The following is a 72,089-nucleotide window of genomic DNA, read 5'->3' as shown; positions in this document are numbered from 1 at the left end:
TATTCTAAAAGAACGCTTGCAAATGGGATAATAGCAAATCCAATGTCTACAAAGAAAAAATAAACGATCGTTTAGTGAATGAAAGGAGAGTATAAGCAATCGCTTAAGAAATGTACATGTGATCGTTTACTTACAAAACGATCGTGTAATATTAACTTAACGATCATTTAATTAATAGAAGCGATCGTTTAGTTAATAGAAGCGATCGTTTAGAAAATACGAGTGATCGTTTACATATAAAATGAAATTTGGGAAGAGTACTTATGTCTCCATGTACCCATGTGTTTTCTTCAAGCTGTCTGAAAAAGTCTTTCTTTTTGGTTGTAGAGACTACTTTCTTTTCTTCATGGGTTGTTTTTTTTTATCTTTTCCATTGTAAGTATTCCTTCCATAATTTTGGATCCACTTGCCACATCGGATTATATCTATCTACTTTTCTGATTTCCACATCTGGGACAGGTATTGTAAATTCTGATATGATCTTAGTAGATGTTGTGGGTGGATTACCTTGTTCATCTTCATCTTGCACCTTTTTATTTTCTATTTTACTTAGGCATAGTTACTGGTTCTTTTTCAACCAAAGTAACTGCTTAATCATTTTTTTGAATCTCAACTTTTTTTTTGTTGTTTCCTGCAATGTAATCGTATTAAACAAGTAACAAACTATTAATTCAAACGACTACAAATTTGTTGTGTATACATACCAGTTGAGATTCTTCATTTACAATTTGTACAGTTTGATCCAATGGAGCCAATTCACAAAGTGCAAGAGGTTGGCTCACAAGTGGAAGGGTAGTAATCATTTGTGGCAGGTTTGTTTCTTTCTGAATTTTAGGAGTTAGATTATCCGATATATCTCTTATAGTCATTAGCAAGTCTGCATCCTGCCGTCTATGCTTATATCACTACCACATTCCTGTTGATGTTCCCTAAACAAAATGAGAAAAAAAATGAGAATAAGAAAAAAAATACAATTGTTAGGTATCTATAAACTAGTAAACAATGAATGAAATGTTAACATTTGGGTTTCCTCTTGATGTTCAGTATGTTGTTGTTCAGTATGTTGTTCTTGAACAACATACTCATTGTCATTCTAATGAGTAATCATTCCCTTGATTTTCAGCTTGATTCTAATTAACAAATAAAAACGAACATAAAATTAAAAAAATAATGTATTGTTAAACGATCGTGTATATAAAAGTAAACGATCGCGTAACTTTGATAAATAATCGTCTATCGAAGTTAAACGATCGTGTAACTAATGTATTATGAAAAAACTTTTACCTGGACCAATCTCTCGAGCATCTGCTTCATTTCATACAACTCCAATTACTGCTTTGTGATTGTGTCATCCATCCTACAGACTATAGAAGTCAGTGTGGATAAATCCTTACGAACTTCTTTTATTTCCTTCTTCAGTTTCTTGTAGGATTTTGAATGACTTTGTTCTTCTTTGTCATTAGACTTCTTTGATCTGTAATGTTTCTTCTTGGTGATTGGATGCATTTCAGATTGGTCAGCCACTGTTTGACTTTGTTCTCTTTGGGGTGACAGTTGTGAAGATGAGTCTGATTGCTCCAATGATTTGTTGTTCATTGCTCCAATGGATTCATCGTCCTCCATTTGCATGTTATCATCCCCTCGAATTCGACTCTCCATGAAAGCCTTCTCTTGGGTTGACATCTTCAGTTTAGATTGAACAACAGTCTGCAATGTAATTTTATTAAACGATCGTGTAATTGTATTAAACGATCGCTGACAAGTTTTACTTACATTTTTGTTGTCGAATATGTTCTTCTGCAGCATTTTGTAAGATGGAGCTTGCGTACAATTCCATCTCAATATCCTAGGGATTAATCTCTTACTGTTTCTTGTGGCCAGATGCTCATTTGCAGTTGAGAGTACTTCATAAGCCCACTCCTACAACATTTAAACAAATATGTTAAACTTTGATGTTCAATTGGCATTTACTTAAAGTGTATGAACAAATAAAAATCACCTGAAAAGCAAGCACGTAGCCTTTGATGTTGTAGTATGACACTGCTTTGGAACTTGTTCTCTTCTTTAGCTCGTATGCTTCTTTTTTTTCCTTGGAGACTTGTCTTTAAACTGTTGAGCAGACGAGTGTAGAAGAAAGTTGACCAATCGACGCTTTTAAATGCTTCTTCATCATTAACTCTTCCCAAAATATCCATGTCAAACAGTGTTTTCTTATCCTTCCCGACCATCACAGTTTCTATAAAGACAGCCAAGGCGACTTTCACAGCATCGTCATCATTTGTAAACTCAAAATTCTTGAAAATTTTCTCAATTTCCAAGCATGTTATTAGTTTCTTATTTTCTGATCCGAATAGAAGACTTTGTAGGCGCTTGCTATCGCAATCTTTCTCCAATGGATTGTTTGTTGGCCACAATCCAGTTATGATGTTGAATACCTTTTGGGTAAAACGGACGTTCTTCCCCAAAACTGAGAAACAGATTTCATCTGCGTTACCGTCTTCAGGTATCTGCCTCAACAAGAAATGATGGATCAACTGGCCGTTGAAGACAATGTTCACATTCAGCAATGGACCAAAAATTGTTTTGTCGAACATTTGCAGTTGTTCCTTGGTCAGTTTATCCTTAATAAGACTGCCGATCTTGTGCACTTGGCATGACACAGTGGCAGGGAAATACTTGTCGCTAGGTACAGCCATCCTGAAAATATAGTTAATCGGAAAGTAATAAATTTAACAATCTGGAGAACTATATTGAAGACAGAACTCGAATCTGAAACCCTAAACGCTTCACAATAATAATTTAAGAACACAATGATAGTTTTTTAAGACAGAAGTCGAAACGTTTGAAATATAAAAAAAGGAAAAGTGTAACGTTATAGTAGGAAAAGTTCGGGAAAATACCTTTTGACGTTGACAAAAAATATGAATTGAGACAAAAATGGTCTGAGAGAACAATGGACTGAGAGAAAACGAAGGTGAGTAATCAGTACGGTTGTGTATTGCGAAGTGACGAAAAACGAACGAAAAAGGCGGAACGTATATATCGGTTGTTTTTACCAAAGGGGCAATATTGTAAATTCGCGTACTTTTTTTAAATGCTGAATCGCGGTTGTAAACAATTCGCGGGTGTGTTTCGTTGTTTTAAAAGATCGTTTAAAACTAAAACGATCGTTTAATTTTTTATAATCGATCGTTCAGTTAATTTCAAACGATCGATTGGTTGTTTTAAACGATCGTTTAGTTTTGTTTGACCGATCGTTTAGTTTTGTTTGACCGATCGTTTAGTTTTGTTTAACTGATCGTTTAGTTGTTTTCAAACGATCGTTTGGTTGTTTTTACACGATGTTTTGGTTGTTTTTAATCGATCGTTTACTTTTGTTCAACCGATCGTTTAGTTGTTATCAAACGGTCGTTTACTTTAGTTTTGTTTAACCGATCGTTTAGTTGTTTTCAAACGATCGTTTGGTTGTTTTTAACCGATGGTTTAGTTATTTTTAAACGATCATTTAGATATTTTTAAACGAACGTTTGGTTATTTTTAAACGATCCTAAAACCAGTTTCTTGTGTTCCTAAATGAATAAGCCAATTGTTATTTTCGTCTTCTTCATCCATCTGGAAGCACAGAAAGTAAGAATGTTGGGACACATCATTAAGAAAACACATCATTAACAAACACTCATTAATTAGTGTAATAATTAGTACATTGATAGAGAAATTTCTAATCTTGTATGCTCGACTTGTCAGTATATGAAATTGGATTGGTACACGTTAATCTGTTGTGACCTATTTGTTTACACCGACCACACTTATGCAATTTCAGAGCTTTACCAACACTTGGAATCCTCTTTTTCTTCGGTCGACCAACTCTTTTGACTACTTTCGGAGGTAAAACAGTCATATGTACGTAGTCTTCGCTTGTCTTCTAATCTGACTGATTCCCAACTGGGTAGACGGCCTCCGCATATGCAGCCAATAAACATTCATTAGTGTAATAATTAGCACATAAACTATAAACATTTATATTACGATCCCGTGCTGCAGCAATAGCATGTGAGCATGGTAGTTGCTCAGCTTGAAACTCCTTGCAAGTGCATTCTTTAGTCTGAAGATTTACGACCTCCTCCTTATCTAAATCTTTGACATGAAATTGGTAACAGTCAATTGGGTTGACCTTCATTGTCAAAGCTCCTTCTTATTTCTTTTGAATAACTAACTCTACCCATTTGGTCAATGTAGACGTCACTTTAATGCCTTCTTCTCAACGCTCCCAAAACCAACGTTGTAGCAAAGCTCGAACATTTTCAAGGAATGAAGCAATAGGCAAATCTCTAGGTTCTTTCAGTATAGAATTCATGGACTCTGCTATATTTGTTGTCATCATGTTATATCGTCTTCCTGGGCAGTGAACACGAGACCACCGTGTTATTCCAACATCATTTAAATATTTCCTTGAATCATTAGGAAATGCAAAAAGATGTCTCAACGCTTCTACAAACGTTGATTCACGATATGTTCTCGATGCATTATTAAACAAAGTAGCAACCGTGTCATTCTTATATTTATCATGCAAATTTTGACTCAAATGTTGGACACTATCAACTGACCGCCTAAGCAAACGGCCACTATCTAAGCAGAGTCCATCTAAGCAAACGGCCACTATCAACTGACCCCGATATTTGTTCTTAAGAAAAGTTCCATCCATGACTATGACCGGTCTAATGCAATTTAAGAATCCTCTAACACATGGACCAACAACCATAAAAAGATATTTAAATAAACGATCATCTTCGAGTTCCATGTGAAATATTGTACCTGGATTTGTAAATTTGAGTGCTTCACCATATCTACGCAAAAGATTATATGACTCTTCAGGAGACCCTCGCACTCGTTCATATGCATTTTCTCTGGCACGTCATGCTTTCTCATAACTCATATTTATGCCATAGTCTTACCTCATGTCTTCTATGATATCACGTGGTTTGTATATGTGATCGACTCCCTTAAATTTGGACTTTATTAATTCTCCAACAACCCAAGATTTTGCTTGCCTATGGTCACGATTCAAAAACTCAAGAGAACATGAATGAACTTTCACATACTTTTTGATCTTGAATATATTTGAATCCTTCAGTCTAACTGCTCGCAATCTCCAACCACACTTGTTGTCGATGCATCTAACGAAAAGAACCTCTTTTGTAGACTTTTTTACTACAAACTGAAAAAAATTTTCATTGCCAACACACTTAATCTCATTGACAAATCTCTCTTGCAAAAAAAGATTTGTCCTACATCCAACTCTTCACTTGTAGAGCTTTCTTCGGACCAGCCACTTCCTTTTGTCTTCAACTTCCGACTAGAGGAGTTATAGTCAACTTTACATTTTCCTTTGCAATCTTTTGTAGGAGCATCTCTTTGTTCTGGGATGTCAAACAATTCATTGTACATCTCAACTGACTCCCATGTAAAAGTATCATCTTTTGAATGATATGACTCATATGATTCCCATATAGCCGAATTGGTCCCTATCATGTTATCACACAAGCCAACCTGAACTTCACCAATATCAACTTCATTCTCATCTAATGTATCCATTCCAATTGGAGGATGAGGGTTTAAATTTTGAACTTGGTTGCTCCCAGATACTGAATTGTAATCTTTGTTTAACACTTTCATGCTTCGGTTGCTTGTAGGCTCAAATGATAGGTATAGGGGGGCCTCCAATGGATTTTCACTAAGAATATATAAAACTTCAAAACACGGTCATTGCTTAACTCAAATGGAGGAGCTTCCTTTTCCCCTTTTATCTCATATATACATCTTATCTTTATGTCAAACTTTGTAGGGTCAACTTCTGCAAGGTCATATAATTCATACTGTAAATCTTTGTGCGTTATTTCTTTACTGACAACAATGTCTTTTAACACTCCTTCATATTTTATTCGTCCCTCATCCCATGCACCACCGTGACGCACTAAAATCCGAACATGTGTCATCCTTAAACTACCTTAAATAGTTTTGTATCTTCAAAAATTGATTTGAACTTAAGAACCTACAAGATGCGTGCAAAATGTAAAGAAATAACAAAAATAACTGCAAGATGTGTGCGAGCCTAAGAGGGTTACTAAACATGAAAGAATAGCTCTAAATGGATTAGGAGGTGTACCAATTTGATTTTCAAATAAATAGTGAAAGTTTGGAACGTGCGAGATATGTGCGAGATACGTGCGAGATACGTGCGAGATAAAGCATGAGGGCCTAAGAGAGTTACTAAACATGCAAAAAATAACTCTAAATGGATTAAGAGATGTACCAAGTTGATTTTGAAATAAATAGTGAAAGCTTGGAACGTGCGAGATACGTGCGAGATGTGTACGAGATGTGTGCGAGATACGTGCGAGATAAAGCATGAGGGCCTAAGAGAGTTACTAAACATACAAAGAATAGCTCTAAATGGATTAGGAGGTGTACCAAGTTGATTTTGAAATACATAGTGAAAGTATGGAACGTGCAAGATACGTGCGAGATGTGTGCGAGATACGTGCGAGATAAAAAAAAAATACGTGCGAGATAAAAAAAACCTTCATTCCTTCTATTCTTATTGCTTACTCCTCCTCTATTTGATCTAACTACATCCTCATCATCTAGTTCAATTCATTTTTTACTACCCATTGAACTTTCTAAGAACCTAAAACCAAACTTTGACTAAACTAATTTACGGCAAATAAGTCCAATTCCAAAAACCAGACAATTACGGATGAAAATAGCACCAAATACCCCAATCAAACATTTACTTACAGCAGATAAATTGAAAATCGGTTAGACATGAAACTCACCCAAATAAGAGAAAACGCTCGAAGTTGATTGAATGGTTCGAAGAGGAGCGACGAAATGCACTGGACAACGACCGACGAAGGGCAAGCGATGATGGACGGAGTAGGTTCAGGTGTTCTACGCGAAAGAAAAGAGAAGGGAAAGGGAACTATACGTGAAAGAGAAGGAATCGATCGTGGAGAGAAGGGAAAGCAAACGTGGAAGAGGGAAAGGAAAAGAAGGGCATTTTTGTCCATTCACACCCAAATTGTCCTAAAAGTCTTTATTTTGAAAACTTGTCCCAAAATCATTTAAACCTCTTTTTCTAACCCATTTTTGGCAATTTCCCATAATACACTTATGGGCCGGTCATTTGATAATTCAACTAACTTCATCAATCTTATGGGTTTTATTTCAAACTTTGATTCTAGGACAGTTCAATAAATGATGAACATTCCATGCAATTGGAACAACTCACTGCCGTTTTCCTTTATTGGCTTGGATGGGTTGGGAGGAAGATCTAATAATTTTCCAAAGTCTAATTATCAATTCTCTAATTTTGGCTTCAAATCACTCGAAACTTTGATAACAGTACATCACAGTACCGAAGGTTTTAGCCCTGAAGGTGTTTTAGTAATTTTCAGTGTTAAACTAAAAACCAAAAAACAAAACTAAAGAATTTTGTAGCCTCGGTTCATTCGGCTGGTTGGCATTTTAGCGATTCCGTCTGGGCCTTTGTTCGAATCTTGTAATTCGTATGGGGTACGAGGTTTTGTTGAACAAAATAAAATAAAAAATAAAAAAAGCAAAGCAAAATAAATACACACAAACCACCACAACAAAGTCCTATTACAATGTTTGATGTACTACCAACCAACATTTCATCAAAATAATAATAATAATAATAACTATTATTATAATCATAAGAAATAAAATACTAACAAACTACAGAAATTGAGACCATCCTTGAGGCTCAGTCTAAATAGCAATATGCATTCATAATAACTTATGATGTCCATTGAATTGCTTTGGCAGTGTCAAAGTACGTTGCACTTAGTACAACATGGCTTACTTCAGTTCTGTTTCCGAGGAAAAATAAGTGTACAAAATTTAAAAAGCAACAGGCAAATACTAGTTAGCATCAAAGTAAGACGATTCTGGTTGAGTCTAATTTCACAAACTGGCACTAGTAAATTCCAATCATCGCTTTCCAACAGTCATAAAGCTGGATACTTGGATCAACTGCAATGTCAATGATTCATGGACATAATGAGGTTCCACACTACAACTTGATAATTATAACCTTATGATTTTGAGTTTTCGAGTTTGGTTATCTCACGTTGTAATATTCCGCAGTAATTGAGGGAGTTGATCATAAATTAAGATATTTCACTGAAAGCACCTGATTGAGGTCTTATCCGGAAAACCGAATGGCTGTCCCAAGCCAGTCATCTGGAATCTTGCCTCGAATTTCCCCGTTTAGAGCTCTCAAGGAGTGGACAGTGGCTGCCTGCAGCAAGCAGCACATAATACTAAATAACATTGGATGGAATTTGTCCAATGACAAAACACAAAAGATCTACCTTTACAATGTAGACTTCAATGCCAAGCTTTGCAATCATTGCTGCTTCTGATATCTTAGTCACCATTCCCCCAGTTGTATCATGGGCGGCTACACTTATCTCAACTGGCAATCACAAATAAAAATAGAAAATAACTGTCATCTATTTCCACTTCCAAATGTTATTTCTTCTGGTTAAACTGAACTAGCTCATTGATGCCAATTATAGAAACTTCTTGTAAAGAACATTAGGAATTGATTCTTTTTTTTAACAACATAAGAAATTTTTCATAGAAAAAATGAAAATAGTAATGCTCAATGAGATACAAGTTGATAAAGGAGAAAAATACATGAGAAGAATGCCTTGAAGAAACAAACTATACTGTTAGACCTCCAATAATATTTCATTACAGAAGGAAAAATAAAAAGAAGTTACATGTGTGAAGTTACACGTGTGTGTGGGTTATATTGTAATAAATTGTATATGTTAGTTGTTAAAGTCTGTTAGTACAGGAGGTCGGTGGGGATCTGTATAAATAGGAAGCTGTTAGGCAGGAAAAGGTAGTTATGTTTTGGAAAGGATTTTAGTTGGCTTGTTACTTCTTGAGAGAGAGAAGAACAAGAGTGTCCTAGCCATTGATAGATCCCAAACTTGCTCTTACATAGGACAATATAAGAGCACCAACGACACTGCAAAGTAGCCAAGAGAGACTAGAACTTCAAAAACTATCTGAGACTTCGGCAAAGGCTCAAAACTTCGTGAGACAAAAAAGATACTCAAACTGAAATGACTTTCCACAAAGGGTAAAACATGCAACACAAAGGTTTTAGAGCTTTGACCGTGAATGAAGCTTGAAATTGAACCCAAAACAATCCCACTTGCTTGGTGTTCTATCAAAAAGTAAAAACACCTCTAGAAATAAAGCCATCAAAACAGAAACTTCTAAGCAGATCAAATCGGTGAGTAAGATTAGAGATGCCCAAAAGGCGGGGCAGGGACAGAGAAAGCTTCCCAACAATAAATAGAAGTAGAGTTTCTATTTATAGTACTTGTACCCCAATGTAACAATGTAAATTTCTCATATGTTTGGGTTACATCAATTTGGAATTGGAGTCGTCCGAAGTAAAACTTGCGTGGTTACAAAATAGGAAAGAACTTTTTTAAAAGGAAACAAAAGTTTTTCATTGAAGAAATGATAAGAGACCAATGCCAAATAATACATTAACTTTCAAGAGATAAGAGAAATTGAGAAAAACTAAGACAAAACGACTGAGATACAATGAAAAGAAAACACCAAAAACAAAACATTTAAAACCTAACAAACCTGCGCCACAAAAGAAACTGAAAGCCATAGAGAGGGAAAGAAAACTGTAGGCTGAAAGAAACAAGGAAAGAGAGCGCAAATGGAGGGGAGAGAGGAGACTTACAGAAACCCAAAGCCATAGAACACATAAACTTCAAAACCAAAGCCGACTGAAGACCATCAAGCAGTTAAAGTCCTAGACCAAACCACCTAGCTAGACTTTAACTGAAGGAGAACCAGATGGAATTAATTTCATCTACAAACCATATTTTTCTATTGAAGCAGAGAATCTGTTCAACATTTTCACCATTCTGGAAGAACGCATCAAAATCATGTGCAAAGTAGACCCGTGAATTCTTCTTAACAAAATCTACTTGTGCCTAAGAGTCCATGATATCCTCATTACTTAAACTAACTGCTGAATCTCCATAAAATTGTAAATAGAAAGATATTTTTTTGTTTCTGGAGGGCAATATTATTACTATAAGTAGAAAACCTACCTCTCGTTATTGTTGGTTGGTGGAAGAAATCTAGTTACATGATGAGTAGAGAAAATAAAATGCAGTAGCTAAGAGTAGAGCTAAAGCAAAATTTCAAGCCTCAAACAACAGAATTAACGAAAACATATAGGTTTAAAGGATACTTGGAAAGTGAAGGTTCTCTCAAAAGACACTTCCATGTACTGATATTCATAGCTCATGATCCAACTTTACATGCTGGCTCCCAAAGGAGCTATTTTAGTGCTTCTAATCTTGCTCGTTTGTAATGTTTAATGTGCTTAAATGTTATATTTGTAGGATCTCGAGCAATTAATGCACTCAAGAGTCTTATGGCCCGAGCATTCGGGCTTCGAGGGATGAGAAAAGGACAAAAATGCCGAAGGCACAACATTGAGAAGCAGCACAACACCATGCCATGTGCACCACTATCCACATAAGGCATCAGGCAACAGCGTTAAACACCATAGAATTCCAATGCGCATGCCTGTGGGTCAGTGTCACAGAGCTGCAGCAACTTAGACATAGCAATAGCATCATCATATTGTCCGATTTTCTATATATATTCTTCTTCTTATTTTAGGGTTTTTCAAGCTAGGAACCACGGAGGAAATGAAAAGAACCTCTTTTCTTCTTCTTCTTCTTTTATCTTCTATCTTGTAGTCTTTTTAATCTATAATTGTTCATTTTTGGGTTGTAATATAAATTCGATGTTACCCAACCTCATCTTGCATGCCAGCGAGGTTAGTTTTCTAGTTTTAGGAGTAGGAAATCCAATGTACATTTGTGAGGAGTGAACATCAATCATTAATACATCGTGATTTCTTGCATATTTGAGCTTGTGGTTTATTATTTATTTATTTTCTTTTTGAAAAGTAAACATATCTCTTTATTAATAAATATATAGATAATGAGACAAGCTCATGGTACAGTTGAGTTATATTTCATGTAATTATAAGGTCTGCATTAAGTGTTCGTTTTGAATTTTAATATGTGATTACTTTTATATGATTTTCTTTTCTATAGATGGTTTTTCTCCTATACTAGGGATCTAGTATTTTCTTTTAGACTAAAAGAAAAACTATAGCTTTATCCACTTCTAAAAACCTAATATACACCCGAAAATGCTATATACAACTCAAGTGAATGGAAAAGTTCATGACATTTCTTTATCGAACTGACATTGAATACAAGACTCAGTAAGCAATATTGAGGTCAAATGCAACCCTGTGTCCCCGTGTCTTTAGGAAAGTCATTCTGGTACATGTGGACGTTGCCTCCTGTTTTTTGTACTAATTTTCTGTTTTGTTCAAAACATTCCTTACCCTAAAGAAGTTGGTTGTCTCGCAACTATGGAATGAAGTAAAAAACAATCTTCAGACCTTCTGTGTTACCATTGTGCAGAACAGGTTGTATAACAGACCAACGACCATCTTCACCCACAGCTGCAATGTTGAAGAATCGGTTAGTTCTTAAACTTCTGCAATTTAAGATTGCGGCAATATCTTTTATTATCTTACCAATCTCTCTTAAAAGGACTGCATTAGGTTCTGTTGGAGGACGATCATATACACCTAAAACATCCGTCTTCGATCTAAGTTAAGTGGAACACTTACTAAAGGATACCTACACGTAAGATAAGAAAGATAGAATAATCCCTAAAGGTAGAGCACCACCCACCACACCCACTAGTTAGGATTGAGAGAGTTCTATCCCTATCAAATTATGTAAAACTATGATATTCTTTACTCTAGAAAGCAGGCCTTAAAATTAGTAGATAAACACCTCAAGAAAAAACAAACGAGAATACCATCTTCCCAAAGTATGATTGACAATAACATCTATTGAAATAATTGAATGTTTGCTACAACAACACAACTTCAAACTGCATAAATAATCTTCACTGTAAAGTTAACTTAATTTTTTCATGCACTACCAGCAAAATTGACAAAGAAGCGCCATGAAACCAAGTTAAATCTAATGTAAACCATCTACAAACAGAATTCAGATTAGTTAACTAGTGTTTTGTAGTTATATCCAATATGTACAGAGTTATATCATTTAGGAAGTCATAAGGATACAAGGAACACAACATAGTCAGGCTTCAGTTGCCCTGCAAGATGTCGTATAATTACATCTCCACTTAATATGGTGCACCCCTAACAAACAAGTGGAAAAGTCAGTCAAGCAAACTGATAGTTAACCAAATGTAGAAATTATGAAAGAAAAGAGCGCACACCAGGGAATTGTCAAAGACGGCATCTCCATGCAGAACCTAAGCAAAAGTTTATAGTTGTGACGTTATTATCCAGGTTAACATGAAAACTTATGCTATGATGGTAGTGGCCCAACAAACCAGAGACGAACTAAAACAATAGGGCCCAAAAGCACAATAAACTTGTAGAGTGAAGATAAATATTTTTAATTATTCAGGGTGAAAAACCACAATATGCCTTTCTTTACGGCATGAAATATTGTACTCTTTAAGCTTCCATTTCTTGGCAGCTGAAAAGAGAAGGAATCTAATCACGGAATTAAAAAATGACCAAGGAGTGGCAACCCGATCCTTTCAAGAAATTGAATGCCTCATTCTGGATTTCTTGGATTGTCTGCACAAGAAAATTACAGGGATTAGTTATATCCCTCTAATTTTTGATTGACCGTGCGTATCTTCAAGTCAGAATGTTGCACTTATCATGCATTATTCAGAAACTGAAATATTTTCAGCAGTAAAATCCATTGGGAAGAGTAAAGCTCAGGGCCAGGTGGCTTCACAGCTGAATTCCAGATATTGGCACTTGGTGAAAGGAAGCTTCAAAGCTCTGTTTGCTCAATTTTATGACAATGGAAGACTTAATTCTTGTGTTCATCAGAATTTCATCAGTTTGATTCGAAAGAAAGAAGACATGGTGCTTGTGACCGACCAACCGTCCAACCTTAACCTATAAGATAGTGGCTAAGGTCTTAGCGAAAGGGTTGAAGAAGTTATGAACAATATTATTGGCCCTTCTCAGAATGTCTTCATAGAGGGGAGACAAATCCTAGCCCCAGTGTTAACTGCAAAAGAAGTGGTCCAAGATTATAGTGCCAAGAAGAAAAAAAGATAGATCTTAAAGATTGATCTTGAAAAAGCATTTGATCGAGTAGACAGGGGTTTCTTAGAGAAGGTATTGCACTGCAAAAAGTTTGGTCCTCACTGGATTTCATGGATTGTGGGTTGCATGAAAAATCCATAATCCTCCCTATTTTGCGAACTTTTGCTTCAAGGGAAATTAGACGAGGGGATCCACTTTCCCCCTTCCTATTTCTTCTAGTCAGTGAGGTTCTGTTGATTAGATAAATTATGGTCTGTTTGAAGGTTTTGTAGTGGGAAGAGAAAAGGATACATTTGCATAGCCTTTAATTTGCTGACGGTATCTTATTTCTTTGCAAGCATGATGAGGGTTTCCTTTTAAAGCTGAAGGACACTATTGCTTTATTTGAATGGTGCTCAGGGCAGAAAGTGAACTTGGAAAAATCAGCATTATATGGAGTTAATGTGAACATGGAGAAGCTGCTGTATATGGCTGGTAAGCTGAATTGTAAAGCAGAAAAGTTTCCTTTTATATACCTAGCCTACCTTTGGGTGGCTATCTGAGGCAAGAAGCCTTTTGGCAACCGGTGATTGACAAAGTCTACAAGAAGCCAATAAATGGAAGAGATTTAACTTGTCTAGAGGGGGCAGAGCAACATTATGCAACTCTGTTTTACCCAATTCCCCACTTATTACATGTCTCTTTATGCAATGCCGGATAAGGTGGTATCCTCCCAAGAGAGACTACTGAGAAATTTTCTTTGGGAAGGGCACTCTGGTAGTAAAATTAATCACCTTTTGAAGTGGGATCGGGTTACCCACTCACGGCTGGATGGAGGCCTCAGGTTGGGAGGTCTCAAAGGCAAAAATATGGCTCTCCTCGCCAAATGGGGTTGGAAGTTTCAAAGGAGGAAGATTCTTTGTGGAGAGAAGTTATTAGAAGCATTCATGAGCACGTACTTTTTCATTGGTACACAGCTGGATAATCAAAAAATAGCTTGAGAAGTCCATTGATTAGCATCTCTAGAAACTGGAGACAAGTGGAAGATTTGGCTCCTTTCAAACTTGGGAATGGCTTAATAATTGCATTTTGGAATAATCTGTGGGTTGATGACAATCCCCTTAGAATCTGCTACCCAAGACATTTCAAGATTGCGCTATTACCAAATGGGTCTATAACAGCACAACGGGACCATTCAATTTCTTCATCGTCTATAACCTTCCATCACTTGCTTAAAGATGAGGAAATTTTGGATTTCTAAGATTTACTGGAAACGACTTCAGTTAGAACAGTCATAGAAAACTATGATAGAAGAATTTGGTCCTTGGAGCCTTCTGGTAATTTTTCAGTTAAGTCTCTAGCTACTCATTTATCTCCATCTTCACTACTGAATAGTAGTATCCACATAGTTCTATGGAAGACAAAAAGTAAAAGGAGAGTTAATATTCTCATATGAATAATGATTTTTGTGCTGCAAAATTGCTCCTTGGTGATGCAAAGGAAACTCCCAAATAGCTGTCTTTTGCCAACCATTTGTCTCTTGGGCAAAACTGATGGTGAAGATCCACAGCACTTGTTTTTTACCTGCACCTACTCAGTCAAATTGTTGGAGAAAACTCTTTCAATTTTCCATGTGGCTTGGGTTTGTGGAGATGATTCCAGCCTCAATGTACAGCAGCTGTTATTGGGCCATTTTTTGAAAAAGAAACCGAGGCTCTTATGGGAGAACATGGTTAAAGCCTTGCTTGCAGATTTGTGGTTTGAGAGGAACCAAAAAACCTTTCATGATAAAAATGGGTTGGCTAGACCAATTTGAACAGCTCATAACCCTACAGCTTGGTACACTCTCAGCAAGGAATTTGAAGACTACAGCATTCAGGAGCTTTGTTTAAATTGGAGGGCCTTTATTTTTCCAGATAGCTAGTTTCTGATTTTTCCAGCATCTTTTTTGTCGATTTATGCTTGTAGGTCTTTTGTCTTTTGTTTTTGCACAGCTTATGTAGGTTCCAGCCCCTTGTTCTTCTTTTGATGTATGTTTTTTCGAGGCTTTTTGATTTTTGTATAGACTGGTATTGGTGCTTTGGATTGTTGGTGGGTGGATATGATGGGGGCATAAGACGGTATCAACCAAGTTGAGATGCTCGAGTGCACCTCCTGATCCCTAGATTTTCTTTGGTTTGGTGCTCTTTGTATAACTCTTTTGAGTATTAACCTCATTTTATATTGGCTGGTTTCCTTTTCCATAAAAGATATTATACTCTGTAGTCTATTGGAGAATGCCAGCCTAGACCTTATAGTGGGTTAGGCCAGCCCATCTATTTAGATGCAAAATGTATGCCTCTTTCCTTTTGACCAAGCCTTTTGTAATTACTCCCCTATAAGCTAATTCTTCCATTTTCTTACAATCATATTGTGTTATAATTTTTTTTTTCTTGAAAAAGAAACGAGTCTCACTATTATTAATATTGAAAAATAGAGAAACAAAGCTCAATGTACGTGATGGTTATACAAAGAATATTGTGTTATAAATTAAGATAGCAATAGTTGATTTCAATATGTAGATGGATCTTTTCTTCCTTCTCCAAGGGAAAATTCCTCTGTTGATGGTGTTTTTTTGAAACGGAGATGAGCCTCTTTCTTAATAATTAATGAGATAAATGCTCAAGTCTACCTACATACTACCTATCTTTGTTCTCTATCCCTAGGAATGTGGCAGCTTCTTAGGATAAAATCCTGAGGAACTTCTTTTGGGAAAGCTTTGTTGGTGGTAAGATCAACCATCTTCTACAATGGAGTTTGGTTTCCCTTCCATTGAAAGATGGGGGCCTCGGCCCAGGGGCATTAAAATTCACAATTCAGCTTTGCTTGCTAATAAGTGGGGATGGAGATATTCAAAGGAGGAAACATCCGTTTGGAGGAAAATTATTCGTAGCATCCACGGCAAAGAGGTTTTCGATTGGTTTACTTTGAGAAAGTCTGGAAATAGCCGAAGGAGTCCTTGAGTTAGTATCTCTAGAGTGTGAAGGTCGGTGGAACCCCTAGCTCTTTTCAAACTCGAAAGTGGCAGCAGAATCGGTTTTTGGACAGACATTAGGGTTGGCTCCTCTTCACTTAAGGACCTTTTTTCACTGCTTTACAGAATTGCCTAATTACCCCATGGCTCAATTGCTGATCATTGGGATTTTGATACCCTATCTTAGTCCCTCTCCTTTAGAAGAAGCCTTGAAAGAAGAGGAAATTGCAGAATTCAGCTCCTTACTCTCCTTTCGTCTGAAAAAGTGAAAGTTTTGAAGGACTACAAAGTTTGGTCAATTGGCTGGCCAGCATGGTAGTTTCACTGTCAAATCTCTCTCAGGCCACCTTATTTCTAACCCTCCAAATGGATAAAAGGCTATTCAAAGCCCTATGAAAGTCAAACTGCTGATGGAAATTTGGATCATGCTTTTTAGGTCCCTTAATTGTGCAGATATTCTCCAAAAGAAGTCCCCCAACATGTGCCTCCAGCCTTCGGTTTGCCCTCTTTGTTTGAAGGCCAACGAGTCGTTGCTCCACCTCTTTCTACTCTGTCCCTTTACTTCCTTTTGGTGGAACAGTCTCTTCTCCATCATTGATATTGCTTGTCTTCAATGCTTCCCTTAGCTCCTCGGTGTTTCAACTTTTGGAGGATCCGTCTCTACCACGGCTTATATGGTTAAATATATTAAAAGCTCTTCTTGCAGAATTGTGATTTGAACGTAATCAAAGGATTTTCCATGATAAGCAAAGACCAAGATCAGAAATTTTCGCTACACAAAACGCAACGCAGCAGCTTGGTGCTCTCTAAACAAGGAGTTTATGAATTACCCACTCAAGATCTTTGTCTCAACTGGGCAGTCTTTCTCTCTCAACCAGTTCCCTAGGCCCAATTTTTGTTTTTGGTGACTTTGTCTACATTTTTACAGCTTCGCTTTTCCCCTCTTCGGCAGGCTTTCCTTGGAGTGTAGCTTACATTTTCATTTTGGTTTTGTTTACACGGTAGCTGTTTTATTTTAGGCTCAGTCTTTGTACTGTTTTGCTTCTATTCTCTTCTTTTTTTTTCTCTCTGTATTAAGGTGGACTCTGTTTTCATTGTATTTGGCTTAAATTTTATTCTTGCTTTAATTAGGATATGGTGTTTTGGTGCTAAGAGGTGTCAACCTAGTTGAGATGTCCGGATGCATCTTCTAATCCCCCTTGCTTATTGCTCTCTAGGCTTATTTATTACGCTCATTGTTTAACTCTCATGTATTTTGGGCTTTATTATTAATAAAGAAGTTTGGCTCTGTTTCAAAAAAAATTGAGACAAATGCTCAAAATACAACAGAATTATACTAAGAGCAAAAGCACTAAGGAAGATAGGTTTGAATCTTTTTAGTAGAATAAGAGGATAAAAGAAGAAAAGATAAGCCTAAAGAAGGCATAGTAAGAAGACAAAAGGTAAAGGAAGCGGAAAATAAGATATAGGAAGAGGTTAAAGAAGAAGAGAAAGGAAGGAAAGCCTATCCTACTACGCCCTACTTTTGAAAGTGAAGGAAAAGGAAAGCAGGGATCTTTTTCTTGTCTTCCTTTTATGGAGCGGACTGCTCCTACGCCTTCTAAATCCTATGGTGGCTTCGAAGCCCTAGGCTTTTTTCTTAAAGGTCCTAAGATCAAGGGTCACAAAGAACCTCAAATATCCTCTTATTCCTTGAATCTGAACTTCTTCTAGCTTCCTTTAGTCTTCTCTTTCTTCCTTTCTTTCCTTCCACTAGGCTTTCTCTTTCTTTATTCCACTCACTTTCTGTTGAATCTCTTTCATCCAATTGGGCACGAGGAAGATCGTTCGAAAGATCAGAACGCTCCTTTTCCATATCATTAATTCGAAAATCAGAAGGAAGTAACTAAATAAAGGATTCCCCATTATCAGATAGAATCTGCATTGAAAGAGAAAGATTCCTTAACACATTAATGCCAATTCAAGGAAAAGATCGAGGCGTAAACAAGTCCAACAAGGAAAGCCTAGGTTCCCAAAAAATCGACTGTTGAGGAGAGGGGAACAACTAGGGTGCACACGGGCTCAGTTGCGCTACTCTCTCTCTTTCATGATTTGTGTCGCATAAATAGGCATCTACCTCAGTTGTGCAACCTAAAACTGAAACAATGGATATACCCGAGGAACAAAAATATGAATACAACCTAAAAACGATAGCAAAAGAAAAATGAGCTATTCAAAGCAACAGAAATTCAAAACATTAGAAATGAGCTAGATACAATGTAAAACTTAATTTCTCTCATGAACAACGCCCACTTTAATCTGAAAATTTGCACACCAAATGCTTCAAGATGAAAGGAGAGAGAGAACATTAGAAAGAAGCAATCAGCCACTTCGAAACTATCTTGGCAATACAATTCTTTGCCCATAATTCTTTACTCTCCATTGGTAAGCATGAAATCAAAGACAAAACATGCAAAAAAACAACTTTCAATCTATCGACAACAATCGATGAGACTTTGCTTCCTTGCACTCGTGAAGATAATTCTTGGATAGACAATAATTGTTTCAAAATCTTGGGAGGACTGCAATCAGCGATTGAAGTATCAAACTAGGATAATTCCACAATAAAAAACAATTGACTTTAAATGAGTTGGGATTTCACAAGACTGTGAATGAGAGTGAGTAATAGTGGGCAACTTTTCAACTTTCAGTTCTTCCTCGCATTGAAACAGAGCATTAAGATCAGTCTCTAAAAGCTCAAAATGTGTCTCTCAAGCTCAGCTTACTCCGCTTACTTCTCAAAATGCACCGCTTTCTCACTACTTACATTAAAAAGAGAGTTAAATGTAGACTCTCCCTTCTTTTTAGAGGGAATGCTTGGGGTATTGCATGGTGTACCTCTAAAAAGTTTCGCCTTCGAGTTGGGCAAAGGAAAAACAAAGTGCTTGAACTATGGAGAATGATGAGGTTGTGAATCTGACCCAGTATGCTGGAACTTGTACTTGGGTACAACTAACTTTCAATAAGTCGGGGCTCAACTATGGAATCAACTTGGCCTTGTAAAATCTCCTTTTTGTATTTTGCTCTCTTTCTTCTTACAAAGTGCTTAAGGAACGGTCTGAAGAGATGCGGGAAAAATCTTGCTTTTGGAAGTATTTTAAACCTTGCTCTTGATCTAGATTTGGCCGAAGAAGAAAGAGAAGAGGAAGAAACCGAAATTGAGGAAGAGGAGATGCTTAGAGGATTTTCGAAAGAAAAATTGGTGGTCACTAGAACAGCAACAGGTTCGATGGGAGGAAGCTCAGTTGAATCCTTCTTTTTCCTCCTTAACTTGTATTTTGGCTTCTGATACATTTAAAAAGTTCAAAGTTTCTATGGAAGTATCTACTAAACCCCCAAAATAAGGTCCGAGGACCTCAAATGTTTGATTACTCCAATAATCTAGAGGTAAGTTCTTGATGGAAATCCAACCACCATAACCTCTTGCATACAAAGGTCCGCTATGTACTATCTTATCCCATTTCTCAAACTTTAAATAAAAAGCGCCAAACTCCTACCGTTTCCCAGGTTGCTCTATAATATCATCTTATGTCCCTTAATCAAAATCAATTAAAGCATTCTCTACAAATAACGGATTGATGAAGATCTCTATTTGAAAGTACAATTGTAGCGTTTCTTTGATCTCTGCCCAACTTTATTTGAAAGTATAAGATCATCTTATGTTCCTTGCTTTGTTTCTTCAAGTTTGAAACAGGAAAATTTCTTTTTGTCTTAACTTTTTCAGCATAGCTATCTAGCTTCTCTTCTTGTGATCAGATATAACCTATTAAGTGATTCTTTTCTGCCTTGTTTTGATCTGAATACCAATTCGCATAGTTGTGCTATGATTTGAAGCTTTTTAGCATTTTAAAAAACATTTTCCAACTTTGTTTTGCCTCACCCAAGAGAATATGTATGAATGATCTTCTTCCTGTTTGGGGCCAAAAGTTGCACCTTAAAATCCATCCTTTCTCTAATCTGAATTTTGAAACTTGTGTTATGTCATTGTCGATTCTTTCTTTCTTATAGAAATAATGCATTTCAGATTGTTGACAAAGCTTCTTGATAGCCTCTTGGAACCAACAAAGTTGGGAACTTGATAATGGCAAGATCTTCTTTGCTTCCATATCTTCAACTTGGAATAAACCATTCTCATACCATATATAGTAGGGAGCTCCCAAAATTCTACAGCTTCCGACCTCCATTTCTAGCTTGCTCCCCGGAAAAATGAAGACTAAGGGTGTCAAAAGGAGAAGAGGGCAGGGAGAGGCAAAAAGGAGAGAGAAGAGAGATAGAAGAGAGAGGGGAGAGAACTTACCTTTCTAACAAGAACAAAATATTAGGATAGGCTTTTCCTCCATTTTTGGTAATAAGGTTATCATCAAGGAAGCCCCAAATTAATTATTCGATATTACTAAACATCTTATGAATTTTTCATGCTTGCATCAATCACCTAATCTGAGTCCAGTTTGATTTCAATATTTCATGTTCCTGCAGCTTTCTAGGGAGTTGAAGTAGACTCTTTAGAAAAGATTCAATTATAACAATTTCAGGTGATTGTGTCCCCACCATGAGCCTTACACTTCACAGAAGGAGAGAGAGGGAAAAAAGAAAAGAACCCTTGCGTTCGAAGGTCTAAGCCCTCCTTCCCGTTCAAATGTGCCACAACGCTCTAACCACACAACTCCACAAAAGACTTGACACCTCTTGGGTATTTTTCACCCTAAGAAAGCTTCAAGAACCTAACCATTTGTCGATCTTAGCAAAGAACTACTCATCCAAATATATTTAGATTGGAGGACCACCATTGGGAAATAAAAGATCAATGGAGGAACAGATGGTCAAAGTTCTCATAGTCACATGCACCATGTTGAGGGCAGAAAAGCCCAATATTCTACATTTCCTTCAAACCAAATCGTAGAGTATTTACATTTTAGTGAGCTAGAAACAACAAAAACACCTATTTTCTTAGCGTAAACACATCTCATCAACCTCAATATTGATCCCAAAACACGTTGTTGTATTTGAATTTACGAAAAGACTCGAGGCAGGAAGAAAAATCTCAACTACTGGCCACCAATTATGAAGAAAGTCGTCTTGGCTTGGGAAGAAAATAATAGTATTGTGGGCATATTGAAAAGAGAGACCACTTTCGTTTCTTCCAACCTGGAAACCTTTGAGAATCTTCATTAGACACCCAAGTTTCTTTTAAAAAAGGAAGCAATCCTCTTCATTAAGATAATGAAATGAGACAATACAAAGTGAATGAGGATACAAAGAAGAGAAAAGAACGGATCAGCAAATGCACCTAGAAATCTCAGCTAGGTTAGACACTCAAGTTGAATCAACTAATTGGAGAAATCCCCAATGAAAATAAAGAGTAGAGACGAAAGGGGAACTTCCATGTCAATTTTACCATGTGGCATCCCATTAATCATGATATAACGTTAGATATAAAGAGACAGCCCCAGATTCACCTTCTCTACCTTTGGCCAAAGCCTTTTTGCTCAAGAATAGAATCATGATATCTCCAATCCACCATGTCAAGACCTTCTTGTAATTGCTATTTGTAATTGAGCTTTATGATAAAACCCTCCTTTGTGCTTGCCAATCATTCACCAACAGAGTCTGAAGGTATCTTGATTGCATCCAAGATCTATCTCCCCTCAATAAAAGCAGACCGGGCCTCATGAGTTATCAGAGGCAACACTTATGCTTCAGCCAACACTTTTGGCTAATTGGAACTCTTCTGCTGAAATATCCATGGCTATGTGGTTTTGCTTAGGGATTTGTTGTTCGTACCTCTCCTTTCAGTGTCTGAAGGCATTACCAACATTGAAGAACCGAACTTAAGAATTGGAGCCCATGAAAAATCAGCCTTTCATTGTGTTAAAAAGCTTTTTATCTATTGGTTCCATTGAATAAGAGTGATCTTGCGTTCTGGAGCTGGGCATCTTCTTCAATTGTTGACTCTCATCAAAGGCTTCTAGATGTTATCTTCTTCTAACGGTATCTTCATGACAACCTTACTTAACAGGATCTGTTTGGTAGGTTGTACATCTGTCTCCTTGAGTTCTAACGGACTCTTTGTGCAGCTAATGCAGCTTGAAGAGAGTGGTTTGGGGTTCTTTGCATGGCATAATTTTATCTTTTATTGTATGCTCCACTGCTATTTGGAGAATTGTTCATTATTTGGCTGATTAATCTCCTTTTTACTCCCTTTTGGAGTTTATATCCTGATGTAGCTTAAATGATAAAAGGAGAGAAATCTCCAATAATAAGATCAAAGTCTTTATCATGAATCAAGATTATCGATGCAAGAAGACTAAACTGCCGAGTCCTCTATTTATGGAGAATTTGAAAGCAAATTAATCCTAATCCTAAATTGAATGATGGGGTGTTTTTCATGATTTTCCTATTTTCATCTGTAATGAAAAGTTTGTTTCTTGTTATTAAAAAAGCAAAAAAAATAATTAAATAAATAAACAGTGGATACACTCCAATTTGAGAGGGAGTGTACAGTATATATATGTATATAGGTATAGAATGGGACGACGTATTCTCCCATATTTCTTTCACATTATCGTAACAAAAGTAAATCCAGGTCAGAGCCAAGTAGTCTCTGGCATTTAAGAATATAATCTGTTTCGTAGTCGTCAAATTAAAGCAAATAATTACTTGAAATGATGAGAAAAAATGGCATTTCATTTCATCAATGAAATTGTAACGTATCAAAGAAAAAATGAAAAATATTAATACGCAGAGTGAGAGAGAGAACCATAAGAAACAATGGACAATGGAAATCTACCGTCAATCTGTTAGATCTCCAATCCTTCATACATATATGAGAAATGGTTAAAAGGGAAACTCGCAGAATATGGCAAGGGAGAGCTGAGGAGAAAGGGAAAGAAACACATGAGGGCTCACTAGAGACATGGATATAAATAAGGAATGTTTTGGGTATGAAAAAGTAGGTCTGAATTTTGGGGTGAAAGCTGTGATAGGCTTTTAGGAGAAGTTGCCGGCTATTCTCGAAGGAGCTGGAGTTTTTTATTTCTTTTACTACTCCTGTCCTCTAGTTATCTTTATTACCTGTTATTTTGTATTCTTGCTTTGTCTGGGAATCTTGGATCATTTTATTAATATATTTCAGCAGAGTATTGTCTTTATTTGGTCTTTGTTGAGATCTTACTAAGTTTCAGGTTTAGAATCTAAACACAATCATATAACACCAATGCTAAAATATGAATCTTACAGGAACAAATCCAGAGTTAATGGCTTTAGAAACCCCTTGTAAATCAACTGCATCCATCTGGAAGAGAAAGAACATTCAACTATAAATTGAATGATAACCAAAGGATTATTTAAGAAAATGAAAAAAGATTGAAAAATTAAATTTCAAGAATACAGTCTAAAATGGCTCTCTAACATTTCTTTCACAAGTGGACCATCCACATGAAAATGGTGACATTCCAACCGATGGAATACCCTCTGCAAAGAAAACCCAAACAAGGTTCACAAAAATATTTGACTTAATTTCCATGTATGGCGTTGAATTCAACAAACAGATAAGGTTAGGCATTCAGTTGAACAAATAAATAACATACACACACATATACACATCCGTGTACATGCAAGTTTGTTGATCCACGTATAACAAAGCCAAAAGGCTTTTTAAATTTTATCTGATTAAATCATTGCTTCCACATTGTTAGATTTCTCCTGTTGGGTCCTACCTCACATCTACCATCCAAAAGCCCATTAGGGTTTAGTTGGAAAAGAACATCTTTAAGCAAAAAGGAAACAAAAAGAAGGAACCAGCAAAAGGATGAAAGAAATAAATGCCAACATATGTTACTGTGACGCGGAGAGAAAATAAGAGGAAGTTAATAGTGGAGTGGCTATAAGAGAGAAAAGGAAAGAAGACTATTAGCTTAAGTTTTTAAATTTAGTTGTCACTTAAATGATCTCATAGCAAAAGGTTCAACATTCCAACTCTTATAATATCATTTCTCCCCCATTGATAATACAGTTAACTTTTGGGCCTCAACCATAACCTATCAACTTATACTTTTAGGCAACGTCAATACCTACCTATTTCATATTATCGTCCATGTATGGAGTTTTGTGCTAATACCTAAGCCCACACATAGGGAGGATTGTTTGAACGAATATTAAAAGTTCGTGTCTGAATTTGATATGTTCCATTAGCTTGAACTTTTTAATCTCGGGATCAATTCTTTTTTTTTTTTTCATTTTAGCTCAGAAACATATTTCATCGATTTTTTTATATCCATGTGTCCAAACTAGCTTGTACATACTACGATTAATCTCATGTGATAACCACTTAATCCTACGACATTTAGTTGCCAAGAAAGCTCACAAAATATTACATCAAGTAACATACTTCGCTGATGTATGAAATGAGAAAAGGAAACTAATCCCCATGAGGAATCCCCACCCCGATCCTCACAAAAATTTACAAATAATGTCATGAGATGGAGAATGAAATGGGAGGTGAGGACGGGATAGGGAAGCTATCGCCATCCCACATGACCATCCTTAATTGTGGCATGAGTAATAGATTTAAAATTTTAAAGAAAAGTTAAGGAAATTTCCAAATTTCTTTATTGAGAATTCTATCTTGCATATTTATTTAAACAATGATTTCATTTTAAAATAAAAAATAGTTTCTTTTGCTTCCATAAGATTGTTTCTAAATAATAATGGTCTACAAAGATGGGTCGTTATATAAGATGCCCAAATGATATGATTATAGCATATATGAACCATGTTGTATGCAGTAAAAACCAAATGAATTAGAGATGTGAATGAATGATCAGATACAAATAGAGTCCAACTGAAAAATACCTCTCGCAAGTGCTCTAACAATTTTAAGATTGAGTGAAGTAACCTGATATATAAGAAACATAAGAAGTATCAATCCTATATAAATAAGAAGCAAAAGGATAATATTAAAAATTCAGTCTCATACCCAAAATGAAAATGATAGGTCACTCTGTTTTAATTTACAATAAATTTCATGAAGAAGATAAATGGTGTACAAACGGCCACAAAGTTAAACAAAGGGTCTCCAGTTGGTCAACAAAATAGGAGTGAGAACATGAGTAATTACAGAAGTATTTGAACAGAAGAGCCCAACAAGATACGAAAGAATATCATTCCACAATTGATTTCTCATTTTCTTCTCTTATTAATTTTTTCGGTAAGAAAATGAAAGTACTGATGCCCAAAGATACAAACTAAAAGTAGCAAACAAACTGTATAGATTGTATGTATGTGTGTATGATATTCATGCATGCATGTGTTTATCCACATGTATGCATGTGTGCATATGCATGTATATGCATATAAACAAACCAATTGCAGGAGATAAGCAACAAAACATTTAAATTTGTGAAATACTAACATCCCACAGCTTCGACAAATGACTTAAACTAAAAAACCACCAAGAGCATTGAAAGAGATAGCCAATAAAAAATGAGGTACACTGAATCAATTTTATCGTTAAAAACAAATAAGTAATAAAAAAATCTATATAAAAAAGAGAAAAGTTTTGTTGATTTCTCTTCAACCATAATTCTGATAGCAGACCTTTAATTCTCATCGGTCCAAAAAATTCTTATCAGTCCCTTCATGGCTCTAAATTCCTTCATATACAAATGAATCCTTTTGAAGCTTTCAAACAGGGAGCTCGCCAGATTTTAGCCTCGTCGGCGCTGGCACCGATTACCTCCCCTGAAACGACGATGTTTTTAAATTTGGACTCCAAGGAAAGTAGAGTGAACTCGGTTGGATTCAATGAGCCATACTTAAGAAGGAGAGAGAATAAGAACTTTAGTTTTGAAAGGAACAAGAAAGAGGAAGTTGAAGAGACGCTTTTAACGAAGAAAGAGAAAAGTCTGGCTGTGTCTTCTTTTACAGCTGGAAAGTCCCCTCAACTAGACCTCAGCCCTCTTTTTGGTGATCCTCTTTCCTCCAATCCTATGATCAAAAAGTCAATCTGAAATTATTTCAGCTGCTATTTTCCAAAAGAAATCAACAGCTATCCTTTCAACCCTTCATCTTCAGCTCCCATCTCCTCTTCTTCTCCTTTTTCCTCATCAAAGTCAGACTCTAGAGGAAATTTGAAAAGAAAGAATTTTGCTAAGATCTTCCCACGTTACCTCAAGCCATTTCCTAAGTATTTTATCCGGAAGAAAAAATCAAAGAAGATTATGGCAAAAAGTTCATTAAAAGCCCAGATTTTAGATGATCAAGTACCCATTTTGCTTGAGGAAAATACTGTCCATTCTCTTTCATCAGCTTATTCCAGCAGCTCCAAGTTGTCTGTAGAGGCTAATCCTGATTTCTTAGAAGTTAATTGCACCCAAATTCAAGCCCCAGCCCGTTCTTCAAAGTTGTTTTCTCATCATCCTCACTCTACCCAGTTTAAGTACTCTGAGTTCTCTTTGCCTAACTCCAAGGTAAAATTTCTTGAAGGACTCTCCAAGAAAAACCCCTCTCAATCAATCCAACAAGAAGGGTAAGCCTTTTTTCGACTCCCCTTTCAGTGTTAGTAGTGAGGAACTGAGCATTTGGATAGGTCAACCGAACTTGAAAGTCAGAAACATTTTGAGCCTCTAGAAAGATATCTCAATGCCCTATTTCAATGCGAGGAAGAGCAAAGATCCGCAAAGTTGCCTTCTGCTACTCGTTCTAGTCCTCGGTCTTGCAAAATACCAAATCATTTAAAATCAATAGTTGTTGATTGTGGAATTATTCTAATTTGATTCTTCAACAGTTTAATGTATTTCTCCTCAATGTTAGACCAAATTCAGTCATTCTTGGATTTTCCTTCATCTGGATGGCAAGTAAATCCTTTACGCCGATGCTGAATAGTGGAAAACTTTTTCGAGCCTCCTCTGGATTCTGAATTAATTTGGCTTAGGCAGTTTTGAGGCAGCCGGTTGCATCTTCTTGCAAGTTTTTAATTTCAATTTAGTTCTTTACGAGAGGATTTTGCATTATGTTTTGTAATTAGATTTCTTCGGATATGGTTTTGTTTAGCTTGATCTCTTCTATTTGGAATTTGTATTTTAGCTTTTGTCGTAAGTGTGGACTGAATTTTCTCTTTTCTCTTGCTCTTAGTATAATACTCTTGTACTTTGAGCTTAAGGCTCTTTTATTAATAATTTAAGAGGCTTGCCTCTGTTTCAAAAAAGAAAAATTTGAAAGACATTTTCTTCAAATTGTGTGATAATGTTATAATACCCATGGAAAGCTGAATACATGGGCAGCTTGCACCAATAGAAATGCATAAGAACACCTAAAGAAAAGGTGGTTGAGAGATTCCCTTGCCACATAACATAAAAAACCAATCAAAGAAAGAAGACAATAATTAGGAATATTCCTTCGCAAAATTCCAGATGAATTAATGTTGCCATTAAGCTTAATCAAGATGAGAAATTGATTTTCTTAGGGCATTTTGATTTCCACAATGTCGCAAATAGAAATGTATCCATAGAACCATAGGCGATGAAGACTTGCAACCCACTTGATTGGATTAACTTTTTCTTTATTTTCCACTTTTTTCTCCTTCTTGTTGCACAACCTCTCCCCAGCAGCAGGAAAACATCTGACTAGCAATAAATTGTCGTTCATCCTGAGTAGGACTAAATCTCCCCAGTGTACAAAGACACAGAAAATCATTTCAAAATAGAATTTCAAGACACTAGAGGACATCATTCAACTAAAATTAGACTTTACACCAAAATCCAAAATAGACTAGCCTTTGTTTTGTTTTTGTAAAACCAAATTTAACATTATCTTTCACCAACAGACCACTTTTCAAGTTGTCCGTCCTTTCTTTCTTTCCTTCTTCCATCCCAAGGTGACCATGAGGAGGCTCAAGACCAAGATTTAAAATGGGGGAGTATATGGAAACAACATGCAGTTGGAACAAAATAACAACAAAAACTGTACATAATTTCATCAACATGATATATTCTTTTAGCCCACAAAAGTGATGTATGAACTGGTACAGTTTCAAGTACTCAAATGCCGTAGTGAATACATGCAGTACCTTGTTGGGACAGCACCACTATACAAAATGAGCATGTATGGTTGCCAAAACAATAAGAAGAAAGTAGAAAGCTCAATTAAGAAATGCACAATAAGTGTCAACTAACGGATATACGTGTGGCAACAAATCCAGCTTTGACTAAGGATCTATCAAGTCCTCCTTTATGAACCCCCGATTTACTTGCTTGAAAATGCCCAAAAGAACCTGAAGCAACCATATAAAATCATGACCTCATCGTTGTGTTTGTAGCAAAACTAAACAGTTATCATCTTCATAGCTTCATGCTTTTACATATTGATCCTTAACCTTCAGTTCTCATCCTTACAAGCTAGTTCCATAAAAAATCTATTGCATGAATTTACTAGAACATTATTGTCCATTTTTACCTGAAACTTTCGATTTTCAGCTTCAACACATTGGGCATTGAAAGAGAGATTTAATAGTTGATTTGTACATTGATAGAGCATAATTCATGCAAGTGTAGACTGATAGTAGACCAGCCGGAAGGGGTGAAATCGATATGCACTTTTTCTAAAATAAGTACCTGGGGAATTGCCAAAGAACTTACCAGCTCCATGAACAACTATAAAGGGGCTTGCAAGGCCAACTTCATGTTCTCTGAAATCATCGGCAGTACGTTCAATGCCGGATTTTTCAGGCTGCTTGCTCCAATCCATTCCAATAGTACTTTCAGAAGAAGACCCACTAACCATAGTTTTCCTCAAATGTGAGGAAACCGTAGCCAAATTTTCTTCGTGTATCGTCTCCAATTCATTCTTGCAAGTAATAGCCGCACCCCCTGGATTACGATGAAAAGAAATAATTAATGCGATGCAGATTACTGGAAGCGCAGACCTAGAACTACAATGCTAATAGGAAAAGATTAAAAGGCAAAATGAGCAAAAGAAATTGAAAATCGATGTACAGTACCGAGTTTTACGATGCAGCGGAGTGGTTTAGTTAGATCCATAACGTTGATACAGTTGTGGGAGACTGCCTGGGATTGGTTCCCCTCCTTAATTGTGCTTGAAGAAGAAAGTATGTAATGAGGGAATCAAAATTGGAAGCAATGTCGACTTCTTCTCCCATAATTTCGCGGGCTCTTTCGGGTTTTTCATTTTTTCCTTTTTTTTTTATCAACGATGGCATGTGAGGGCCAAATGAAAAATGGTTCTAACTAACTTTATGATGCTTTGTGTCACTTAGCATGCAAATATATCCACTTCTTCCCAATTTCTGTTTTCGTGTTCGCAATTCCCGAAGGCCGATCGATACTCCATGTACCATCCTTATTCTACGTTTTACGATAATCAATAAATATTATTTCAATCAACATTTTTTGGTGCACGATGCGGGGCTACAACTCTATCACTGCTTCTTACATTTTTTTTGTATCAAATACAATTATACATTTAGTCCTTTCGAAACATTCATAAATTTATACAACACAGTGATGGGTAAATAAGTATGGTTTAATCTTTCAGGAAATTAGTAAAACATTTATCTTTTTCTTTTTTTAATCTTCAATGACATTTTCTTTCTAAATCTCTATTAATTCCTTAAGTATTCAAGGAGTACCATTTGTACAGAATGGGGGTCCCTCTATCATCATAGAAATTAATAGAAAGAGATATTTGAATCCTTACCAACTTGATCTTGTTCCCCAGGTATCGTCTTAACATTTTTCAGTCCAATAGAAGTTTTAAAAAAATTAAAACTATTAAAAAATATATAAGAAACTAATGAAATTAAAAGTTTTTATACAGTGATTAAGAACTACATTTAGTTTTTTTTAATGATGATTAAACTAAAAAAACATTGATCAAAATAATATTTGACATATTTTTATTTCAAAATTTACATGTATCCAAAATATAAATGTATTGTAACTAATTTATTTAATTATTTACATATTAGAATCTATTATGAGAGTGTGACATATTGATTATTTTTAAAGAATTTCAAGAATTTTTCTAAATAAGGTTTTCAACTTACGCATTAACTGAACTTTAAAAAAGATTGAGAAAAAAATTATTAGTTTCATATAATAATTTATTAATAAATATATTATTTAACTATATCTACTGGAGTATAGAGCTTGAAAAATATCGATACGAAATAGAATTTACTCCTCGTCTTTAAACTAAATATGTTGTTCATTAAAGAACCAATGGAACTTAAGAAGTTAGATTTGGTTATCGAAGAAAAACAACAATTTCACTCGATTGTAATTATGAGATATTCGTAAAAACTTATTGTTGATTGGTTATATCCATGGACATATAAATATATATACGTGTGAAAAGTCGAACTATAGGTTCTTAGGGAGTGACCTACGATTAATGAATGTTATTTAATTTAATTAAAAAAGTTCAATTAATTAATATCTTATCATTGTTTCTTCTAATTTGCGGTTTCTTATGGTCCCTCTACTAACTCACAAAGAGTGAACCAAGAACCAATTACTTTTGAATTAATTTAAGGTTAATTTTTATAAATGGAACAAAATATCAAAATATTTATAGCCCGTGTAACAAAAACAAAAAACCAATAAAGTCAATAAAATATTTTCATAAACTCCATATTTGCTCTTAATGTTTCGGACAATTTGTCACTTTATCTTTTTCTTCTCATTATTTGCGATTTATTATTTCCTCTTACATGTTTCTTCGGCTTCTCTTCCATATTTTCTTTCTTCTATTTTTATTCATTTTTTTTTTCTTTTTTTCTTCATCTTCTCTTTTTTTCTTCCACTTCTCTTCCAGAATATCAAGATCGTTTAAATATAATTTTGATATAATCTCTAAACGATTGCTTAGTTAGTCAATACGATCATTTAGCATGGTTAACACGATCATTTAGCATACTCAACACAATCATTTAGATTTGAAGCTCTTTTTTTATCGTTTAAAAAAAAACTATATGATCATATGGATATAATTAAGCAATCGCTTATCTAATCAATACGATCGTTTAGTATGGTCAACACAGTTGTTTACATTTGAAGCTCTTTTTCCATCGTTTAAAAAAAACTACACGATCGTGTGGATATGATTTAAATGATCGCTTACCATAGTCAACACAACCGTTTAGTATGGTCACATGATCGTTTAGATTTGAAGCATTTTTTTCATCATTTAAAAAATCTACATGATCGTGTTGATATTACCTATACGGTCGTGTATCATTTCTTATACGATCATATATTAAATAATAGAACATTTGTATCATATTTACAAACTACAAATTTTATGACATAAAACCCAACATGAATAACATTTAAATATTAATTAATATCATTTCTTACATGATCACGTATCATAATCGTTTAGAAAAAGAATTATGCGCGCGTTGGCCAATCGCATGTTGACTAGAGCATTTTTTGTATTTTCTATTATGGGCCTGTGAGCTTTTTTCGTTTTTAAAATTGTTCTATACATTATAAATATTTTGTCGATTTGTTATATTTTTGAAAAAAACCCTTAATTTAAAGGGATCTTTTAAAAAATATAACAAACCGGCAAAGTACTTACATTGTATAGAACAATTTCGAAAATGAAAAAAATCTACAGGCCCACCGTATAAAATTCCAAAAATGCCCTGTCAACCATGCCGTTAACCGCACGCGTAATATATTTGCTACACGATCGTTTAGATTTGGCTATTGTTTGGTACACGATCGTTTTGATATGACTACAATTTATTTTTTCAATTATATCGTTTAATTTGGTTACATGATCGTTTAATTATATGGCTACAATTTATATTTTCAATTATATTGTTTAATTTAGTTACGTTTAAATTTGGTTTAAATTTGGACCCAAATCTAAAGGATTTTTTTTTTTCAAAATTTGGTATACGATCGTTTAGATTTGGCTAAATGATTTTTTTATAATTCTTTTGCTACACGATCGTTTATTTTTTACACGATTGTTTATATTTATCTACACGATGATTTTTTTTTTACACGATCGTTTACCTTTGACTAGTCCAATCTAAATGATTTTTTTTTCAAAATTCTTTATACACGATCTTTTAGATTTTGCTATTTTTTGTACATGGTCATTTAGATTTGGTTACACAAATTTAAACGATGTAAAAAAAGAAATACGATGAAAAGAAATTGTTGGAAAAAAAAAAGAAGAGGAAAAGAAGAAAAACGATGGAAAGAAATCGAAGCAGAAAAAAGGAAGAGAAAAAGAAGAAAAACGATGAAAGAAATCGTAGCGAGGAGAAAGACGATGAAAAGAGAAGAAAAACGGAAGGACAAACCTGGAATATTTAAAAAAATGACTAATTTATGAGATTTAATTTGTTACAGAGGTCGTAAATAGTTTGGTGTTTTATTACATTTATAAAAATTTCCCTAATTGTCCATATTAAACAAGGAATTAATATACTATGAATACATTATAATATAAAGTTAATTTTAAATAAGACTTAATATTCTATTGGATAACAACTTTATTAAATAATATAACATGTTGATCATACTCATAAACTATAAGTTTTATGACATAAAACCCAACATAAATAACATTTAAATATTAATTAATATGAATGAGATTCTTATGAAAACTATAGCTAATTCATATGAAGGAGATACTGTAGTAGTTTCAAATTGCATATGTGATATTTAATTATATATTAAATGGGAATAAATATTTATTTAAATAAAATAAAAGAAGAAAAAAGTCCCAAAATGGATATATTGTATGGATGTGGGGAGGGGAGTGGTCACTTCCCCTCCATCCCTCTCTCACGTTTATGAAAGATGTACAAAAATGCTACCAGAAGGGATCCAATTAAACACACTATGATTTCATGCAATTTTAAGGATTAGAACATAGTTTTTTTTATCTGGGAAAAACATAGAACTGGGAAACATACCCTCGAGCTCCAATTTTTGACCAATTTGAAGGAGATGTTAGTTAGATCAACATGAACTATGCAAAGACCACCATGAGAGTCTTCACAACCATCCTCCCACTTTAGAACAAGATGGTGGGATCTTGAGTTTGACCAATTTAGAGAATTTTGCAACTCTATGAGAGTTTCAGATGGTTAAGGAATTCAACAAAATCTATACTTAACAATTTTAATTAAGTGGGAATCTGTGTTTGAATTTGGCGAGAATACATAATTAAGCACATAGCTTAGTCACAATATCACAAATGGAAAAATTCCATATTTACTAATTCAAAGGTTAAAGATCTGACCTTCAAAGTTAAAAGTTACATTTTCATTTTTATCAAATTTTCAAAATTTTCATTTGTTTTAAATCTAAATCAATTTAAATAATTCATTTTAATTTTAATAATTAATTAAACAATTTATTATTTTAAAGAATTTTTTTAAATATAAAAAAAATATTTACACCATATAAAATAATTTTGAAAAATTAAAAATCTCACTCAAAAATCCCAAGCTCAATATGTGAAAGACCTAAAATAACCCAATCACACATTTTTTGTGAAACACAACTCACTTGCCACCAACCCGCATGAATAGTCTTCTTCATCATTAATGTCTATCTCAGATGGAAGGTAATAGTTCTCTAAGATAGTCAGAGATAGAACACTATCTTTGTACTATTTGAGATAGATGGTGATAGTTGTGCATTTCTTTGGTTACTTTTGTTTATAGTAGCCTATAGATGGGGTCCTTCCACATATTTTTGTTCTATTTTAGTTCCATTAAAAATCGATCGTATCATTAAAAGCATTTACAACTTAAGACCAGAATAAATCATAAAATATCATTCATAAACTCTAATATCAATCTATGTGTCTATACATGTATTAAAATATATACAAAAAGAATTATTGCATCTTTTGATTATTTGGTTCAACTTTGCAAGTCCTACTATTGTGACATTTACAGTTACAATTAGAACATCTTGATGAACTTTTAAATTCACTTACAGATGAAATTCTTTGCTTTCTAAATCTTCCAGCTTGACGTTTAACATTAGGAGATAATGTTTTTATGACATCATCTTCAACTCTCCAATCCAAATGAACTCCAACAGGTCGAATACACCCACTATATGTTGCTGACAATGTTTCTCTATGATAAAACTCAACTACATAAGAATAGATATCTAAATTAAGCATCCGTAGACATAGATAGACTATTATCTGAGATTAACCTAATAGGATCAACCTAATAGATAAGATAAGTAAGACAAAAGTAATAAGTATAAATAAATATATCTGAGATAGAAATAGATGGATATTTGAGATAGATATAGGTACAATTTTATCTATGTCTATATCAGGTAGACACAAATAGCAACCTATCTATGTCTATCCATGATTAAAACTCAAATGCAATAGGTAATGTCACTTTGAAAGTTTTTAAATATTTACCCAAGAAGCCTTTTATCCCGAACACCCAATTTCCACTAAATAAAGTTTAAACCTAGCCCAATGTGAAAATTAAAAGCCAATAACTCAAGTTACTGCAACCGATACGACTACAAGGCCTTAACATTTATCAAGATGATTCTCGAACATCCTTAAATACAGTAGAAAGCAGCTATAATCTCCACTAAACTCTTAATCTAGCCTTGAAACATCATGGGTAAATTATTTTTAAGTTCATACCACCAAACATCGAGATCAGATAAACAATACTCATAGATCACAAGAAACTTACTCCAATTAAATGATGACCGAAAACTTAGCTAACACTCAATGATGGTTATCACATTTTGTTATATATATATATAAATCACCCTTATTTTAATCTCCAATATTAAATACGACTAATCCCGATCAATCCGATTGACCGATTTTAAATTTCTATTTAGATTTTAGATATTTAAATCGGACCGTGAAATATATAATCTTTCATTGAAATACTGTAATTGAAGAGATTAATATTCAAATGATGACCATGGAACTCAATTTGAATCCTAAGTGAATTATGAACTTGTTCTTTAATTTGTACGGGTGAGAGTAATCTTAATTACTGACTTAGTGTGCCTACCATATTGGGGACGATATCGAATGGAAAGCTGGAAACATAACTTCATAAGATGTAATTACTTCTTCCTGCTTTAGAGAGAGTTAAGTAGATAGGTTTTTCCTGATGTTGACTCCAAGACTTGAACAATTAGAAGAAGAAAGAAGGACCTCTTGTTCATTAGAAGAAGAAAGAAGGACCTCTTGTTCTTATGCTGCCAGTAGCTCAACTTTTTCTACAGGAAGAAGAAAAGCCGCTACAGAAAGAGCTTAAACAAATTGTTCACTAGAGGATCGATGGTTTTTGTAATTATAGAAGTAAAATAGTAATTTGACAAAGTTGTAATTCGAACAACCTATGAAGGATTGACTTACATGAAATGGCTAAATCAATGGACATATAAATATTCTATAATTCATATAAGTGCAATTATGAATCTTTAGCAGAATGCCCCATAGTTTATGAATGTTGATTAATTATAACTATCGATCCATTAGAATCTACTACTAGCTCCTGACGAGTTAAACAAGGAATTAAGATTTAAAGAATTTAAAGTTTTGAAATCAAATAAGGAAATTAATATAACATATATAAATACGTTACAAAATAAAATATTAAATAGATTTAAATTTAAACATTATAATTTGAGAGTATTAAAAATTGAATAAAGTTAAAATATTAAGTTCATCTTAGTAAGATTCCTATTAAACCTATGAATCAAATTAAAAGTGAACGAGAGGTTAAAACTATAGGTAAAAGAGAAGAAAAAAGAAAGAAAAGAAAGACAAAATGTTACTCCTCTCTCTCTCTCTCGCATCTGTCAATGAATGGTAGCAGAAAGTGATCCTTCTTAGTTGCTTTGTTGAGTTTTTTTTTTTTTTTTTTTTAAATTTTTTTTTTAATTTTTTATAATCCATGAGCACTCACCGACTTGTAATTGTTCCAGTAGGGATCAACTCATTTTTTTCGTTGATGATTACCATCATGCCCCCTTTTTAACATACCGAATCAAACTTACCAGTGTGTTGTCAACGTTTGGGTATTCGACTCCAGCATCGAGTCATTTAATTCTTTCATGTTTGGATTTGATCAGTTTTGGTTCTCTACTAAATTTTTGGCTTCTTCTTCAAGAGTGATTAGGTGCATACAAAATGAGAGGCTGATTTTCTAATATCGACAATCAGCCAGCCAATCGCTTGTCTATGCATGTCTAACACCCTTCAACAAAGACATTTCATTATGTTTAGAGAGTTTTGTGGTGATAATAACAAGAAGAGCATTGTCTTTAGTCATATTTTAGGTGATACATGTCCAGAAATGTATGTTTTAGGATGATAATTCCACATTTGTATTTAATAAAATTGTTCAATTTTTACTAGTTTTATCCCATTAATTATCTTATTTAGATATAATGATCTTATGAAGGTCCTTTTGTCTAAAAAAGTTGGATTTTACTGATTTTACGAACTTCCCCAATAAATTTTGGCTAAAGTCAATGCTACCATATCATACTAGGTAGATGACTTAGACATAAATAAAAAACTCCTCATATTTGATCTCATATGAAGTCTCTTATTTTTAAAGTGACATAATATGTCCCATTTCTAGGCTTTGGGTCATGTTTCTTTACGATATTTGTTTATATCCCATGCCAGTTGAGCCATGTATACCCACCAATTAACATTTCTAATAAAGTTTCGATGCAACATAAATATTAGAAAACCCAAACTTACATTTTTTCTTTTACTTATAGCAGGTAGATTCGAAGAAAAATTCAAATTCTACATTCAAAAGCCAGACTTTTCATCTTTTTACTCATCAATCAAATATTTCCTAAAACATTTTCTAAAAGAAAAATATAGGAAAACATGTTAAAATGATCACAAAGTGGAAATAACTTCCATACCGAGAGAAGGCATGTAGTTGAATATTCCAACATAACTCAGCTAGTTTAGCAATACTCACCAATTCCCAACTCCACATCTTAAAAGGGAAAAAAAGCATGCACACACTCATCAAAGAGATATAATACAACGCCAATGAAGCTCTAGACTTAAATATTATAAATTAAGCATAACACACCTAGTTTAGCAATTCTCCAATTCTAAACTCCACATCTTAAAAGAAAAAAAAAACATCACATAGATAAAATGCAACGTCAATGAAGCTTGACTATGTGTCTATCAATTCTATTAATTGGAGGACAGCAATACAACGCCATCGCTATTCGGCTTCCTTTCCCACCTTGTAAGAATTTGACAAATCGTCATGTTTTTTATTAAAATCCATCATCAATTTTGATCCCTAGTTTGTAAAGAACTTTGGAACTCAACGGTGATAAGTTTTGTGTAAAAATAACACAAACGTCAACAGCCTAAAATTGAACATTTAAAAATTCTACAAATGTAAACAAAATAAATAGGAAATGTTTATAGACCAAAATAAAAACTAAACATACCCTTTTAAAAGCTGGAAACATATGAATAATTTATTACCTTTTTGTGGGAAGCAAGGCAGGATAGGGTAGGTTATGTTATCCAGTGGAAGAAGCAGAAAAAGATTTGAGATTTTACTTCCCCATTACATTATGTAAGAACACTTGAGGAGGCTCTTCTCTGTTGTATAAAATGTGAGATGGGAACATAAAATTAACACCGACAAGTAAATAAAAAGGACAAAGCAGGTAAGAAACCAAAAAGGAAATGTATGGTTTGCGAGAGTATAAAAAGAATCTAAAGTTAACATAGGTTTCTAAGAGAAGGACAAGGAAAAGAGAACACTTGGAATGGATATAAATGGGGGAACTTTCTAATATTGTGGGAGTGATATTTCCTTCGATCTCACTATACTTTGGCATATAAAATATTTTTAATGTTGGTGGACCTCATATCGTTTTTAAAAGATGCTGATGTGGCAAGCAATAAATAGAAGAATTATGCATATTACAAGAATACTTGAAATTTCTTGGCATATGCATAGGTACCAAGCTCTCTTTGATAACCATTCTTTTATTTTATGTTTTTGAAACTTAAATTTAGAGACTACCACTCATATCTTCCTTTATTTCTCTGTTTTGATATCTATATTTTTAAAAAATTTCAAAATCTAAGTAATAAATTTAAAAATTTGATTATCTTTTTTAAAATTTTGGTTAAGAATTTAAACATTCCAAAAATTTAAACATTCTATTGGAAAGGAGAAACTTTATGGACTAATTAGAAATAAAAATTGAATATCATTACCAAACATGGCATCAACGAAACCTAACAATATAGAAACTAAATACAAACTTTGAACGCCAAAAATTGTTAGTTTTGGAAAGCTAAGACCAAATTTCAAGCAACAAAAGTGTAGATTGCTCTTAAATGCAAGCAGAAAAATGCTTTAGTGCAAACATAACAAGCAATAAAGATTTCAAAGAAACAATGAATACGAGAAGAAAGATTATGAATTTCTAAGCGAACCTTTCATTAGCTTCTTGGTACGTACAACTTGAAGCAACAGCCAAAAGTTCCCCTCCGCAGTTGTAAGATAAAGAAGCCACACTATTTGGAAATCTAGGTAACTAAAACAAAATGAACGAGGGTCAGCTCAGCAACTAAGTTCGCCATAGCAACTACCAAAGGTTAGGCCAATAGCAACTAGCAATTTTCAGGCCAATTGACACATGAAAATCACACTACAAAATGTATATGCATTCAATCAACAACAGTCGAGCATTGCACCTCAGATTTTGGTTAAATTTGATGGAACTAATATGGTCCTTCCAACATATTTTTTATTGAAAAGAAGAAAAGGTGAAAAAGTATACGTGGAAAATTCTAGTACAGGGAGAAGAAACCATGATAGAAGTCGCTCTTATTATTTTCTAATAATCAAAAGAGTACTAGAGCGAAAAAAATATAGGCTCTAATAAGCTAGAACAAAAAATAAAAAATAAAACTAGGGTACGATAAATTATACAAATACCCTTGAGGCTGTAAATACTCCACTAGCACCTAGTTTCCAACCGGTTGTATGCTTTCTAAGAAGATTTTCTAAAAGATTACCCATCTTAAAAAGGTCTGCCAATGACAACCAGAAATATGGAAGCAAAACAGTGAACCAGTTTAGTCCAAGAAAGATCCTATTCTTCTTTGGAATTCTAAGCCTCCACAAAGAAGAGAAAAAAATAACATGTCAGCGAGAGGGAAGAAGCCAGTCAAATAAAGGTACAAAAACTTGTAAGACAAATTTACAAAGGTGAGAAGACCAGAAAATCTGTACGGTTGGAATGAAGAATCAAAAAAAAAAAAAAAAAAAAATGAAGTCTATCTCAATGTCTTGATCATGAAAGATCACTACAAAAGAAAAAAGAAGACCCCCTGCCCAAGAGCTAATAACTGAGGTCATCGGGGAGTTTTTTTTTTTAACACAAGGTCCATAGGAGTAATGAAGCAGAAAGTTCAAAGAAAGAGCACTTATTTGAAGCCAAGTAACCTCCTAGAATCGAAGTGTACAACTATCATTTATGAAGAAGTTGATAAAGGATAGATAGCTTTAGAGAAAAAAAAGGAAGACATAGATTGCCTCTCAAGGGCCTCTCTGAAGGTGATGACAAGCTAAGCTAAAATCCCAACCATCGGGGTCAGTCTCATGCTTGCTCACAGTTACCTGATGTCATAAGGATTGAAGTTCTAAGGGGAACCACAACCATTGTTGAAGAAATTGGCACTCAATAAAGAGACACTCACTTGGAAGAAAGAAAGTTTTATTAAGACAATCTACAAATGATGGACACCTTTAGAGAAAACATTCACTCACTTTCAATCAAAGTTTCTTATTAACTCTCTTTCTTTCTTTCTCACTTTGCTTACTTGCTTTGATTTTGCTTGATCCACAAATGAGGGTCACACCTCTATTTATAGGCATGAATTCCTTGGAGCCCAAGCCAAAAAAGTTCTTTAGAGTTCAACCTATTCATTTACATAATTCTAGATATTTCTCTCTTATCCTTATCTAAAAGAATTCTTTATCCTAAAAAATCTAAGATATTTCTAGGTTTCTTCTTTAATTTACATAATTCTAGAATTTTAATCTACTCATTTAATATCTCTAGAAGATTCTAGTTAGTGTTGCTATATATTTTGACACTCCCCCTCAACACTAACCATCCTTGGTCTTTCAATCTGTAAGACCTCCCATTATTAATGTGTATAAGAGGAAGGGCAAGAAAGGAATTACACAAGACAGCATGGAGGAAAGAGAGAATGGAAATGGAGCAGTGGGTTAGTGGAACAGCAAGTGGGCCCTACAGGATAATATTGTTTGTCCTATTCGGACAATTGTCTTATAAATAGCAAGGGGAGGGTAGTATTCTAGGTATGAGAAAATATATGGAGAATGTTTTGGTAAAGAGAAGGGATTGGCGGCTGGGGGAGTCTATCTTAGCCTAGAGAAATAGGTTGGTTTGTTCTTTGTTGTTTTCCTTGTGTTTTTTCCTAGTTATTTCTATTCTATAGCTTGTATCTACTGTTTTGGCAATATAAATATATAAATACAGAGTGCTGCCTCTGTTTTTGCCATTGATTTAGTACAAATAGTGTAAGAAAAGGGTGAGTCTTCTCACACAATCATCCCAAGTTGTTGCAGAAACTTCGTATGTTTGGTTGCAGGTAGACCTTTTGTGAAAATATCTACAATTTGATCTTCAGTCTTTATTGGCTTCATCTCATTTCCTCTTGAAGTACCTTTTCTCTAATGAAGTGATAATGTACCTCCACACATGGAAGACTGGATTCTCAACTAAGCAAATTGCAGATAGGTTATCACTTTATAAAATTGCTGCATGATTAATCTCTTGACGCAAATCCCTCATTAGTTGCTTTACCCACATATTCTCTTGTGTTGCTGCTCTATACTCTGTCTCTGTGGTAGATAAGGAAACTGTTGGTTGTCTCTTGCTACACCAAGAAACTGCTCCACAACCAAGTTTAGACAAGTACCCAGTAGTTGATCGTCGTGTGTCATGATCTCTTGCATAATCAGCATCACAGAAGCCTTCTAATTTGCAATCCTGTCCTTTCTTATATAAAAGGCCATATTCAGTTGTTCCTCTGAGATATCTTAAAATTCTCCGAACTGCTTCAAGATGAGGCTTCTTTGGTTTCAACATGTAACGACTTACAACTCCGACAGAGTATGAGATATCAGGTCTTGTTAAGGTAAGGTAGATCAAACTGCCTACCAACTGACGGTACATTGTTGGATCTGCAAGATCTTTGCCTTTATGCATGCAGAACTTTTGTTAACCTCCATTTGTGTAGATATTGGCTTGCAGTTACTCATACCATACTTCTGTAGAAGATCATTCACATATTTTTGTTGCCCAAGAAACAATCCTTCTTCTGAGTACTCCATCTCTAGTCCAAGAAAGTGCTTTCATTTCAAAGCGGACTAGTAGGTTCTGCTTTATTTGTCGAACTTCTTTTATATGGTCTCCTGTTATGATTAGATCATCCACATATACTAATATAATTGCGACCTTTGAGTCTTGAGCTTTGATAAATAAACTGGAGTCTGCTGAAGCTACTGTAAAGGCACTTTCAACAAAAAATTCTGCAATCTTTCTGTACTAGGATCTTGGCGCTTGCTTCAAGCCATATAAAGCCTTTCTTAGCTTGCACACAGTCATGATGAATTTTATCCTCAAATCCTTTTGGTTGCTCCATATATATATCTCGATCCAACTCTCCATTTAAGAAGGCATTCTTAACATCCATTTGCCATAGCTTCCAGTTCTTATTAGCAGCCAGTGCCAATAAGACTTGAACAGTGGTGAGCTTTGCTACTAGGCTGAACATCTCATCATAATCCAGACCATACTATTGAGAAAACCCTCGAGCGACTAACCGAGCTTTGTATCTCTCCATTGTTCCATCTGCTCGTGTTTTAACTTTGTAAACCCATTTACATGATATGGGTTTAACATCCTTAGGTTTTGGTACCAAGTCCCACGTATGATTTTTTTTTAATGTGTCAACTTCTTCTTCCATGGCTTTTCTCCATTGGATGCTTTGTGACGTTTCTTCATATGTTGCTGGCTCTTCAAATGTTGCTAATGCTGCATCTACATGCCTGGAATTTGGTTTTCTTATTCTGGTTGACCTCTGTAATTGTGGTTCTTGATTATGTATTCCACCTTGCCAAGGATTTTGTGTTCTTACCTGTTCTTTTTCATCTTCATCTTCTGTTGGAGCCTGTTGTACCTGACTTATCTCTTCTTTTGATCCTTCTTTGAAAGACTTCTTATCCTTGGTTGACTTTTCTGATTCGGGTGCCCACCACGATGATGCTTCATCAAATATAACATTTCTTGATGTGTAGCATTGTCCACTAATAGGATCAACGCACCTCCACCCTTTTCTTTGGTTGTCATATCCAACAAAGATGCATTTGATTGCTTTCTTGTCAAACTTGCTTCTCAAATGATCTGGTACGAATACATAGCATACACAACCAAAGACTCGGAAGTGTCCAACTGTTTGCTTGATATTCAACAACTTTTCATAAGGTGATTTGAATTCAAGCCTTTGTTGAGGAAGTCTGTTAACCACATGGGCCGTTGTTCTCATACGCTCAACCCAAAATCTTCCTGGAACATTACTTGCATGTAACATGCTACGACATACTTCTGCAAGATGTCTATTTTTTCTTTCTGCCACTTGATTTTGTTGTGGAGTGTTTGGACACGTTAACTGATGATATATCTTATACTTTTGCAAGTATTGGGAGAATTCATTAGAGATATATTCTCCCCCGTTATCTAAACGTAAACATTGAATTCTCTTTCCTAACTCATTTTCAACTTGTTCTTTGAATTCTTTAAATTTTGTAATTGTTTCGGATTTTTCTTTCATAAAGAATACCCAAACATACCTGGAGAAGTCATCAATAAAGGTCACCATGTAGCACATTCCACCGATTGAAGATTGCTCGACAAGACCAAATACATCTGAATGTACCAACTCCAATGGTTGTTTTGCTTTGAATTTGGACTCCTTGAATGGCAATTGATGTGCTTTTCCATACTGGCAATCAACACATACCATGTCTTCTCTGATATCGAGTCTTATTGGCACTGGCTGCTAGTAAGGACTGGAAGCTATGACAAATGGATGTTAAGAATGCTTTCTTAAATAGAAAGTTGGATCGAGATATATATATGGAGTAACCAAAAGGATTTGAGGATAAAATTCATCATGACTATGTCTGCAAGCTAAGAAAGGCTTTATATGGCTTGAAGCAAGCACCAAGAGCCTGGTACGGAAATATTGCAGAATTTCTTGTTGGAAGTGGCTTTACAGTAGCTTCAGCAGATTCCAGTTTGTTCGTCAAAACTCAAGACTCAAAGGTCGCAATTAAATTAGTATATGTGGATGATCTAATCATAACAAGAGACCACATAGAAGAAGTTCGACAAATAAAGGAGAACCTACTAGTCCGCTTTGAAATGAAGGAACTTGGAGAACTAAAGCACTTTCTTGGACTAGAGATGGAGTACTCAGAAAAAGGATTGTTTCTTGGACAACAAAAATATGTGAACGATCTTCTACAGAAGTATGGTATGAGTGACTACAAGCCAATATCTACACCAATGAAGGTTAAAAAAAAAGTTATGCATGCATGAAGGCAAAGATCTTGCAGATCCAACAATGTACCGTCAGTTGGTAGGTAGTTTGATCTACCTTACCTTAACAAGACCCGATATCTCATACTCTGTCAGAGTTGTAAGTGGTTACATGCAAAAACCGAAGAAGCCTCATCTTGAAGCAGTTCGGAGAATTTTAAGATATCTCAAAGGAACTGAATATGGCCTTTTATATAAGAAAGGGCAAGATTGCAAGTTAGAAGGCTTTTGTGATGCTGATTAAGCAGGAGATCATGATACACGACGATCAACTACTGAGTACTTGTTTAAACTAGGTTGTGGAGCAGTATCTTGGTGTAGCAAGAGACAACCAACACTTGTCTTATCTACCACAGAGACAGAGTATAGAGCAGCAGCCATGGCAGCACAAGGGAATATGTGGATAAAGCAAGTAATGAAGGATTTGCGCCAATAGATTAATCATGCAGCAATTTTATACTGTGACAACCTATCTGCAGTTTGCTTAGCTGAGAATCCAATCTTCCATGGAAGGACTGTGGAGGTACATTATCACTTTATTAGAGAAAAGGTACTTCAAGAGGAAATTGAGATGAAGCCAATAAAGACTGAAGATCAAATTGCAGATATTTTCACGAAAGGTCTACCTGCAACCAAGCATACGAAGTTTCTGCAACAACTCGGGATGATTGAAAGACCAAGAATAGTTAGTGTTGAAGGGAAGTGTTAAAAATATATAGCAACACTAACTAGAATCTTCTAGAGATATTAAATGAGTAGATTAAAATTCTAGAATTATGTAAACTAAAGAAGAAACCTAGAAATATCTTAGATTTTTTAGGATAAAGAATTCTAGAGAATTCTTTTAGATAAGGATAAGAGAGAAATATATAGAATTATGTAAATAAATAGGTTGAACTCTAGAGAACTTTTTTGGCTTGGGCTCCAAGGAATTCATGCCTATAAATAGAGGTGTGATCCTCATTTGTGGATCAAGCAAAATCAAAGCAAGTAAGCAAAGTGAGAAAGAAAGAAAGAGAGTTAGTAAGAAACTTTGATTGAAAGTGAGTGAGTGTTCTCTCTAAAGGTGTCCATCATTTGTAAATTGTCTTAATAAAACTTTCTTTCTTCCAAGTGAGTGTCTCTTCATTGAGTGCCAATTTCTTCAACAAACCATATCCTGAGAAGGGCAGATTTCTTGGTATCAAAAATATCGATCCTCAGACCACTCTCCTAGGTTTCAACAACCCTCTAATTTACTAATGCTACCTACTTCCTTCCTCAGTTTATTCCCAAAAAAATCTCTTATGACCTTTCCAACTTTTATTTATTTAATTTTTGGCAAAGGTTTTTAATCACGAGGGACAAGAGGGATAATCAATCAAAGAGGTGGAGAAAAAACTTGCTGAGCAGAATACATGAAATCGCCACATCCATTCCCTTCTCCAAGGATTTGTAGAATTCCACTCAGAGTTAAAAATGTCTAAGGTTTACTATACTTCGCACACTGGTGCTTCTACTACAATGTGTCCAGTCTTGTTTTCATATTTATATTAGCTGCCATTCACAAACAATCTGTCGTAAGAATAGAATTAGGAAGATAATTAGAGTTCAAAGGCATATTACATTAGCTAGGGAAAGTTTTATGGTAATTTGCAATGAATAGAGTGGATAAGAAAGAATGAAAGTAAACATTGATTCAGCTGGTTCAGGCTTGAGTGGACTTAAGAAGGGAGAGTCCATCCAAGTACCTCAAGTCATCAGGTTACTTGGGTGACTTTATATTTCTTTTATATTTAATACTATTCTAGTTGTTTGAATTCTATTTCAATCACACTGCTCTATATACTGAAATGACAGAAACTTTTAATGCATTCAACCAAAAGATACAAACACGAAATTTTGCTACTAATACAGGTTGTTGAAGAGGAAGAATTTGCATGTTGCATATGTGATCCTTGGTTGGACTTGGAATAATTGATGACTGCAGCCTGACGGCTCTCACCATACCTAAGGCCTAAGGGCATTTATTGAGGAATCCTCCTTGTTGATTGCTAACATCGGGAACTTGAGACGGACCATTTTAAAGATGAATTTTCAATAGGATAGCAGAAACTTATAACTACGTTTTTAAGATGAAGTTTCTAGTACATCAAAAACTAAAATTAAAATACTTATTCTCAACTGTGCGTTTCAGGGTCATCAATCTATATGCCATATTGAAGAAGAGCATGCAATATCAGAATTAAAAACACCTTTAACAATGAGATAATGTACTAAATCAAGCAGATGATACCTCAAGTATTCTTGTCTTTCTTCGGAAATCCCATATGCTGACAAAGCCTGCATTATCACCCGTAGCAAAGGCACCATGATGTCTAAATGAAAATATAAAATTAGAATAATGTGAAAAAAGATTTTGCCCCGCTGAACAGTAAAGAAATTATAGTGCATACATTGGATTAAACACAATATCATTCACCGACTCCAAATGGTTTTTTGCTGCTTTTGACTTTGGGTGACACCTAAAAGTATATCTGCTTCAAAGAATAAAAGGAATAATGTCGTGCATAAGAATAATGCACCCTGAAAATTATTGCACAAGACAAATAATGATTGAGGAAAATTCAGAATATCTTTCTTTGCCAATTGAAAAATAATACAGAAAAGAGTCCAAAGAAGAAAACAAAACAAATGCCAAGTTCATCATGAAAACTTAAAAGTAAAGGTAAGCTATAGTTCTTGAGAACTCTTAAGCATTTTATTTTATCAGGTAGAAAATTTTGTTTCCAATAGTAAGGCACATATAGCATCATGCAAATAAATTTAATTGTTTGTAGTGTAAGAGAGATCACCAAGTACAACTCTTCTGCAGCCAAATAAAGAACTTGGATTCTGTTAAGGTTAAGCTTAAAATGAAACAGGCACGAACTAGATAACAAAATTGGCATCCAAAAATATACACAAGATGACAGGATCCTAGTTGAAATGTGATAGATACTGGATTCTTATATTTATGTAATGAAGAGATAAAGTGCCAATATCAATGTACAACCACTCAACTCAGCCAATTCAAGAGGGTTGTAGCTCTCTCCAAAATCGCTCTACAAACTCCAAAATTGCTATACAAAATTGCAATGGGTCGAGAATTTTGAGATAACACTGATCGTAGCCAAAACCCTGAAGCATTTGTTTCAATTGTGAACGACAATGAGAAGTCTGGGCGAGCCAAAATGGGGACAGATATCATTACTTGCTTTAACTGCTCAAATGCTTCAGTGGCTCTTTCATCCCATTTAAATCCGTTCTTCTGTAACAGCTTGGTAAGGGGTGCGGCAATATCCCATAACCTTTTACAAACCTTCTATAATAGCCTATGAGGCCCAAAAATCCCCTCAATTCAACACGTCTTTTGGCTGTGGCCAATTGACCATCGCTTTCCCTTTTTCACCATCAATCTCTACTCCTTTACTAGATATCCAACGGCCTAAGTACTGAATTCGGGAGTGCCCAGTGACACATTTCTTCTCATTGGCAAACAATTTATTGTCCTTCAAAATATTAAATACCACTCCCAAGTGTCTTTCATGTCCAGTAATGTCTGTGCTATAGACTAGGATATTGTAAACAAAACCAGTACAAAATGCCTTAGGAAAGGTCTGAAAACATGGTTCATTGGTGACTAAAAGGTGGCCCGCACATTAGTTAATCTGAAGGGCATAACCATGAAGTCGTAGTGTCCTTCGTAGGTGCGAAAAGCTGTCGTCTCAATATCCTCCTCCCTCTTTCTAATTTGGTGATACCCAAAGCTTAAATCCAACTTAGAAAAAATTGCCACACCATGTAGCTCATCGGCTAAGGTACTTGATTTAATTTGCAATAAACTACACAGAAATGCCACCCCCCATCTCTTTTCTTAACCAGTAATACAGGGATTGAATAAGGGATTTGACTATGTCTGATGATCTTGCTTGCAACATTTCAGTTACTAGTCTTTCAATCTCTTCCTTCTAGATGTGCCCATACTTATATGGCCTGACATTGATGGGTTTCTGTCCATCCAATGTCAGTATCCTATGGTCTACTATCTTTGAGGAGGTAACTTCTTTGGTACCTCAAAACCTCTCTATATCTCTTTAGCAATTCCTGAATCATGGGTAATTCAGACTCCTCCCCTTTCTCTTCACCATCACTTTCATCTTGGTTTCCTTCTTCAATCTCCATGTTCTTCTGAAATTCCAGTAAGAATCCTTGGTTTTCCACCTCCCAAGTCTTGGTTATAGTCTTCAATAAGCATTCTGTCTTTGCTAATGATGGGTTCCCTTTTAGAATGACTTAGAGAGTTTCCGGACATGAAAGTCATAGTCATCGTCGGCCAATGAACGCCCATGAATCCAGTAGTACTCAGCCATTGCATACCCAACACTACATCAATCTTACCCAATTCTATAGCTAGGAAGTCTGCTACAAGAATCAATTTGAGTAGCTTGATTTCAATGAATTTGCATATTCCTCTTCCTTCTAATGTTGAATCGTCCCTGATTGTTACTCCAAACTTAGCCTCCTTCTCAAGTGGTAAATTTAATTTCTTGACAATTCCCTGATGGATGAAACTGAATCGCCCCACTGCCAATTAGGATGATTACCTCTCTGCCCCTCACTGTCCCCTTTAATTGATCATTCCTTTGGACGTAAATCTCAGGATGGTTCGAAATGCAATTTCAGTTTCTCCCATCACCTCTGGAGTTTTCAACTCCACCACCTCAAGTTTGGTCTCCTCCTTGTTTTCCGCCTCATCTTTGTCATTCATAATGAGTAACATCAACTCATGATTCTCTTTGATATTGCATCTATGCCACTAGGAATATTTTTCGCTATAGCAAAAGCATAACCCCTTGTCCAATCTTGCCCTAAACTCACTGTCCGACAATCGTCTCAACGACGGCTCCCCTATCGTGTAGTTGCCCTTGATCAAAATTGAAATCTGTCTCATAGAGTACTTAGTTCGTCTTCCCTCTTTCTTTTCTAAATTCACTACTTTCCCATCTTTCATAACTTGGGTTTGGGCCTCAGAGGTACTCGACCCACGAACACCCACTTCGTTTAAGGCTAACTTTAAGAGCCAAGTTTCTATCATTCACTAATTGGGCCTCTCTCTAATGTTAAGGGTTGACAGCTCTTCACCTCCGCCTGCAACGTTAACTCTAAATGGGTTACGAAAGCATCTATCATGGCACTTTCTACCATCTCCGACAAGGGCGTGGAGTAATTCAAAAACTTCTTTCCATAGTCTATATATGACCCATCTTGCTAAATGGGACATATACCAAGAATTTTTTAGCATTTTAAGATTCCTGGGGAAGGAAACCTATGTGCTTGACTCATACGCATTCAACCTAGTGCTTGACTCATACGCATTCAACAAGATGGGACATATATTGATTATATGACGAAGTTCTTGAATTACTCCGCGCCCTTGCCGCAAATGGCAAAAAGTGTCCTAATGGATGCCTTCGTAACTGAATTAGAACCAACCTTGCAGGCAGAGGTAAAGAGCCGACAACCCTTCACGTTAGAGGACTGTATGAGAGAGGCCCAATTAGTGAATGATAGAAACTTGGCTCTCAAGTTGGCCTTAAATGAAGTGGGCATTCGAGGACCGGGTACCTCTGAGGCCCAAACCCAAGTTATGCAAGACGGCAAAGGAGCGAATTCAGAAAAGAAAGAGGGGAGACGAACGGAGTACGCTATAAGACGAATTTCAATTCCAATCAAGGGCAACTACACGAGAGGGGAGCCGCCGGTGAGACGATTCTCGTACAGCGAGTTTAGGGCAAGATTGGACATGGGGTTATGCTTTCACTGTCATGAAGAATATTTCCAAGGGCATAGATGCAAGATCAAAGAGAATCGTGAGTTGATGTTACTCGGTATGAATGAAGAAGAATTCTTTGAGGCTAAAATCAAGGAGACCGAACCTAATGTAGTGGAGTTGAAAACTCTGGAGGTGATGGAAGAAACTGAAATTGCACTATGAACCATCCTGAGATTTACTCCAAAGGAACAATGAAATTAAAGGGGTAGAGAGGTAATCATCCTAATTGATAGTGGGGTGACACAATTTCGTCAATCAAGGAATTGTCGAGGAATTAAATTTACCACTCAAGGAGGCTAAGTTTGGAGTAACGATTGAGGACGGTTCAGCATTAGAAGGAAGAGGAATATGCAAACGCATTGAAATTGAGCTACCCGAACGGTAGAAGACTTCCTAGCCATAGAATTGGGTAAGGTTGATATTGGTGCTGGGTATGCGGTGGCTAAGAACTACTAGGTTCATGGGCGTTCATTGGTAGTCGATGAATATGACTTTCATGGCTGAAACTCTCAAGTCATTCTGAAAAGGGACCCATCATTGGCAACGACAGAATGCCCATTGGAAACTATAAACAAGACTTGTGAGGTGGAAGACCAAGGATTCTTATTGGAAGAGGATCTAGAAGCGAAGACTAGCTATAATCAACATTTTGAAAGAGGATCCGGAAGGGAAGACTAACTATAAATTGGTGACTGGTCGGTTTCTTTATAAAGGAAGGTTAGTACTATCTAAAACTTTGTCTTTAATTCCAGCCTCACTTCATACTTTTCATGACTCGTTTTAAATAGAGACATACTTCTATATCTCCTATCGAGAGGAAATCTTTCATGAGCCCATCTAGTGATATTAAAGTCTCTACCTATACACCAAGCCTTAGCCGAACAAATTGAAAAGGAGGACAATTCGGACCAAATCAACTTTCTTTCTCCATACCCCTGTACACATTAGTGATCCAAAATTTCTGCTAGCATCACGAGGGGCATTTTATTGATAAGGAAATTCTCTCTCTTTCCCCCATATCTAGGTTTCTCTATTATTCTCGCTGTTTAACTCTCTTGTACTTTGAGTTTGTTAATAATAAAGAAGCTTGTCTCCGTTTCAAAAAAAGATAAGGAAAAACGCCCTTTGATTACCTCAATAACCAAAATCGAACTACTATCCCACATAGTCAAGATTCCCCCAAAAGAGCGAATTGATTCCACAAAATCCCAACCAATATCTCTAGAGTTCCATAGTGATTTTATAAAAATAGCATTGAGATATTCTATTTTAGATTCTTGAATCATGACAATGTCCGGATTGCAATTTTTTATGAATCTTTTTAGGGCGGCTTCCTTAGAGATGTCTTTTAGGCCCCTCATGTTCCAAGAAACTATCTTCACGAGGCTGAGTGAGAGAAAATAATACTAGGTTGTCTCCTTAAACCAGAATAATACCACAACCATCGACTAAAGACAGCAGATCCTTAGGCAATTCCGAGGGGACTTTTTGATAGGAGGGATGACAGCTTCATCAAATAAAGCAGTAAGGTCTGCCCCTTCAATCTCTACATTAATCTTGTGATCAAAAGCACTAAGGATACCAACTGACTCTTCATCGTGCAAAACTTCCCTTTATTCTTTTCTTTATTGTTTGTAGTTTTGCTTGCTGTTATCTACTCTCTGTTTTGAGTAATCTTGTGAAGATTGTTTTCCCTCTATTTCGATATATATATGTAAAGCATTACAGAGTACTGTCTCTGTTTTTCTACAGAATTGTTGGGATTTTCTGTTGGGATTTTCTGAGTGGCAGGTCCGTCCTAACAGTTGCACATATAAAAATTCAAATAATGATCAGGGGAAAAAAACAGAGATAACAAATCAAAGAGGAGTCCACAATATCCAGAAAATACTTTCAAACAAATTCCAAGTTTTTTCTTCACATACATAAATGCATGCAATTGAACCAGATGCCAGAATATTGCTGTAGTACTCCAGAATGATAAGATATATGCTATATACTAACTTGAGCTTGTTTAATATATTATCTAAGTAATTAGCATTAAATCCAAAAGTAGGCAAAGCAAATGAATCTGAGTTCTGTGTGCTATGATAAAAACCTAATGTCATCTGTTTGGTCCAGACAAGCAATATCCAGAGCTACACGTCCATCGACTGATCCAACCGCAACTCCTGCAACAATAGTAACTAAAGGAGGTCAATACAGTTCAAACAAGGATTGTCCTAATGTTATATAGTTTTAACAAAAGGTAAAGATTACTTGAAAAAATAAAGGAAAGAAACAGGGGCATCCTCAGCCAAAACTTATCAGAAAGAAACTGCAAATACAGTTATCTGAAAGAAGTGATCTGGCCCCATAATCCATGTTTTCAAAATATCATTAACACAAAAAGGATCGGTGATATATTTGTAACATGCCAAATAACATAACCTGCCTTCACTATAAGGAACTGAGCTAACACAGGCCACTGGAACTTTCATGTAAGAATCTTTCAGTTGAATTGATTTCTCTAGGTTCCGTAAGTCCAATAAATATACACATGCTCCTGAAGCCACGATTAAATTAAATCCAGAGAGAGACATGGATATCACATCTGAACCCATATTTCTCACAAATGACAGAGATTTTTCGTTACGGGTGTCCCACAACTGTATCTTCCCATCCAACCCTGCTGTTACTATTTGGCCTACAAAAATAAAGTAGATCGTGTTGGTCAATAACAAAGTTGCAAAAGATCAAAAGATTTTTCTAACTAACGCAGATTATACATACCCAACCATTAAGAAAATAAACCGGAAACAACACTTTTCACTAAGAAAATAATAAAAAGAAAAAGAAAAAAAAAAGACAGCAGATCAAAGATATAAATACCAAATGCAAACAACAAAAAATATTAATATAAAAAAATAATAATGACAGAACTAATTAGGAAAGATGAAGGCTATCCCAGCTGCAATAGGTATCTTGAATGGAGTAACCAGCAAATTTCTTAGATAGGAACGCCCCGAAGAAGATTTCAAATGGGCCAATTCCAATCTGACAAGACTGGAACAAGAACCAATAAATAAAATCCTACATGACCATTTACAAGCCTTTGTAAATAAAGATCCTATATGACTGTTACGACATGGCTATAAGCCCATAACAATCTTTTCAAATAAAAGAAGACAATAAGCCGTATGACAGTCAATTAACTTGGTTACTTGAAAGAGAGTAGACACTACAATCATCTTCAAAATGTGTAACACCCTGAGTTTAAAAGTGGTTCATGAATGAACTGATATCATATCTAAAAGGACTCGTGTTGATTTGTGAAGACAACTTTCGCTCGAATGAGCCTTTAAGACAAGAATGACGTGGTCAGGTTGCAAGGAATGTAAGGTAATGTCAAGGCCATTAGTTGCCAAATTCGAATTTCGAATCCAGGGGTCAAGACGTTACAGATGATATTAGATCGAAACCTATCCTAGTAAGATGTGGTTCAGGGACAAACCAAACGAAAGTGGGTGGACATATAACGACCCGAGTTTATAAGGGGAACATGAATGAACCAATATCACATTTGAACGAGAGGGATCTTGAAGACGTGAAAGTAAGATTAAGAAAAACTTAAAATAATTGAAAGTTACTACATATACAAACAAGGTGCATCTTCCTTTACGATGACTCAAGTATAGAAACTCCAAAGTTAAGCGTGCTTAGCTTAAAACAATTCTATGTTGGGTGATCTTCTGAGAATTTTCCAAAGATGCATATGAGTGAAGGCAAAGCATGCTAAAAGAATTTTTGTTGATTTGTGGGAATAAATTTCACTTTAATAAGCTTTTAAGACAAGCAAAAATGACGAAGCCATGTTGCAAGGGCTGCATGGGAATGCCAAGACTGTTAGTTGCCGAATCCGGATTCTGAATCTTAGGCTTGGGACATTACAAACTATTTGGGATTTTTTTATGTTGTAGATCTGTTTCCCTAGAACTTGTGTTCAAAAATAATCTGGCAAAATCTACCGGCACCAATACAGCAGAAAAAAGAGGAAACAACTTAAAAGAAAACCACTGGGGTCATCAAAAGAAAGAGAAAATATGACAAACAAACCAAGGGTTCAATGTAGGCCTAGCAGTAACCAACATATTAGAAAAACTTTATTATGTGATTTCATGATAAAGAAAACGAAATATCGGAAAATGATACTTAACTCTGCATCTGTAGTCCAGTGTAGAGTTTGCTAACTCTTAATATTGCCCAATGAGGTTCAACAAGTTCCAAAGGAAAATATAATCCAGTCATTAAAGTGCACGCTAAAGGCAAAGTATAATTTAAAACATTTTTCAATAATTTACCAAAAAGAAACTGTTGTCTACAAACCACTAAGTTATATCAAGTGGTAAGAGCTTACATGTTTGATCAGAATATCTAATATGGGTTACACTATCATCGTGCTTTCCAACAGTCTCAAATATCCCTGATTGCAATTCGTACCTAGAAAAGTTTTACTGAAAGCCATTAGCATCTGTGCTCAAAGAATCCAACCATCACACAATGCTGCTAACATACAACATAAGTCTTTTTAGCCAAACAGAAAGGTAAATTAACAGACAGGCAATGGAATAGCACTGAAATTAATTTTTTTAGAAACTAAAATAAAGTAACAGCACCTAAAATACTAATAATTTTTCTGTTTTTTTGACATAGACTCAAAATATAACATATTTTCTAATATGAAACAAATAAAATGTATATACAATATTCCAGATAGACAAAGCATCCTGTTAGAAAACGAACCAAACCAACACATTCCACCATGGAATATGGAATGAGACAAAAAGAGGAAAAAGAAACTGCTGAATGTACAATTACTCCGCAGCAAATACTAATAGTAAAGAATTTAACTCGATCCTAAACATCTTACTCACATTTAAATTCAAAGATTTCCCTTGACCCATCTAATCAAATGGCCAGCAAAACAGCTAATACTATATTACACGATTACAAGGTAGCCTTTTCTTCTTCTTAGCCTTAACCCACAAGAATACCTTATGAATTTTTTCCCCTCTTTTTTATTGATTGATCTGCAAAATTGCTTAAAAAATACGTCATCCGAATATCATAATCTACACAAAAAAGGCATTGTGATACTAAGCCAGCGTAATTTAACAATAAAAATTTAGAAATAAAAGTTCCAAACCTTCTTATGCAGCCGTCAGAAGCAGCGCTCAAAGCTAATGATTCGTTCTGGAAGCAACAATCCAGTAACGCAGCTTCAGATGTAAGTTCAAGTCTCAGTGTACAATTATCAACATCATACAAGCGAAGAATCTGTCTCAAAAGAAACAAAACCCTAGAAGTTCAATAAGAATAAACAAAAAGCAAGTTTACAATAAAGGTCCAGCATCAAAATGAATACTAACAGAGTCCCATGAAGAAACTAGGAGATTATTCGAAAGAGGCGCAAATTGAAGTGTAGAAACTGCATCTTGGATAGGAATTTGAAAATCCAGCAAAACCCTGTTGGAATCCATACCCAGGGATGGAGGTTCGACTATGAAATCAAAAGAGGCGGGAATCGAAGAAATGGAAGAAAACGATCAAAGCTCTAATAATTTAATATATAGGATCTTGTATGTTTCAAAGCCATCCAGAGGATCCGTGGCGCAATGGTAGCGCGTCTGACTCCAGATCAGAAGGTTGCGTGTTCGATTCACGTCGGGTTCAAATCCCGTTTATTTTTTCTCCCTTTTTCATTTTCCTACTCTTGTTTTGGTAGATGGGATTAGACATCCATCGTTTGAAATTGTTAACATCTCTAGAATGAAATTAAAAATAAAATAATTAAATGAAAAATCTATATTATATTATTTTAGATTAATTTACAACAATATAAAATTAGTTGCACACTTTTTTAGGATATTTAAAACACTTGGAACATGAATATTGATATCATTAACAATGGTTTTGCTTATGTGTTTGTTTATTTATTAATTTATTTTCTATAAATTTGAAAACTCTTATTATTAGAGTAAATTTGAGAATAAATCAAAATAAAAAGTTAGAGATATGCTACTACAGGTTTAAATCTAAATAATACAATAATAATAAATAATAATAATAATAATATAAAATTTGAGAATTAACAAAATCTACATGCTTAACAACTTTATGAACCTTTATTATGTTTGAAAGTGGAGATACTAAATAAAAAGGAAAAAATTAAAATAGAAATGCCTAACGAAACCTACAATGAATTGTATCATTCTTTATGTTCAATGCCTTCTATAGTGTTCTAAGTCAATTTGATTCAACATTGTTAACACTTCTTTTTTAACCTTATTTTTTTCCCTTTCATGTCTCCTATTCTCCCTATCTTCTCCATTCAAACTCATTCTCATTTCTTCTAAAAAAAAACAAATTCTTGTTTCTTTTTTCAATACACATTTAGCAAATTGAAAATAAAAAAGCTTAGAGATTTTTTAAAAAATATAACAAAACGACAAAATATTTACGCTGTATAACAATTTTGAAAACAGAAAAAGTCCATAGGTCCGTGTAAATAGTATCAACACAATCATCTAGTTTCTTTTAATGATGGAAAAATGCTTCAAATCTAAATGGTAATATTGACCACGCAAAACGATCGTGTTGATTATGGTAAACGATCGTTTAGATTATATCCATACGACCATATAGTTCTTTTCATACGATGAGAAAATGGCTTCAAAACTAAATAATTGTGTTGATCATACTAAATGATCGTTTATCGTGTTGACTAAGTAAACGATCATTTAAATCATATTAAAGTGATATTTGAAAGATCTTAATATTCTGGAGAAAGAGTTGGAAGAAAAAAAAAGAATATGAAGAAAGTAAAAAAAGACGAATAAAGAAGAGAAGTAGATTTTGTTGACAAGGTAAGCGATCGTTTATATCGTATCAAAGTGATATTTAAAAAATCTTGATATTCTGGAGAAAGAGTTGGAAGAAAGAAAAAGAATTGAATAAAGAAAAAAGACGAATAAAAATAGAAAAAAATCTAGAAGAGAAGTCGAAGAAATCTGGAAAAAAAAGATGAATAAATTGTGAGGAAGAAGAAAGAGAAGTGACGAATTATTCACAATATCAAGAACAAATTTGAAATTTAAGAAAATATTTTACCGGCTTCATTGATTTTTTGTTTTTATTATACGGACCGTAAATATTTTGATGTTTTGTTATATTTATGAAAATTAACCAAAGCTTATTGTATTTTCTCACACGTCCCTTTGAAGTTCCATGAAAAAACAAATTTTATTTTCTTTCTTTCTTTCTTTCTTTTTTCTTTTTTAAGAAATTAGCGAAATTTTTGCTTGCAAAAGAGATAGAAATAGTTTTTTTTTTCCAAAAGTTAAAAAATGGAAAAATAAAAATCATTAAAAAAATTCACATAAAAAATGAAAAAAATGTTAAGTAATTTTATACTGTTATGAAATAAAGGATAATGAAACAAACAAAGAGAAAAATAGAGAAAAGAGAGGGAGAAGAGAATACAATTGAACTCAATTGTGGTGTGTCTTACAAAGGCACCACACTCCTCTATTTATAGGACATATTATGGTATAGGTTATTATGGAATTCAATGGGATGGATGTTACAATATGGAATTGAATGTGAGAGTTATATGAAAATTGTAACCTATGTAGGTTATGGATATCTACATTTATAATATATCATTATATTTACAATACTCCCCCTTAGATATCCATATTATATAAAAATAAATGTCTCGTTAAAACTTTACTAGGAAAAAATCCGATGGGAAAAAAAATTCTAGTGAAGGAAAAAGAGTACATCATTTTTATACATTAATAACTACCTCATAAAAACCTTGCTAGGAAAATTCAATGAGAAAAATCATAGTCAAAGGAAAAAAAGGCATTACTCCTATTCCTTAAGGACAATATTTCTACTCCCCCTTATGGATACATCACTTAAGTTCTCTGAGTCGTCGCATTCCAATGTTGTGCACTAGCTTTTCAAATGTTGATATGGGTAATGCTTTTGTGAATAAGTCCACCAAGTTGTCTTTTGAAGAAATTTGTTGAACACTGATGTCACCATTTTCTTCAAGGTCATGCGTATAGAAGAGTTTTGGTGAGATATGCTTTGTTCTATCTCCTTTTATGTACCCCCCTTTGATTTGTGCTATACATGCGGTATTATCTTCAAATAATATTGTTGGTAAATTTTTACTGAAAGACAAACCACATGTTTCTCGAATATGATGAGTCATTGACCTCAACCATACACATTCTCTACTAGCTTCATGAATTGCAAGAATTTCTGCATGATTCGATGAAGTGGCCGTCATGGTTTGCTTTACAGATCGCCAAGATATAGCAGTTCCTCCACATGTAAACAGATAACCTATTTGAGATCTTGCTTTTTGTGGATCAGATAAATATCCAGCATCCGCATAACCAACTAGATCAAATTTGATTTATTTGAATAAAACAAACTCATATCAATTGTCCCTCGAAGATAACGAAGTACATGCTTAACTCCATTCCAATATCTTTTTGTTGGAGAATAACTATATCTTGCTAACAAATTTACTGAAAATGCTATATCTGGTCTTGTGTTATTAGCAAGATACATTAGTGCACCTATTGCACTAAGGTACGGTACTTCAGGACCAAGTAATTCTTCATTATCTTCTCGAGGTCGAAAGATATCCTTTTTTACATCTAGTGATCGAACCAACATTGGAATGTTTAATGAGTGTGCTTTGTCCATGTAGAATCTTTTTAAAATCTTTTCTGTATATGTTGATTGATGAATAAAAATTTCATCGGCTAAATGCTCGATTTGTAAGCCAAGGAAAAATTTTGTCTTACCAAGATCTTTCATTTCAAATTCCTTTTTGAGATATTCTATTATCTTTAAAAGCTCTTCAGGAGTTCCAATTATATTTAAATCATCAACATATACAGCTATAATCGCAAATCCTGACTGTGATTTCTTAATAAAAACACATGGACAAATTGGATTATTTTGATAACCTTCTTTCAATAAATATTCACTTAAGCGATTGTACCACATTCATCCTGATTGTTTCAATCCATATAATGATCTTTGTAATTTGATTGAACATAATTCTCTAGAGTTTGAATTATATGATTCAGGTATCTTAAATCCTTCATGGATTTTCATATAGATTTCATTTTCCAAAGATCCATATAAGTATACTGTAACTACATCCATAAGATGCATATCAAGATTTTCACATACAACCAGACTAATTAAATATCTTAATGTAATAGCATTCACCACAGGAGAATATGTTTCCTCATAATCAATGCCTGGTCTTTGAGAAAATCCTTGTGCAACAAGTCGTGCTTTATATCTTGTGACCTCATTATTTTCATTTCGTTTACGCACAAATACCCATTTAAATCCCACAGGTTTTACACCTTTAGGTGTATGGACTACAGGTCCAAAAACTTCACGTTTCGTGAGTGAGTTTAATTCTGCTTGGATGACTTCTTTCTACTTGGGTCAATCCTTTCTATTACGACATTCATCAACATATTTAGGTTCATAATCCTCATTTTCATGAATGATATTATGTGCAACATTATACGTAAAAATGTTGTCCATAACTACATTAATTCTATTCCACCTTTTTCCTGTCATGTTATAATTTATCGAGATCTCATTGTTATCTTCATATACTTGAATCTCTTCTAAATTTTTGCCACTAGTCGTGTCCATGACTTTTTCTTGAATGTTTCTATTGTCAATTAAGTCATTTCGACTATTGGTCACTTTTCTATTTCGATGATTTTTATCCTTTGAACCCATCGGTCTACCACGCTTTTCGCGCAACGCTGATTCATTAATTGTATCAACTTGCTGAGTTGGGATTTCAATTCTATATGGAGCATTTGCAGCTGGAATATATGACTTGGTCACTTCCTTTATATCTGTAAATGCATCTGGCATTTGGTTTACTACACTTTGTAAATGAATTATCTTTTGAACTTCTAGTTCACATTGCTTTTGTAACGACCCAACTTTTCCGGACTAAGCTGAGGTCACTACCAAATACCAAAACCCGACCATTCAACATAAAATTTAAAACGGACCAGATACGATTCATTAAAACGTTATAAACCTTACAAAAGACTGTTTCGGGCCCTATTTTAAATAATTTCAAAAAAAATCACAAAATAAAATGTCAAGTCACCAGTCCAAAATCACAGTCAAAATATTCTGACAAAATACATAGCGGAAGCGAAAAGAAAACCAGACGCGTCCATATGGCCTTCACGCATCCTTCCTGTCTCTCGTCGGTCTGCCCCTCGCTGTACCCCTACCTGAAAAGTTAAAGAAGGGAAAGGGTGAGTATAAACATACCCAGTAAGGGACCCACTACTGGGCCCGTTAGGGAACAACAGTTAACTTCCTATTCGGGGGTGCCCTACATAACAGTCTAGTGGTTCCGTGGAACGCACATATCAGTCTAGTGCTCCCGAAGGATGCACATATCAGTCTAGTGCTCCCGAAGGATGCACATATCAGTCTAGTGCTCCCGAAGGATGCACATATCAGTCTAGTGCTCCCGAAGGATGCACATATCAGTCTAGTGCTCCCGAAGGATGCACATATCAGTCTAGTGCTCCCGAAGGATGCACATATCAGTCTAGTGCTCCCGAAGGATGCACATATCAGTCTAGTGCTCCCGAAGGATGCACATATCAGTCTAGTGCTCCCGAAGGATGCACATATCAGTCTAGTGCTCCCGAAGGATGCACATATCAGTCTAGTGCTCCCGAAGGATGCACATCTCAGTAAGGCACACTACCCCATAGATGAAGCTAACCGTTACCCCTCAGTTCAAACTAAACTGCCTACATCAGTCACATCCCAACGACATTCACATCACAGTCCCGCCATAGGCTTTGTCAGTCAGATAGTATAAGTTTAAACATCTACACCCTCAGTTGCTATATGCATTACCGATTCGCACACCAATGGGGAAACCCTAGGTCCAACCGACTAACCAACCAAACCGGACTCACTGTCCCTCCCCGTCCAAATTCCATGAACCACATCCAGACCAGTGCTTTACTACATACTAAACCGTAACTTTAAGGTCCATCAACATATAATTTCAATCCACAAATAGCAGTCACAGTATATTGTCATCAGACAAAATATAATATCAGTACTTAACAGTCAACACGCATGCAGTTATTCAGTACAGTCACTAACGTGCAATCCCCTGTGGATTGCTACGTTCTCAGCCTGGACTCAGGGTCCAGTAGTAGGAAAACCCTTACCTGATACTCAGTTATGCCCCTCGATCGAAAACTACGCTCGACAGATCCACCTAACGAAACATGAAAGTTTTAGTTGATGACTTTAGTAGAAGTCGTTTAAAAAGATCGGAAGCGACATCCGTTGACTTACCCAAGGAAAGGAAGCTATCTCCAACCAGGCCTACCGCGAGACCCGAGAACCCAAGTGTCAACTCTGAACTACCTTCAAGGGAGAAAAGTAGGGCCATAACTTATTCCAATATTCAACTCTAATCGGATGTAGCAACATTAGAGAATTCATCGAAAACAATCCTTACCGAAGACTCACCGTGACCCGGAGCGGAGGAAGGAAGGCTTAGGTGGCTTGGTGAAAAAGGAGCTCGGCTCGGCTTGAAGGCGCTCGGCTCGGCTCGGCTTGGCTCGCGGTTCGGCTCGGCTCGGCTCGCGGCTCGGCTCACTCGGCTCGCGGTTCGGCTCACTCGGCTCGCGGCTCGGCTCGCGGCTCGGCTCACTCGGCTCGCGGCTCGGCTCACTCGGCTCGCGGCTCGGCTCACTCGGCTCGCGGCTCGGCTCGCGGCTCACTCGGCTCGGACCGGAAACGGGTTCGGGTCAGCTTGGAACCGGGTCGGGTTGGACGAAAAACGGCAGCACGGTTCTGGGGCTTCTTCCTTCCGGCGAACGACGGCGCTTCCTCCGTGCTCTGTCGGCGTCGGAGACACGAGCTGATGACGGAGAGTAAGCCGGCCGTGATAGAAACGAAGAGAGAGAGGGAGTTATCTGCTGCCGGCGATTGGGGGCGAAGCGAAAACGGATGGAGGCCGCGGCGGACGGACGTCTGCTGTCGTCGGTGGGGGCTGTAAAGAAGAAGGAGAAGGAGAAGAAAAAGAAGGAGGGATGATGGTGATGGTGGCGAGGCAGAGACGGGGAAGGAAGAGATGGAGGAAGAAGAGGAGATGGATGGGGCTCGGGTTTATCGGTGGCGCGGCGTGAGGAAGGAGGGAAACGGAAGAGAGAAGAAAAATTTCGATGGGGGGGGGGCGGCGCGAACTTAGGGTTTTTTTCTTTTTTTTTTGTAATAAATATATATATATATATATGTAATAAAATAACTAATAATAATAATAATAATAATCTTAATTATAATAAAAATAAAAATAATAATGATATATATATATATATATAGAATAAAATTAATATAAATTTATAATAGAATATTAATATATATTATTATAATAATATTAAATAAGAATATTAATATTTATTTTAAATAAAATAAAAGAAAATATTAACATTAAAATAATAATAATAATTTCCGATAATAATAATATAATCAATATTATATTATTATTTTACCGTTTTACCAAAACTCAAATTTTCGAACAATTTACTTAAAAATGCTAAAATTTTACCTCGAACGTCGGGGCGTTACATTCTTCCCTCCTTAGGGAACTTTCGTCCTCGAAAGTTTTATTCCTCGAACAGTTCGGGATAACGAGATCTCATGTCATCTTCTCGCTCCTACGTAGCCTCTTCTACCCGGTGATTCCGCCACAAGACTTTAACCAGGGGAATTTCTTTATTTCTCAACGTCTTCACCTCTCTAGCAAGCACCTCAACAGGTTGTTCAACATAGCTCAAGTTCTCATCAATCTCTAGTGGCTCGTAATCCACTACGTGGGATGGATCTGGCACGTACTTCCTCAACATAGAAACGTGAAACACATTATGGACTGTCGAGAGTGATGGAGGCAACGCCAAGCGATAAGCTACAGGGCCAATCCGCTCCAGAATCTCAAATGGCCCAACAAAACGGGGACTCAACTTTCCCCTCCTTTCAAAACGCAAGACACCTTTCATAGGTGCTACCTTTAAGAACACCTTATCCCCTACCTCAAACTCAAGGTCCTTCCGCCTCACATCTGCATAACTCTTCTGCCTACTCTGTACGGTATGCATGCGTGATCTAATCTTCTGTATAGCTTCGTTAGTAGGCTGGACTAACTCAGGACCCATCAATCTTTGCTCACCTACCTCATCCCAGCAAACCGGGGATCTACAACATCTGCCGTACAGGGCCTCAAACGGTGCCATGCCAATAGTAGCCTGATAACTGTTATTATAAGCAAATTCCATCAAATGTAAGTGGGAGTCCCAGCTACCTGGAAATTCCAATGCACACGCTCGCAACATATCCTCTAAAACCTGGTTCAGACGCTCAGTCTGACCGTCAGTCTGTGGATGGAAAGCCGTACTAAAGTCCAACCTCGTGCCCATAGCAGTCTGCAAACCCTTCCAAACTTTGGAAGTGAAACGGGCATCTCTATCAGAAACAATCGACACTGGCACTCCGTGTAATCTCACTATCTCAGACATGTACAACTGTGCCCACTTACTAGCAGTATAGGTGGATTTACCCGGAACGAAGTGCGCTGATTTAGTAAGTCTGTCCACCACAACCCAAATCACTGTAAATCCCCTCAGAGTTCTCGGTAGCCCTGTAATGAAATCCATGGACACGTTCTCCCACTTCCATTCCGGTATGCTCAAGGGTTGTAATAAACCCGCTGGTTTCTGCCTTGGTGCTTTAACCTGCTGACACACCAAGCATTTACTAACAAATTCTGCTACTTCTCTCTTCATGTTACGCCACCAATAAACCCGCTTCAGGTCCTGATACATCTTCGTACTACCTGGGTGCATGGAAAATGGGGAACTGTGCGCCTCAGATAATAATTCTGTCTTAACTGCACAATCTGACGGAACACAGAGGCGTCTCTCAAACAACAGTCCACCATCAGAGGATAACGAGAACTCAGCCGTTTGCCCTGCCTCTGCTAGGCCACGTTTCTCAACCAGATAAGGATCGTTACTCTGAGCATCGATGATCCTTTGCCTCAAAGTCGGCTGTACCGTCAACTGGGCTAACTGCATAGTAACTGCCCCCACTGACACTGCAATCTCAGCCCGCTCGAGATCCCGATGCAATGGGGCCTGCCGGGTAATAAGTGCTGCTGAATGTGACACCTTCCTACTAAGAGCATCAGCTACCACATTTGCCTTGCCTGGATGATACAGTATCTCACAATCGTAATCCTTCACTAACTCAAGCCACCTTCGCTGTCTCATATTCAATTCTTTCTGAGTAAAGAAGTATTTCAAGCTCTTATGATCTGTGAATATCTGTATCTTTTCACCATATAAATAATGCCTCCATATTTTCAAAGCAAAAACCACTGCTGCCAACTCTAGATCATGTGTAGGGTAGTTCTGTTCATGACTCTTCAACTGACGAGACGCATAAGCGACCACCTTACCCTACTGCATCAAGACACAACCCAGACCCTTCTTGGAAGCATCACTATAAATCACGAAACTGCCAGAACCATCAGGTACAGTAAGAACCGGCGCGGTAACTAACTTCTGTTTAAGGGTCTGAAAACTGTCCTCACATGCCTTGCTCCAAACAAAAGGAACTCCCTTTCGGGTCAATTGAGTAAGAGGAGTAGCTATACGAGAAAAGTTTTCCACAAACCGTCGATAATAGCCTGCTAAACCCAGAAAGCTACGAACCTCACTGACTGTGGAAGGTCGGGTCCAACCGGTGACTGCCTCTATCTTAGCTGGATCCACAGAGACTCCCGCCTTGGAAACCACGTGGCCCAGAAAGGACACCTGCTTCAGCCAAAACTCGCATTTCGAGAACTTTGCATACAACTTATTATCCCGAAGTGTTTGCAAAACCATACGTAAATGCTTCTCGTGTTCGGCCTCCGTCTTGGAGTATATCAAGATATCGTCGATAAACACTATCACAAAAGTATCTAGGAATTCCCTAAACACTCTGTTCATCAAGTCCATAAATACTGCCGGAGCATTCGTCAAACCAAAAGACATCACAATAAACTCGTAGTGTCCATATCTGGAACGAAATGCTGTCTTCGGTACATCCTCATCCTTAATTCTCAGCTGATGGTATCCCGACCGAAGATCAATCTTAGAGAACACTGTGGCTCCCTGTAACTGGTCAAATAGATCGTCAATCCTGGGCAAGGGATATCTGTTCTTTACGGTTACCTTATTCAACTCCCTATAGTCAATGCATAGGCGCATCGATCCATCCTTCTTCTTAACAAATAAAACTGGCGCACCCCAAGGTGACACGCTCGGTCGAATGAATCCCTTATCGAGCAATTCCTGCAACTGTACCTTCAGTTCTTTCAGTTCTGCGGGGGCCATTCTGTAAGGGGCTCTGGATATAGGAACCGTGCCCGGCTCCAACTCTATGGCAAACTCAACCTCTCGGTGCGGAGGTAATCCTGGAAGTTCCTCAGGAAAAACGTCCGGATAGTCCCTCACTACTGGTTCTGATGACAGGGATACATCCGTCTCTCTAGTATCCACCACACTCGCTAAGATACCCCAAGTACCCTGACTGAGCAGTTTACTGGCCCTGATGGCTGAGATGACCTGAGGCAACGACTTTGACCCTCCTCCCTTAAATTTAAAACTGGCCATCGAGGGAGGGTTAAACATTACCTCCTTACGTGAACAATCTATGCTGGCGTGGTTAGCGGCCAACCAATCCATACCCAGGATTACATCAAAGTCCAGCATATCCAGAACTATCAGCGTTACTTCAATCACATGGCCTACTATCTCAATCTGACATGCCTTCACCTTTTCCTTCGACAACATACATTCCCCGGAAGGAGTAGATACTGACAGAACATGGTGTAAGGGCTCTACCTCTAAGCGGGCATGCGACACAAATGCGAAAGAGATAAAAGAATGTGACGAACCCGAATCAAACAAAACTAAGGCGTAATGCCCCAACACTGGGAGCGTACCTGTCACTACTGTGCCTGCCTTCTCGGCCTCAGTCCTGTTGGTAGCAAAGACCCTACCCTGATGTGGAGCACCTGCTCCCTGATTCTGCGCGATCCCCGTGACTCTCAACGGGCATCTATCAGCTGTATGTCCCTCTTGCCTGCACTTAAAGCAGGTCCTGGTCCCGAATAAGCAACGGCCCAGATGGTGCTTCCCACAAGTGGTACACAACGGCTTTCCTCTGGCAGCCTCCCCTGCCTCAAAAGGTTTCTGCTGGAAGCTGCGAAACTCACCACCTGGTCTGAAATTCCGCTGTGGCACTGGAACAGGCTGCTGCTCAGCCTTCCTCTTCTGTCCCGACGTCGAACCTTTACCAGCGGTCTTAGACGAGTTGGCCCTCTCCTGTAAACTGAGATCCACTGCCAGGCGCAGTGCATCGGCATGAGTAGCGGGTCTGAAAGCTTGGACCAAACCCTGAATGTCCAGTTTGAGGCCTCTAACAAACTTATCAGCTCTGGCCGCCTCAGTCGCTATCATCTCGGGAGCGAAGCGGGATAACATGTCAAATTCCGCATCATACTGCTCCACTGTCATGTCACCCTGCTCTAGGTTCAGAAACTCCTGCCGCTTGGCATCTCTCAAACTGGCAGAGAAGAATTTCGCATAGAAACTCTCCTTGAACTGCTGCCACGTGATCTGACTCACATCACCACCTAGCATCCTCTCTGTGGTCTCCCACCATGCAGTACCTCTGTCAGTCAACATAAAAACAGCACACTGAACCTTCTGATCCCCAGGGCATTTCATGTAACGGAATATGGTTTCTAAGGACGATAACCACATCTGAGCCCTGGTGGGGTCCTCCAAAGACCCATCGAACGTCGTGGGATTATACTTCCTGAAATCCCTCAGATGCTTAGCCTCTGCTGATCCGGCACAAACTGGGGCGCAGCTGGTACCGGAGCCGGAGCTGGAGCAGGAACTGGTGCTGGAGCTGGCGCCGGAGTTGGCGAGGAAGGCTTCTGCTGCTCCCGCATCTGCATAATCATATCTCTAAACCTCTGCTCCATGGCGGCTAGGTCCGCATGAGTAACTGGCGCAGCCGGGTCAGGGGCTTGGGCTACAGGCTGCACCTCAGGCTGAACGCGTCCTGCTCCCCTTCCACGGCCTCCTCGACCACCCCTACGTGCACCTCTCCTTGGTGGCATTTCCCTAACAACCACCAACGATTCCTTTAGTCATAAATTGGTAATTGAATTTGCAGTTTAACTTAGGTAAGGTAATGCATGTAGAGTTATACATATACTTTCATGAGAGCGTACCTGACGAGCGGCAAGGATCGTTTCAGCCATAAGGACACAAAACACAGACTCACATTATAAGTCAGTCTACAGAACCTAAAACTTAGGCTCTGATACCAACTGTAACGACCCAACTTTTCCGGACTAAGCTGAGGTCACTACCAAATACCAAAACCCGACCATTCAACATAAAATTTAAAACGGACCAGATACGATTCATTAAAACGTTATAAACCTTACAAAAGACTGTTTCGGGCCCTATTTTAAATAATTTCAAAAAAATCACAAAATAAAATGTCAAGTCACCAGTCCAAAATCACAGTCAAAATATTCTGACAAAATACATAGCGGAAGCGAAAAGAAAACCAGACGCGTCCATATGGCCTTCACGCATCCTTCCTGCCTCTCGTCGGTCTGCCCCTCGCTGTACCCCTACCTGAAAAGTTAAAGAAGGGAAAGGGTGAGTATAAACATACCCAGTAAGGGACCCACTACTGGGCCCGTTAGGGAACAACAGTTAACTTCCTATTCGGGGGTGCCCTACATAACAGTCTAGTGGTTCCGTGGAACGCACATATCAGTCTAGTGCTCCCGAAGGATGCACATATCAGTCTAGTGCTCCCGAAGGATGCACATATCAGTCTAGTGCTCCCGAAGGATGCACATATCAGTCTAGTGCTCCCGAAGGATCCACATATCAGTCTAGTGCTCCCGAAGGATGCACATATCAGTCTAGTGCTCCCGAAGGATGCACATATCAGTCTAGTGCTCCCGAAGGATGCACATATCAGTCTAGTGCTCCCGAAGGATGCACATATCAGTCTAGTGCTCCCGAAGGATGCACATCTCAGTAAGGCACACTACCCCATAGATGAAGCTAACCGTTACCCCTCAGTTCAAACTAAACTGCCTACATCAGTCACATCCCAACGACATTCACATCACAGTCCCGCCATAGGCTTTGTCAGTCAGATAGTATAAGTTTAAACATCTACACCCTCAGTTGCTATATGCATTACCGATTCGCACACCAATGGGGAAACCCTAGGTCCAACCGACTAACCAACCAAACCGGACTCACTGTCCCTCCCCGTCCAAATTCCATGAACCACATCCAGACCAGTGCTTTACTACATACTAAACCGTAACTTTAAGGTCCATCAACATATAATTTCAATCCACAAATAGCAGTCACAGTATATTGTCATCAGACAAAATATAATATCAGTACTTAACAGTCAACACGCATGCAGTTATTCAGTACAGTCACTAACGTGCAATCCCCTGTGGATTGCTACGTTCTCAGCCTGGACTCAGGGTCCAGTAGTAGGAAAACCCTTACCTGATACTCAGTTATGCCCCTCGATCGAAAACTACGCTCGACAGATCCACCTAACGAAACATGAAAGTTTTAGTTGATGACTTTAGTAGAAGTCGTTTAAAAAGATCGGAAGCGACATCCGTTGACTTACCCAAGGAAAGGAAGCTATCTCCAACCAGGCCTACCGCGAGACCCGAGAACCCAAGTGTCAACTCTGAACTACCTTCAAGGGAGAAAAGTAGGGCCATAACTTATTCCAATATTCAACTCTAATCGGATGTAGCAACATTAGAGAATTCATCGAAAACAATCCTTACCGAAGACTCACCGTGACCCGGAGCGGAGGAAGGAAGGCTTAGGTGGCTTGGTGAAAAAGGAGCTCGGCTCGGCTTGAAGGCGCTCGGCTCGGCTCGGCTTGGCTCGCGGTTCGGCTCGGCTCGGCTCGCGGCTCGGCTCACTCGGCTCGCGGCTCGGCTCACTCGGCTCGCGGCTCGGCTCACTCGGCTCGCGGCTCGGCTCGCGGCTCACTCGGCTCGGACCGGAAACGGGTTCGGGTCAGCTTGGAACCGGGTCGGGTTGGACGAAAAACGGCAGCACGGTTCTGGGGCTTCTTCCTTCCGGCGAACGACGGCGCTTCCTCCGTGCTCTGTCGGCGTCGGAGACACGAGCTGATGACGGAGAGTAAGCCGGCCGTGATAGAAACGAAGAGAGAGAGGGAGTTATCTGCTGCCGGCGATTGGGGGCGAAGCGAAAACGGATGGAGGCCGCGGCGGACGGACGTCTGCTGTCGTCGGTGGGGGCTGTAAAGAAGAAGGAGAAGGAGAAGAAAAAGAAGGAGGGATGATGGTGATGGTGGCGAGGCAGAGACGGGGAAGGAAGAGATGGAGGAAGAAGAGGAGATGGATGGGGCTCGGGTTTATCGGTGGCGCGGCGTGAGGAAGGAGGGAAACGGAAGAGAGAAGAAAAATTTCGATGGGGGGGGGGGGCGGCGCGAACTTAGGGTTTTTTTCTTTTTTTTTTTTGTAATAAATATATATATATATGTAATAAAATAACTAATAATAATAATAATAATAATCTTAATTATAATAAAAATAAAAATAATAATGATATATATATATATATATATATAGAATAAAATTAATATAAATTTATAATAGAATATTAATATATATTATTATAATAATATTAAATAAGAATATTAATATTTATTTTAAATAAAATAAAAGAAAATATTAACATTAAAATAATAATAATAATTCCCGATAATAATAATATAATCAATATTATATTATTATTTTACCGTTTTACCAAAACTCAAATTTCCGAACAATTTACTTAAAAATGCTAAAATTTTACCTCGAACGTCGGGGCGTTACAGCTTTGTACGAGGATCTAAATGAGACAATAACGATACATTCCAGGCAATTTCATTTTCCAACTTCTTAATTTCTCCTCCTAATGTTGGAAAATCTGTCTCATTAAAATGACAATCAGTGAATCGTGCAATAAATACATCCCCCGTCAAGGGTTCAAGATATCTAATAATTGATGGGGATTCAAATCAGACATATATTCATAACCTTCTTTGAGGTCCCATTTTAGTACATTGTGGTGGGGAAATTGGAACATATACTGAACAACAAAAAATTTGCAAGTAAGAAATATTTGGTTCCTAGCCATAAGGTAATTGTGTTGAGGAATACTTATGATAAGATGTCAGTCTTATGCGTATAAGTGACGTTGCATGCAAAATAGCATGACCCCATATAGATAATGAAAGTTTTGCTCTCATAAGTAATGGTCTGGCAATCAATTGTAAATGCTTGATAAATGATTCTGCCAAACCATTTTGTGTATGAACATGAGCTACAGGATGTTCAATATTTATTCCAGTTGACATACAATAATTATTAAATGCTTGGGATGTAAATTCACCAGCATTATCAAGTCGAATGTTTTTTATTGTATAATCCGGAAACTGTGCTCTTAATTTGATTATTTGAGCAAGTAATTGTGCAAATGCAAGGTTTCGACTTGATAATAAACACACATGTAACCATCTACTTGATGCGTCAATTAAAACCATGAAATATCTAAATGGTCCACTTGGTGGATTGATTGGTCCACATATGTCACCATGAATTCGTTCTAAAAATGTAGGTAACTCCACTCCCACTTTGGCTGGTGATGGCCTAATAATTAATTTTCCTTGAGAGCAAGCAATACATGATAATTCTTTGGATTGAAGAATCTTCTGGTTCTTTAGTGGATGTCCATGAGAATTTTCAATAATTCTTCTCATCATTATCGACCCAGGATGACCCAATCGATCATGCCAAATAATAAACATATTTAAATTCATGAACTTCGGGTTCATGGTGGCATATGTTTCAACTACTCGTATATGAGTATAATATAATCCAGAAGAAAAGGCAGACAATGTTTCCAATATACGCTTCTCATGTGAAACAATAAATGTAATATAAAGATATTCTATATTATTTTTATTGTTAATTTCAACATGATAACCATTTTGACGTATATCTTTGAAACTCAATAAGTTTCATTAACATCATTTTTCTCTTCAGGAGACTCAAAGAAGTTCGCCACATCCAAATGGGTCATGTTGGAAGGGTCAAATACATCATCTTGATAGACAAAGTTTACTTCCACATTCTTCCTTTTTTCCTTCAATGAGACTTGATAGAGGTCAACTAAGTGCTTGGATGTACGACAAGTACGAGTCCAATGACCATTCATACCTCAACGGAAGCATTGATTTTCACCACTTTTAATTTTCTTATTTTGTGGAGTCTTCCTTCTATGATCATCATTTGTGGTTTTTCTTGAAATCTAAATGATTATTACTACGTAAAATATAATTACTTCTTCCTCTACCACGGTCACGACCTCGACCATGATTACAACCACGACCTCGACCATTAATATTATTTAAAAATACAACATTCGCTTCAGAGAATGGTGTTACTCCAATTGGTCGAGATTCATGGTTTTTCATTAATAACTCATTATTTTGTTCAGCCACAAGAAGACATGATATGAGTTTGGAATACTTTTTAAAACCTCTTTCTCGATATTGCTGCTGCAGGAGCATATTCGAGACATGAAATGTTGAAAAATGTTTTCTCTAATATATCTTCACCAGTAACTTTTTCTCTGCATAACAATAATTTTGGACAAATTTTAAATAATGCGGAATTATAATCACTTACTGATTTAAAATCTTGCAACCTTAAGTGCATCCAATCATATCGAGCTTTAGGAAGAATCACACTTTTTTTTTTATGATCATACTTTTCTTTTAAACTTTGTCATAATTTATAGGGATCTTTTATCGTAAGATATTCAATCTCTAGTCCCTCATGAAGATGATGTCGAAGGAAAATCATGGCTTTCGCCTTTTCTTGACTTGAAGTTGTGTTTTCTTCTTTAATCGTTTCTCCAAGATTCATGACATCCAAATGAATTT

The 72,089-nt window shown here is 36.4% G+C and overlaps 2 protein-coding genes and 1 non-coding gene across 12 annotated transcripts; 1 reads left to right on the top strand and 2 right to left on the bottom strand.

Annotated features, from left to right (window-relative positions):
- Window positions 1–7,776: 7,776 nt before the first annotated feature.
- On the bottom strand, window positions 7,777–29,740 carry LOC103503361 (isopentenyl phosphate kinase). 5 transcript variants are annotated; one of them, XR_007823780.1, is made up of 13 exons: window positions 29,293–29,740; window positions 28,931–29,161; window positions 28,469–28,566; window positions 25,149–25,191; window positions 23,707–23,768; window positions 23,533–23,589; window positions 12,412–12,447; window positions 12,254–12,331; window positions 11,693–11,759; window positions 11,555–11,617; window positions 8,394–8,497; window positions 8,150–8,342; window positions 7,777–8,052 (listed from the first exon to the last, which is right to left on the bottom strand). XR_007823780.1 is itself a non-coding variant. In XM_051090420.1 (13 exons), the coding sequence occupies exons 1-12, from the start codon at window positions 29,330–29,332 to the stop codon at window positions 8,259–8,261; spliced, it is 963 nt and encodes a 320-aa protein (XP_050946377.1). In that variant the 5' UTR covers window positions 29,333–29,740; the 3' UTR covers window positions 7,777–8,052; window positions 8,213–8,258. The 5 variants fall into 5 exon arrangements, 2 of the variants coding, with proteins under 2 accessions (XP_050946377.1, XP_008465754.1); XR_540790.3 differs by having other exon boundaries at window positions 8,150–8,320; window positions 29,293–29,735; XM_051090420.1 differs by having other exon boundaries at window positions 8,213–8,342.
- Window positions 29,741–34,185: 4,445 nt separating this feature from the next.
- Window positions 34,186–55,410, bottom strand: LOC103503359 (mitotic checkpoint protein BUB3.3). Of its 6 annotated transcripts, none has more exons than XR_007823612.1 (10): window positions 55,262–55,410; window positions 55,039–55,169; window positions 54,250–54,332; window positions 52,288–52,539; window positions 51,952–52,024; window positions 46,435–46,515; window positions 46,275–46,356; window positions 38,796–38,896; window positions 37,827–37,946; window positions 34,186–34,431 (listed from the first exon to the last, which is right to left on the bottom strand). XR_007823612.1 is itself a non-coding variant. In XM_051090027.1 (9 exons), the coding sequence occupies exons 1-9, from the start codon at window positions 55,370–55,372 to the stop codon at window positions 37,901–37,903; spliced, it is 960 nt and encodes a 319-aa protein (XP_050945984.1). In that variant the 5' UTR covers window positions 55,373–55,410; the 3' UTR covers window positions 37,358–37,900. The 6 variants fall into 6 exon arrangements, 1 of the variants encoding a protein (XP_050945984.1); XR_007823611.1 differs by having other exon boundaries at window positions 34,429–34,447; XR_007823610.1 differs by lacking the exon at window positions 34,186–34,431 and adding an exon at window positions 37,358–37,705.
- An 83-nt stretch (window positions 55,411–55,493) lies between these two features.
- On the top strand, window positions 55,494–55,565 carry TRNAW-CCA (transfer RNA tryptophan (anticodon CCA)). The gene has a single exon. It is a non-coding gene; the product is annotated as a tRNA-Trp (tRNA).
- The last annotated feature ends 16,524 nt before the right edge of the window (window positions 55,566–72,089 follow it).

This window comes from Cucumis melo, chromosome 9, assembly GCF_025177605.1.
Source record: "Cucumis melo cultivar AY chromosome 9, USDA_Cmelo_AY_1.0, whole genome shotgun sequence".
In the NCBI taxonomy this organism is placed as follows: domain Eukaryota; kingdom Viridiplantae; phylum Streptophyta; class Magnoliopsida; order Cucurbitales; family Cucurbitaceae; genus Cucumis; species Cucumis melo.
This window is presented reverse-complemented; position numbering and strand designations above follow the sequence as displayed.

Bases quoted from the DNA above. Each gene is read 5' to 3' on its own strand.
- LOC103503361 (XM_008467532.3), bottom strand. From the start codon at position 29,332: ATGGATCTAACTAAACCACTCCGCTGCATCGTAAAACTCG. The intron at 28,567-28,930 runs GTAAGTTCTTTG...TGGTTGCTTCAG, and splicing joins TATAGTTGTTCATGGAGCTG to GTTCTTTTGGGCATTTTCAA. The intron at 12,332-12,411 runs GTGTGCGCTCTT...CTTGTTTGTTAG, and splicing joins CCGTCTTTGACAATTCCCTG to GGGTGCACCATATTAAGTGG.
- LOC103503359 (XM_051090027.1), bottom strand. From the start codon at position 55,372: ATGGATTCCAACAGGGTTTTGCTGGATTTTCAAATTCCTATCCAAGAT. The intron at 52,025-52,287 runs GCAGGTTATGTT...CTATTGTTGCAG, and splicing joins CTCAGTTCCTTATAGTGAAG to GAGTTGCGGTTGGATCAGTC. The intron at 37,947-38,795 runs GTTCGCTTAGAA...TTTATACAACAG, and splicing joins TACCAAGAAGCTAATGAAAG to AGAAGAGCCTCCTCAAGTGT.